Source organism: Gossypium hirsutum, chromosome D13, assembly GCF_007990345.1.
Source record: "Gossypium hirsutum isolate 1008001.06 chromosome D13, Gossypium_hirsutum_v2.1, whole genome shotgun sequence".
Lineage (NCBI taxonomy): Eukaryota > Viridiplantae > Streptophyta > Magnoliopsida > Malvales > Malvaceae > Gossypium > Gossypium hirsutum.
The window spans coordinates 35656213-35728301 of NC_053449.1; the positions used below are offsets into that span (position 1 = coordinate 35656213).

The 72089-nt window shown below is 34.0% G+C and overlaps 1 protein-coding gene and 1 non-coding gene across 2 annotated transcripts; both read right to left on the reverse strand.

Annotated features, from left to right (window-relative positions):
• Positions 1–33440: 33440 nt before the first annotated feature.
• On the reverse strand, positions 33441–36546 carry LOC107893595 (receptor-like protein kinase ANXUR2). Its single transcript, XM_016818629.2, has one exon. The coding sequence runs from the start codon at positions 36206–36208 to the stop codon at positions 33653–33655; it is 2556 nt and encodes an 851-aa protein (XP_016674118.2). The 5' UTR covers positions 36209–36546; the 3' UTR covers positions 33441–33652.
• A 23877-nt stretch (positions 36547–60423) lies between these two features.
• On the reverse strand, positions 60424–60530 carry LOC121225868 (small nucleolar RNA R71). Its single transcript, XR_005923772.1, has one exon. It is a non-coding gene; the product is annotated as a small nucleolar RNA R71 (small nucleolar RNA).
• Between the last annotated feature and the right edge of the window lie 11559 nt (positions 60531–72089).

The following is a 72089-nucleotide window of genomic DNA, read 5'->3' on the forward strand; positions in this document are numbered from 1 at the left end:
TGGCGTGAAAAGTAGGCTAGATGTATTGTGTTTAAAATTGAAACAATCCACCAGAAATTTAAAAATTGGCAAATTTTCCCAATGGCCACTCCCAGATTTCCTTTATTTTATCAATTGATCCTTTCCCTGCAAAAATATTAATTTAAAGGCTTATTTGCCAAATAATTGCTCCAAAATTTCCCTTATTTTACAATTAAATCCAATTTAATTAATATTTAAATTTAACTCAAATTAACCCCCAATAAAAATTATTTTAAAATTCTTTTTTGACCCTAATTAATTATTTTCACTAATAATTATTTAATTACTTTAAAATTAATTTTTATAAAAATATTTTTATTTTTCTGAATTATTGTTTAATTGATTTTAGATGAAATTGAACTCCTAAATAAAATTTAAAAAATTACTATTAACCCGATAAATTCTTATATTCACGCTTGGAACCCGAAAAATATACCCGAAACTACTAGACCCGGTTTCGGGATGTTACAACTTTTCAACATCATTTCATGTCAGTTTCATTTAGCAAGTTCATGTTTTGAAACCCCTATTAACCGGACATGAACTTAAGATGGATACACGAATCATCCGACTACCACATTAATTCAAAACCCAATGCCTCATCAGAACATCCGAAACATAAATTACGCTCCGTGCCTCATCGAAATAATTGAAGTAAAATGTGTTTCACACCTTATTGAACATTCGAAGTATAATATGTGCTCCACGCCTCATCGGTATAAATCGAAGTATAATTTCGTACACAAATATAATCTTATGGCAGGCCAACTATGCCCGACTTTGCCTGACCCTCCTAAAATTATAAAAAGGTATATTTATTAGTTAACCCTTTAACTTTTGAAAATTTTGGCCCCCTTCCAACTTTGAACAATAAAAAATGTTTTTTTTTTCATTTCATATCACATATATTAACTTTTTAGCTTTAAATATTTATATAATATATTACAACTTTCTTTTTTTGGATGATAGTTTCCATTTTTCAATTTAATATTAAGTATGAATTTAGGTTAAAATTCAATTTGTTAACTAGTGAAAAAGAAGTCTCTTTTACTATTGCTATTAACGAGTATTGTTATCAATGCCTATCCTTCAAACGCGACATCGAGTTCATCTTCAAATTTTTTCTCATCTTTTTACAATTTTACTATTGCTTTATTGTGTTTTAAAGTTTATAGTTTAATTTTATTTTATAGGTATTAGTTTTATTTATCTTTTAAGATATTGTACTTATGAAGTCGAAAATAATTGATTCGTTTTTTAAAAAATAAAATTTTAGAGACAACAAAATCACCTTTAGAAGTGTGACAAATTGAGGTACCACCTTCATCGTTTGCTCTTTTAAACTCTAATGCTCATCCTTCTAAAATTCTTAGAGTTGAAGATGAGGCACTTGATTTTTCTAGCTTAGAACGTGAACTTGGGTTATGCAAGCAAATATATGAATATCTTGTTAATATGTGTGATGATATTTGAAGAGCTTATTAAGGCTAGACCATATCAATCTATTATTTTAGAATATCCTACTTCTAATTCAAAAAAAATATCATTGTTATTTTCAACCGTCATGGTTTAAACAATTTTCCTTGTTAGACTATTCACCTTCTAAAGATGCAATATAATGTTTTCCTTGTTTTCTTTTTATTAGTTGATCGCCTATAGTAAAATATTACACCAAAATATATATATAAATTAAATCATCGGTGTTCGCAAGTGTACAAGTCAAATCGTAATATAGTATGTGTTACAATAGAACACTGATAAGTTTTCCAAGTGTCGTACTCAAGGGATTACAGATTGGAGATATCCAACACACCTCGTTGGGACGTTGCCTCTAATCGGGACGACAAGCACACCTTGTCAGGACGTTGTGCGTCATGCTGACCTGGGATGCTCTGCAACATCGTGTTGCACCACAAGATGTCTATGTCGCGCCACAACCATCGTTCCTAGTAGTTTTGAGCCCAAATTGACATCCTATACACTTAAATATCTCATTAGTTACTTAAGAGGCTCGATTCGGCCTTACGAGTCAGTGACATAGTAGAAAACGTGTAAAAGCACTTATTTTTCATTAAATTTTAATCCTAACCTACTACTATCGAAAATGCAATATTTAATTATAAAAGTGCTAGAAAACAAACTCATTAAGTATGGAAATGACCTAAAATAACTACTACAAGTGATTTCCGGTTACTTACCCCTACACTTTAGTCATTTCTTGTCCTCAAGCAGACAAAAGAAAATAAAAACTAAAAGCAAGAAATAAACATGCTAAGAAAAAAAAAGTACTTGAGCTAGCTTGGTACACGAGATTGGGTCGGAGCATCGACACTTCGAAAATTTGCTTAAATATATAATTCTAGTTAGAAATTTAAACAATTCAAAGTTATTTACATCTAAATAGATTAGTTTAATAAATTACAAAGTAAACAAGTTAAAGAAAATTAATTATATAGCTCCATCAAAATGTATATACGAATATAGTATTTATTTTGGTAGAGTATAGTCAATTTGAAATTTTTTTATCCATGCTTTTAACTCTAATGCAGTTATATTTCCCCGATAACCCTTATAATAATAAATTTTTTTATTTGTACCGATACGAACGAGATGTTTCTCGGGCACTTTTTATCAGGGTTATACTAGTTATATTGCACCATTTCAATAACCATAGATTTAACAGAGTATTTTATTTTTACTTCAAACATCCTATATTTCTACAAATATAATTACCTATTCATATCTACCTTTATCACTTGGTATATTTAATCTCTTTTTCCTCTTTATAGTCTAATAAATTGAACTAATTAGTCTAAATATAAACAACCTAAATTATTTAATTTTAGACTAGATTTACAAATCAAACAAACAACCAAAGTATATGCTCCTAACCAATCAGTATTTCTACAAGCTCAAGCACAAATAAAACACACAAAATAAAAATTTAAAAACGGCTAAAAACCTATAAAAATAAACTAAAATTCTAAAGTTTTCCCATATTATCCCGTTCACTTTATTTGGCACATTATCCTAACGTGATATAAAAATATAAAGGAAAGAGGTTACCCAATTGACGTGATAAGTGCAACGAAATTGGTGGGACTAACTCTTCTTGTGATTTGGACTCGAGATTGTAGTGTCGTAAAAAATATAGCGTTCATATAAAGAAAAACTAAACATACAATATATATAATATAAAATCCTAAAAAAATCAACCAAAAATAAAATAAGTCTTAAAAATATAAATCCTAATTAAAAATTAATAATGTTTTAGAATTGGTCGGAATCAGGTTTTGACTCCTCCATCATTAGTACTTTGCCCCTCTTGCTCCCCGCCGACACTTTAGTAGTCTGCCTTCTTGAAGTCTAGGTCGAACTGTGGTTTGGTCAAAATACTCGCTCGTAATTCGTTGGCACGGTCAAGGTCTCCTCCTCGTCATCATCATCATCATCATCATCCTCTCCTTAATTGTCCTCCTTACCTGACGATGGAAATATTTCGAACATATTTGACAATGGTGTTGGCCGTTCATTCTATTCCACAATGCGAACCAGAAATCACCCATGTATTACATCCCTCGTGTCTGCGATTTCAAAACGGGCATGTCTGTGAGTCCCATTATCTTTGACGTTTGAGCTTTCTCTTGGTCTGCCCTTGGAGATCGTACAAATTATTTCTCGACCGTTTGATTCGATTATGTCTCTCTTCTTGCTCATCAAATATGCTAAGAGATTGAAACCTCTCCCTTTCTGTATTATTGAAATTATCAACTATCGATTTTTTTCTAGAAAGGTAATTGGTCATCTTTTGGAGATTACAAAATAAGTGAACGATGAAGGGAGTGTAGATTTCTGACGAGTGGGATGTCAAGGGGTTGTAGGTTTCTTGTGGAAGATTGAAAGTGTGGCGACTAATAAAGATAATATATTGAGACCGTTTAGGGTATGACTTTCCATGCAAACTTGTAGTAGGTCTCTGAAGATCACATCAGGCCAAGTAAAAAAGTTTCCAAAAATGGCCTATAGGGCACAACACAAAGTAGGTATGGCACGACACGACTTTGATTTTTCATGTTGCCTACTTCGAAGTGTGTGTGTTGCGCCATAACTTTACTATGTTGCGACACGACTCCAATTGAACCTCTTCGGGACTTGTCAAAATCTGTCGGTTGTCCTTAGCTGGCTCCAAATACTCTTAACCCTTTTGTTGCTCCTGAAAACTAGTTTTCTTCCAATTTTAACATCAGATTAAAAATCTAAATCCTAAAATCTAACTAATAAAAAAATTAATTTTTTTTAAAAATGAAGTCCTTTTTGGGAGTTGGGACGATCCGTATTGCCCCCGAAGAAGAACTTCAAATTGGCCATTGACACTTTGATCCGTTTTTTGTTCCACCGTCGATAATCTAAACTAGTACTCTTGGTTGATTCCAATGATATCGCCTTATCTTTGAACGACGTGACATCCACATTACGAGCTACTTGGTGTCAAATTTAAGCCAACCCCAAATTGTCTTTCGGGGTATTATTACCTCGAGCCACTTCGCCTCTATGTCATACGAGGTTCAGTTAGCCTAAGCTTTATCTTTCTCATTGAACAAGAATTGGATAAACTCGTTGATTTCTTCGGCTGACACCAACTCGATTATGGGCAGAAAGTGTATCGGCTCGTCTACACTTTCAGTCAGAATCTATTGTAGCGCCTCTAATTATAATTCGACTCCTACATCTAAGTCTACATCTATGTTAATTAGATCAGAGACATCTCCAGTCTTATTTAATTCAATCCCGTCTCCACATTCAAACACTTGTTGATTTTCAAAATTTATTCCCGAATGATAGTCGGTAGTACATTTGTCCTTTTGGATCAAAATTGGAGACATCATGTACAACCTCCTCCAATGGAGTATTCACTTGGGATTTTCGCCGGAAAAATTCCTCTAATTGATCCAACTGTTGCAGGTTTCACTTTAATTTAGCTTGAAATTCTCGTTCGTGGCTTTCTTGTTCGGATGTATAATCATACGAGTCATAAGGAGTTTCAGTTAGATGTTTGGATGTTTCCAATTGTTTGTATACTCATTCCTTGTATACTTCGTCCTTATGCCATTGGTTTGTCAAATCTCCATCCCTCTCATTAGTATTTATAATTAAATATGATAATCAACAAGGTAAATAAAAAAAATTCAAAATAAAAATAATAAACAAGGTAAAAAAATGTTTATATATATTGAACACTAAAATAAAATAAAATAAATAAAAGTTTAAACACTATCTAACTATTTCATCTTTTAATTAATATTATTTTACAGTAATCAATCTAAAAAAAAATTCACCATCGCAATCTCTGGCAACGACGCCAACAACTTGACCGCCTATAAACATGTTAACTTTTATAGTAAAATATAACACCAAATATATAAAAATTAAATTGGCGATATCTGCAAGCGTACGAGTCAAATTGTAATATATTATATGTTACAACATAACACTGATAAGTATTCCGAGAATTGTTCCCAAAGGCTTGCAGATTGGAGAAATTAATATTAAATTAATTACAGAAAATAATTACTAATCTAATAGAGTCACGAATTAGTAATGTGAATCCAAATTAATATTTTAATTAAACTAATTGAGTTAACTAACCTAAACTAACCAAACAGACTTTCCTATTCCTAGTGTCGACAATGCGAGCCTCTAGCCTATGATCGATTAAATCCCTAATTAATAAATTGAAGGTTAAATAATTTAAGAATTCGGGTTTTAATATGAACTAACTATTAATTAAATAATATTACCTCCCGACTCTACTAATTAATTAATCGGCAAATACTTGATTATCTCCCGACCTTACTTTCTTCTCCAAGATAATTATGATTTACTCGATTTGACTTATCTCTCGATTTGTCTCCCCTATGATTACTTATTAGGGTTGTGAAGCTAAACAGTTTAGGAACACAAAATTTATACTAACTAATCCTATTATTAACCCTTATTCTTTTGTTAATTAATCGACTTGATTAATTCATTAGTTTAATAAATGAATCATGTAAGATATAAAATAAACACAATAATTTATTCAAATATTTATACTACGATTAATCGACCGAATTAACAAAATATAAATAAAATAATAGAAAAGAAGAGATATGAGCATACTCATGAATATTATATTAAGTCACGGATCCGAAGCAATCTCCTCAAATAACTGTTTTCACATCAGAATAGCAAAGTTCCAAATACACGAATATAAAAAGAAAAGAAAACAAAAACTAAATAGAAACTTGTCTGTCTAAAATTGTTTATGTTCACCTGTCCGGTGACCATAAGGTGCCTATTTATAGGCTACAAGTTGTTTGGTGACCACTTAACCTAGCTACACTTTTGGGATTATAATAAATAAAATATTCTGCTAAAAGCTGGGGTCCAATTATAAAAATTTCCCAAAAGTGTCGTGCCATGAATTTAGCCCCTTTTCTTTTATGCCAAGTCATGTCATCGGGATGTCCAGTACACCTTGTTGGGCTATCGCCTCTCGTCGGGACAACAAGCATCGTAACACCCCTAATCCATCTCCATCGCTGGATTAAGGTTACAGAGCATTATTATACAATCAAAAAACATTTAACATCATAACATTTAAAAATTAAACATATAATAATCCGTTCAATCACATGCATTTTTTCCCTAAATCGAGCCTTCGAGCCTCTAAAAATAGCTTAGAAGCAATTCGAGACTAATTTGAAACAAAACAGAAGTTTGAAGAAAAAGTTGAAAATTTTGGAAAACATGGGTCACATAGCCCTGTGGCTAGGCCGTGTGACATAGCCCAGGCTGGGTAATATTTGAACAAGGGTCACACGGTTGTGTCCCAACCCATGTCCTTACTCATGTAGCTCACTGAGTAGGGTCACACGACCATGTGCCAGGCCGTGTAACTCTTTCAGTTGCCCCACACACTCGTGTGTCAGGCCATGTGCTAGGCCTTGTAACTCATTGGCTTGGAACACTAAGAAATCTCAAATGACACACAGCCGTGTTGCCAGGCTGTGTGACAGCCCGTGTGAACCCAAAATTTACCTAAAACCAAGCCATTTCATAACCAATTCATGCATAACTAACCAATCCATTTGTGCAAACTTTCAAGGGACTTAAGCTTCATTCAAATACACATAATCATGCCATTTCAAACAACCTAATTCACCTAACCAATATGCCATTCAAAGACATCATAATTGCATCCAAACATCATTTACCTAAACATGTCAATATTGCCACTTTCCAAACATAATAACCTAGTTCAAATATTTACTAAAACATGTCTAAAGTAACCATTTTCAAGCCATCATCAACATGCCAAAAGAACCTTATATACATACACTTAAAAGTGATCAAACTGAAAAAAATTGGTAAGGCATTGTAGATCACCAAATTAAACATAAACTTTAAAGCATAAACATACTAAGTCGCCATTAACACATTCTCAAAATACCATTACAAAACAACCTATACATGCCATTATTAACATTGGCCAAAATACACAAAATCTACAAATTTAGTTGATGGATAGTGTGATAGGTCTCTGACTAGCTTCCAACTGATCGAGCTTCCGATAATCTATAAAACAAAGGAAAATAACTATGTAAGCAACGAATGCTTAGTAAGCTCGTATAAACTTTAAACATAACTTACCACTTCTAATAATACAATTCATAGATTAAGAATAAACCATTACCAATTCCATAAGCTTAGTAAAAGCCTATACAACATCATCAAATTCACAAGTTAGTATACTTGTTCATGATACATATGAAATCAACCATAAGGTATATAGTTTACCATATATACATAACATTTAACTCATCAATGTTGTCATAAGATCATGATTCATTCCATTTGCATACTCACCCTTTCATTTCCCTTTTCTTCCCTATTGAACCATCTAGAATTACATCAGATACTCGGGAAAGCTCACACATAGTGTGTCTTTACATATAACCGTAACCTTTCTTTTACATTAATGTTCACACGAGCTGTGAAATAGGCCTCCTTACACAGGCTGTGGTTTAGAATATAAGCTACACAATGCTACTGACACGAGCTGTGGAGAATCTGCAATAAATGCAGGACCTCAGCTCTCGGTACGACATTCAAGACCAGCACCCACAACATAAAAACATAAAAGTGATTAAAAATGGGATCAAATACACATACCATGCAAGAAGAAATCAAAACCAATACTTTTCTTCTCTTCAATGGCGAGTTTCGGTTCTAAAATGACAAAAGCCTGAAGATGATAACTTTGTTTTCATCTTTTCTTACTTAATTTTCTTTTTAATTATTAAATTACCACTTTACCCTTATCATTTATCAATAATTTGAATAAGACCTTGTCCATGCACATCCACTAACCCTTTAATTGGTATATTTATCACTCAAGTCATTTAGTTTAAGATTTCATGGCCATTGAACCCTTAACTAATAGAACTTAACTTTTACACTTTTTACAGTTTAGTTCTTTTTACCTAATTAACCATTTAAACATCAAAATTTCTTAACAAAATTTTAACAAGACCTTAATACAATCCCGTGGACATTAAATAAATAACAATAATTCACTCATCGGAATTGTGGTCCCAAAACCACTATTTCTGAAATTACAGAAAACGGGACTGTTCCAACTCTCCCCCTAAAAAATTTTCGTCCTCGATAATCTTACCAGAAAATTGGTTGAGTATTGCACTTTCATAGCTTCTTCTAGTTCCCAGGTTTCTTTCTCAACTATGTGATGTTGCCAAAGAACCTTAACTAAAGCTATACGTTTATTTCGTAACTCTTTAACTTCTCGAGCTAAAATTCTGATCGGTTTTTCACTATATGACATATATGGTTGAATCTTAACATCTACAGGTGAAATCAAATGTGAAGGGTTTGATCGATACCATCATCACACCGGTACGTGAATCACATTATGTATTTTCTCTAACTCTGACGGTAAAGCCAAACAATAGGCCACTAGTCCAATTCTCTAGATGAATCACGGACTAAGCTTCCCTTTTCGGCCAAAACGGAGAACTCTTCTCTATGGTGACACTTTTAGAAATACTTTGTCCTCGACTTGAAACTCAATATCTTTTCTTTTTAAATCCGCATCAGACTTCTAATGATCAGAAGAAACTTTCAAACTATCACGTATTACTTTGACCTTTTCTTCGGTTTCTTCAATTAAATAAACACCAAATAGTTATTTTCTTACTCGACTCAGTCTAATATAACAGGGTTCAACATTTTCGACCATACAAAGCTTTGTATGGCGCCATTTTAATGCTCATTTGATAACTATTTTTATAAGCAAATTCAACCTACCTTCGAAATCTAAAATACAACATTGTAGCATGTCTTCGAGTACCTAAACCACTCTCTCAGACTGCCCATCAGTTTGTGGATGAAACGCTGTACTGAAATGCAATCGAATGCCTAGAGCTTATGTAATTTACTCCAAAATCGAGAATTAAACCATGAATCCCTATCAGAGATAATAGACACTGGCACACCGTGCAATCTAACAATATCAGAAACGTACAATTCTGCCAACTTTTCAAGTGAATAATCCGTACGTACTAGAATAAAATACACGTATTTAGTCAAACGATCCACAATAACCCATACAACATCTTTTCTCTTGGAGACAAAGGTAATCCTGAAACAAAATCCATCGTAACCCCTTTCTATTTCCATTCTGGAATCATCATAGGCTGTAATAAGCCAAAAGGTACTTAGTGCTAGGCTTTAACTTGCTGACAGATCAAACATTTCGATACAAACTCTGAAATCTCTCGTTTCATACCTGGTCACTAGTACATTTGTTTCAAATCACCCTACATTTTATTACTACCAAGATGTATCAATAAGCTACTACTGTAAGCTTCATATAAAATCATCTGGATGACATCAAAATTTCTCGAAACACAAATTCTATTGCAGAGTACAAACTACCATCTAAACTATCATGGAATTCAGAATTAGGTGTCAACTCAATCTGCTTCTGTTTGGCAATCAACTCGAAATCACTTTTCTGAGGCACATAAATTTGTTGTAGAAATGTCAGTCTAGCTTTTAATTCTACTACAATAGAACCATCATCAATCAAAGTTAACTGAGTGTTCAAAGCTTGCAAAGAAAATAAAGATTTTCTACTTAAAGCATCAACAACAACATTAGCTTTCCCAGATGATAGTCCATGATCAAATCGTAATCTTTTAACAGCTCTAACTATCTATGTTGTCTTAAATTCAGTTCTTTCTGGGACATCAAATACTTTAGGCTTTTGTGATCGGTGAAGATATGGCATTTTTTCCGTATAAATGGTATTACTAAATCTTTAAAGCAAAAACAATAGCTACAAGCTCTAAATCATGAGTTGGGTAATTCTTCTCGTGTGATTTCAACTGTCGGGATGCATAAGCTACTACCTTGCCTTCTTGCATCAAAACACAGCCCAAACCATTCAATGAAGCATCATTATAAATCAAGAATTCCTTACCAGACTCTGGCTAAACCAACACAGAAGCTTCGGTCAACAACGCTTTCAACTGATCAAAGCTTTGCTGACACTTTTTAGACCACTTGAACTTGACATCTTTCTAAAGCAGTTTCGTCAATGGCATCGGAATCATTGAAAATCTTTTAATTAATCTCTGATGATATCCGGCTAAACCCAAAAAAATTTTGATTTTTGAAACATTTCTCGGAGGCTTCCAGTCCATTATAGCTGATATTTTACTTGGGTAAACCCTAATACCGTCTGGCAATACCACATGTCCCAAAAATCAAACTTCTTGAAGCCAGAACTCACACTTTCTAAATTTAGCAAACAACTGTTTTTGGCGCAAAGTCTACAAAATTATTCTCCAATGCTGGGCATGCTTTGTTTCATCTTGAGAATAGATCAATATTTCATCAATGAGCACAAAAATAAGTCTGTCTAGATGCAGCCTGAATATTATGTTCATCAAATCCATAAACACAACAGGTGCATTGGTCAAACCAGAATGCATAGCAAGAAATTTGTTGTGTCTGTACCTGGTTCTAAAAGTAGTTTTCGACACATCTGAATCTTTAACCCTCAACTAATAATATTCAGATTGAAGATCAATCTTTGAAAATACTGTCGCACATTTCAGCTGATCAAACAAATTATCGATACATGACAAAGGATACTTGTTCTTGATCGTGACTTTGTTAAGTTGTCGATAGTCGATACATAGTCGCATTAACCCGTCCTTCTTCTTAACAAACAACACTGGAGCACCTCGAGGAGAAAAATTGGGCCGAATAGAACCTTTTTCTGTCAACTCTTGCAACTGTGCTTTCAACTCTTTTAATTTTGTAGCTGCCATTTTATATGGAGCTATGGGTATCGGAGAAATCTCGGTACTAACTCAATAGCAAATTCAATCTCTCTAGCTAGCGGTAACCCTAGTAACTATTTTGGAAACACGTCTAAGAATTCACATACAATCGGAACCGACTCTAATTTCAATTCTAAAACCCTAGAATCAAATATAAAAGCTAAATATGCCTCACGGCCCTTTCTAACATATTTTTGTGCCAACATAGGTGAAATCACATTAGATGTACCATTAAATCTGTCTGATTCAACTCGGATTACTTCACCATTTTGACATTTTAACACAATTTGCTTTTTGTCTGCAGTTCCCAACAGCATCATGCAAAGTTAACCAGTCCATACCCAGAATCACATCAAAATCATCAAATGGTAACAACATCAAATCAGTCAAAAAGTTCCAAGCCCGAATCATCAAAGGACAATTTTTACAGACTTTGTCAACTAATACGTATTGACCTAAAGGGTTTGTTCTTTGACCATAAACTCAGTAGACTCAAAATATATTTTCTTATTTGACACTAAAGTTGTGCATACATATGAGTGTGTTGAACCCAGGTCAATCAAAACATTAACATTAGTATCAAAGATAGAAAATATATCAGTAATCACATCAAGTGCTGAAGCTTCCTCTCAAGCCCGAATCGTATAAGCCCTATCAATGCCTATTCCTTAGATCTAACAGTAGAATCTTTCGTTCCACTTTGACTGTTACCTGCATTTTCATTATTTCTGAACGGTCTCCATCTCACAGTCGTGTTACTCGAACGAGTGTTCTGAGCTTTCTCTTTATCAGACCTTTCAGAGCAATCTCTTAGGAAATGGCCCTAAGAACCACATTTGAAACACGATCCGTCTCTCAATCTTCACCCCCTAAAATTTCGTCTATTGCATTGTTGACATTCAAGTTTATTATTTCGAATGCTACCCACACTCACTATAAATGTAGCTTGAAGTCTCGAACTCGAATGTTGCTTTCCTTTATCTCTTCCCGAGAATCCCACTGAAGCTGATGTATGACTGTGAAATTCCATTGATTTCTTCGAGGGAGAAGAAAATTACTTTCCTATGGGTTGTTTACCTTTGTCACAACCTCAAAATCTTATTTTCTTTTTACATTACTAAGTTCTTCAGCTTTATGTGCTCGATCTACTAGAACCAGAAATTCTTTCAACTCTAGGATCACAACTAACAACTTGATATGTAACACCCTAAACCCAGCCTAGACGTTATAACTGAATCTGATGATGTCACATGGTAGTGCTTTTCGAAAAATATGTCATTGCAAAATCCCCTTTTCTATTTAACCATTTTTTTTTCATTTTCTTATGTTAATTTCAAATCGTGTCATTCATTTCCAACACATTATTCATTTACAAATCATTATTCAATTTCCAAATGTTTTTTTACTGCGGAAGCTTTTAAACAGTTTCTGTATTCGTGTTATTTTTGATAAAACATTAAATTCATTTGAAAACCCGAGTTTTACCTAATACTAGCAGATTTAAATCATAAAACCGTAAAACATTCAAATTTAAACCAAAATCCATAAAAGCCATAATTACAGCAAACATCCAAATTTAAACCAAACCTTAGCAATAAAATAGTGAAAATGGGCCTACAAGCCCATGATGTTCGCTCGTGTAGGCGCACACGCCCGTGTGGCCCACATGGCCCAAATTGGCCTTGGCCTCGAGATCCATTTTAATGTAACCCGTGCTAGATAATTATTCACATGTGTTTCCACTATTTACTTATATGATTCTTCAAAGCTGTCTACTTGAGTCACTGTTACTAAATCATTTATATCTTGAGCTACAGAATTTTGAATTAAGATCCACTTGATGTCTTTGAAACTAGACCCAAGTACCTTTGTACCATAAAATTTCTATAATTTTTAGTTCAACCAATAAGTATAGTAAAATCTTTAAACTTACCCCTATTCTGCTGTCTGATAGCTTCGACTCTTCTTTGCTAAAAATTAGTTATCTCTTAGTACAGAATTTGGATGATGTTTCCATTACTTTCTGTTGAAAATAGACTCATTAATAGTTTAAACATGTAAATTTTAACTCCTAATTATTTTTCTCCAATGTTTGATAATTTTCCAAAGTCAAAACAGGGGAACCTGAATTCATTCTGACATTGTCTCACAAAGATTGTTATATCTCACGATTTACAATTTCATTGCTAACACCGTTTCTTCTATGAGAAACTAGACTCAACAAGCTGTAATTCCATATTTTATTCATCTCCTAATTCAATTTTCATAATATATTGTGATTTTTCAAAGTCAGCCTATTGCTGGTGTCCAAACAACAAGAAATTTTGGCTTTTTGTCGAATCCCTTATTTTTGCGTTTCGGGTACACACCTGGTTTTGTTTGATGCTAAAACAGTCCCCGAGCACTCCAAAGCCTATAATTTAACAAATAACACCATAATCAGTCTTACCTCATGATTAATCAAAATTATGAAACCAAAATACTTACCCATAAAACGATGAACACTTACCGCAAAACTTTAAATCGGTACGTTTACAAAAATCACGATGAGAGCCTTAATCCTCACGAAATGCTGTTGCCAACACTCCAGAACTAGACTATTGAACACAAAATAATATCTTAAAATGATACCCAACAAATTACTAAATTTGCACAAGTGTTGCTTAACGCTACGAAATCAAGAGGAAAGAATGGATTAAGGGAAACAAGGGAACTTCGGCAGTAGTAGAGGAAAGAAAAGAAAAGATAACCGAGTAAGAAGCAAAGAAAAAAGAAAAATTCAACAGAGATGGGGGGAGAAATCATCAGAAAGATAGTGAGAAAAACGACTCTCTTTTTTTCGAAAAAGGAAAAAAAGATCAGATTTTGGATATACTCCCCTATAATCCCCTAATTCACTCCAAAAATCGCTCCCCCACTTCCCACTACACATCCACCACTCAGAAACCCAGTTCAGCACAACTCTTGCCAAAATTAGGAGCAAAAAAATACAACCCTTGCTGTCCCAAAGATTCGAACCCATGACCTCCACCATAATAACACACCATTTAACCACCAGACCAGCAGACCCATTCTGATGTAATTTACCTAACAATCAAATAAAAGCCTACTGAACAAGAGTAAGGCCCAATTCAGTCAAAATACCAAAATTTGCCCCAGCAAAGGCTTGAACTTGGGACCTCCCAAACACTCCCAGAACACATAACCACTAAAGCAGACAGATATTTGTGTCAGATTTTCACAATAACGAAATTAGAAATTTTGGGACGTAACAATTCTACCCCCTAAAAGAAAATTTCGTCCTCGAAATTTACCTGATTAGAATAGGTGAGGACACTGCTGAGGCATCACATCCTTAGGCTCCCACGTGGCCTCCTCGATGCTATGATTACGCCACATAATTTTTACTAGTAAAATGGATTTTTGTCTCAGAACCTTAGCGTCGCGGTCCAGAATTTGAACCGGCTCTTCATCAAAGGTCAAATCTAGCCTAACCTTGATCTCTTCAACAGGGACAATATGAGTAGGATCAGAGCAGTAGTGCGTCAACATGTCTTCTAGTATCTGAATCACCCTCTCAGACTGACCATCGGTCTGAGTATGGAATGCAGTACTGAAGTCCAACCTTGAACCTAGAGCTCTATTTAACTTCTTCCAAAATTGAGACGTAAAATGAGAATCTCTATTAGAGGTGATCAAAATCGATACTCCATACAGTCTCACTATCTCAGAAGTATAAAGCTTCTTCAGCTTCTGCAGAGAATAATCAGTACGAACCGGTATGAAATGGGTAGACTTGGTAAATCGATCCATGATGACCCATATTGAATCCTTCTTAATGGGTGTTAGAGGCAACCCATTAATGAAATCCATAGTTACGCACTCCAATTTCCAAAGAGGAATCTTAACCGGCTGCAGCAAAGCCGAAGGTAACTAATTCTCAGCCTTAACCTACTCGCAAGTCAGACATCTGCCCACAAAATCAGTAACCTCACGTTTCAACCTTGGCCACCAATATAACTCACGGAAGACTCGGTACATCTTATTTCTGCCAGGCTGCATAGCATAAGGGTTACTATGTGCCTCTCTCAGTATGGCCTGTCTCAAATTAATACCATTCGAAACACAGATTCTCCCACAGAAATAGAGTACCCAATCACTGTTTAGTCTGAAATCCGTAATACTACCCTCAATCTGCTAGAATCGAAGACCCAACGACTCATCCTCCAACTGATTACCCTTAATCTGCTCAATCCATGATGGCTTAATCCTGAAGCTCGACTAATTAACTATCATCATCAAATAAACTTAGGCGAGCAAATATCGCCATGTTCAAATCAGTTATAGCCATATGGCTCAATGCTTCAGCCACCACATTGGCCTTACTAGGGTGGTACTCAATGGTGTAGTCATAGTCTTTAAGCAGCTCAATCCATCTACGTTGCCTAAGATTAAGTTCCTTATGAGTGAGGAGATACTTGAGGCTCTTATGATCAGTGTAGATGATACACTTCTCACTATACAAATAATGCCTCCAGATTTTTAGTGCGAATACCATAGCGGCCAACTCCAAGTCATGCATCAGATAATTCGCCTCATGGGTCTTAAGCTGACGAGATGCATAGGCTACCACCTTACCATCCTACATCAACACACATCCCAAACCGACATGTGATGCATCACTATAAACAGTGACCTCCTTCTAGGCTCCAATTGTATCAGAATAGGGGCCTCAGTCAGTACAGTCTTGAGCTTCTCAAAGCTCTCTTGCTGCGCATCAGTCCAGTTAAACAGCACATCCTTACGTAGCAGCTTAGTCAAGGGTACTGCAATCAATGAAAACCCCCTACAAATTGTCGAATAATATCCTACCAGTCCCAAAAAACTGTGGATCTCAGACATGTTCCTAGGCTGCTTCCACTCCAACACAGCCTCAATCATTCGAGGATCAACTTGAATCCTCTCAGCTGGAACTACATGACCAAGGAATGTCTCCTCATACAGCCAGAACTTGCACTTACTAAACTTAGCATAGAGTTGTTTTTCCCTCAAAGTCTGAAGAACGACTCGAAGGTGCTCATCATGCTCATCCTCAGTCCTCGAGTAAACCAGTATATCATCGATAAATACCACCACAAACCGATCTAGATAAGGCTAGAACACTTGATTCATTAAATCTATAAAAGCTGTTGGTGCATTAGTCAGTCCGAATGGCATCACTAGGAACTCGTAATAACCATAACGAGTTCTAAATGCCGTCTTATGGACATCAGCCTCCTTAACCTTTAATTGATGATATCTAGATTGAAGGTTAATCTTGGAGAAAATTGAAGCTCCTCAAAACTGGTCAAACAGATCATCTATTCTCGATAAGGGGTACTTCTTCTTAATGGTCATCATGTTCAATTGTCGGTAGTCGATGCACATCCGCACGAATCTATCCTTCTTCTTTACAAACAGTACTGGTGCTTCCCATAGAGACATACTAGGGCGGATAAACCCACGATCCGATAACTCCTAAATCTGAGCCTTAAGCGCTGTAAGCTTCTTTAGTGCCATTCAGTAGGGGGCGATAGACACCGAAGCTGTACCAGAGGGGAGCTCTATCCCAAACTCCACTTTATGATTCGTAGGTAAACCTGGTAGCTCCTTATGAAAGACGTCCGAAACATCATTTACCATTCTGATATCCTTAACTGTAGAGTCCATAGAATCTAAAACTGTAGAGTCCTCGGAATCTGAAACACTTACATAGGCCAAGAATGCCTCACATCCCTTATGAACCAAATTCTCCGCCACCAGTGCAGAGATCACATTAGATAAGTAGTTCTAACGTTCTCCAATCATGACTACCTCCATATCCTCCTCGGTGGTTTTCGCCTTCTCGACCAGGGCAGAAAAATGTCAGTCCCCTTGCGGGGCTATCAGAACTCTCAAATTATCTCTGAGGCCATCCTCAAAGTAGACACATCACTCATACTTAGATGCCACCATACCTTGTGCATAGCGGATCAGGCTTAGAAACTCAGCCTCATACTCGGTCACTGATCGATCCCCCTGTGTAAGATTCAGAAACTCCCTCCTACGTGCATCCACATAATTGGCTCCGACATATTTCCCCTAAAAGGCGGTCTTAAAGAACTCCCAGGTCTGACGTTTGGGCTGAGTGCCCTCCTTAACAGTCAGCCACCACTGATAAGCCTCATCCCGCAGCAGCGAGATTGTACCCTCTAATTTCTGCTTAGGGGTGCAATCTAGACCATCCATGATCCTCTCTGTGGCCTCAATCAGTACTCGGCCATATTAGGGGCAACCCATGTGACACCCCTGAAGAACTAAACTCCATTAGACCGGAGTCATTTTGTAACCGACCCTTGGCCTCTAAATCCAGTATTGGTCCCAGTGACCCTCTCCAAAATCCTTAAGCATGGCCTAGGACAATGTATCGTCCCCAGCCATGCAATCTTGAGACCCAGTCTCAATAGCGGGCGATCGTGACATCTCACCCGTATCCAAATTTTGCAGGTTGGCCGATGACGAGGACTCAACTCGAGCCCCTCTACGGCATTTACCTTGGCCTCCAGTACCCCGACTGTGGATACCTCGTGTGCTCATATCTAATTAGATTTATCTAGTATTATAAGTTTTATGAATCAGTTACAGTTTCGGTGTTTATTAACAAATGTTTTATGTAAAACAGTATTAGTTATTCAGAGTTCGTTTTCGTAAATCGCAATCTCACTACAGTTTCCAGTTTCTCTATAATTTTCAGTATACATTATCTAGAGTGTTTTTAGTACAGTTTACTACCTATAGTAGTTTCAGAATATACTTTCCGTAACAGTTTCAGTTTATAACAAATCACAGTTCAGAATACTTACAGGATCGACGCCGGAGACTCGGTGTACCACTTACTCAGTAAAAACATTTCAAATCATTTGGAAATCAATCAATTTTTTGAAAGCCCAATTTTTTTATAAAACCCATAATCCACAGCCGAGTTTTGCAACCTAGCTCTTATACCACTAAATGTAACACCCCAAACTCGGCCTAGACGTTATGGCTGAATCTAACGATGTCACATGGTAGTACTTTTCGAAAAATATGTCGTCGCTAAATCCCCTTTTCTATTTAACCATTTTTTTTCATTTTCTTATGTTAATTTCAAATTGTGTCATTCGTTTCCAAAACATTATTCATTTACAAATCGTTATTCAATTTCCAAACATTTTTTTATTACTGAAGCTTTTAAACAGTTTGTGTATTTGTGGTATTTTTGATAAAACATTAATTTCATTTGAAAACTCGAGTTTTACCTAACACTAGCAGATTTAAATCATAAAATCATAAATCATCCAAATTTAAACCAAAATCCGTAAAAGGCCATAATTACAACAAACTTCTCTCAAATAAAAGTAAAATCATAAATAGGTAATAAACAGTGTAAAAAAAGTCGTGTGGCCACCACGAAGTCCTCCGCCGCACCGATCTGCCTATATTTGGGGATTACTTATATAGATTAAACAAAAAGGGTGAGTTTACATAAACTTAGTGTGTAATCCCTATACAAATGTACAGACAGTAAACAGATAATCACAGTCTGGGCTTAAGCCCTTTTCAGTATCAATATCAGTCTAGTTTGGGCCTTAGTCCATCTCAGTACAAAGACAGTCATGCAGTAGGGCTTTAGCCCATCACAGTATCAGTAGCAGTAACAGGTATGTAGTCACAAAAATCCTACCCATCCAGCCTCTACACACCATCTCTGTCCAACCCTACACTCTATGTGGGGATATAATCAACCCACCCATCCCTATACTCCAAGTAGTACGGAATGCGGCACTAGACAGTAGTTTGCAGCTGAGCTGCCAGTAAATTAGGCTCGAGGCCTTTCAGTAACTTCCTCCGAACATTACAATCCGCCAACCCAATGCAATGCAATATACATATATAACATGCTATAACAAAATATCATGCATGTAACAGGGAATACAATATCAAATCAGTGGGACATCATCAGGCTTAATGATACCAGTCACACAGTCATTTCAGTCAATTAGGGGTCTAGGTAAGCTTACCGACCCTAGAGTATGTCCATAGTTAACTCGGGCGACCAGTGCAACCTTAGCAATAAAACAGTGAAAATAGGCCAACAATCCCATGATGTTCGCTCGTGTAGGCGCACACGCTCGTGTGGCCCACATGGCCCAAATTGGCCTTGGCCTCGTGAGCCATTTTAATGTAACCCATGCTAGATAATTACTCACATGTGTTTCCACTATTTACTTATATGATCCTTCAAAGCTGTCTATCTGAGTCACTGTTACTATATTATTTATATCTTGAGCTACAGAATTCCGAATTAAGATCCGCTTGATGTATTTGAAGCTAGACTCAAGTACCTTTCTACCATAAAACTTCCAGAATTTTTGGTTCAGCCAATAAGTACAGTAAAATCTTTAAACTTACCCCTATTCTACTGTCTGACAGCACGGTACGTTTACAAAAATCACAATGAGAGCCTTAATCCTCGCGAAATGCTATTGCCAACACCCTAGAATTAGACTATCGAAGACAAAATAATATCTTAAAATGATACCCAACAACTTACTAAATTTGCACAAGTGCTGTTTAATGCTACGAAATCAAGAGGAAAGAATGGATTAGGGGAAACAAGGGAACTTCGGCAGTAGTAGAGGAAAGAAAAGAAAAGAAAAGATAACATAGTAAGAAGCAAAGAAAAAAGAAAAATTCAACAGAGATGGGGGGAGAAAACATCAGAAAGATAGTGAGAAAAACGACTCTCTTTTTTTTTGAAAAAGGAAAAAAAGATCAGATTTTGGATATACTCCCCTATAATCCCCTAATTCACTCCAAAAATCACTCCCCCACTTCCCACTACACATCCACTAATCAGAAACCCAGTTCAGCACAACTTTTGCCAAAATTAGGAGCAAAAAAATACAACCCTTCTGATTAATAACACACCATTTAACCACCAGACCAGCAGACCCATTCTGATGTAATTTACCTAACAATCAAATAAAAGCCTACTGAACAAGAGTAAGGCCCAATTCATTCAAAATACCAAAATTTTCCCAAGTGAAGGCTTGAACTTGGGACCTCCCAAACTCTCCCAAAACACATAACCACTAAACCAGACAGATATTTGTGTCATATTTTCACAATAACGAAATTAGAAATTTTGGGGCGTTACATGATACCTTCAATTAAACCATCTTCAAACTGGGTACACATAATAACCTTTGATGGTATACATTCCCTCGCATATTTGCTAAGTCGCATAAATTCTCTTTCGTACTTGGCTACAATCATACATCCCTCTTTCAATTTGAGAAATTCTTTCCTTTTCCTGTCAAAAAATCACTGACTAACATATTACTTCTTGAATTTCGTCTGAAAGAAATCCCAATTCACACGATCTTTAGGTACCGCTGTAATAAGGTATTCCACCACTGATACATTGAATCTTTCAACAGTGACACAACACACTTTAAACATTCAACAGGTGTACAAGACAATTCATCGAATACTCTCACAGTGTTTTCCAACCAAAAATTAGCTTTTTAAGGATCGTCTTCAGTTGTACAGCGAAACTCTTCAGCCCCATATGTATGAATTTTATCAACTGAAGGCTTGTTTGCACGTACTTGTTCCAAACTCTGAGGGATAATAGGGACAGGTTGGGGTACGGGAAGGGGTGGAGGTCGTTGAGTCATCGGGTTTGTTCTCATGAACTCAGAGAACTGCTCAGACATCATTTGAAAGAAGGCTTTTTTCACCTCACTTCCCCAACCCTCACCTACGACCCACTACCACTACTACCTGCTCTATGTTTGGAGGCTTGGGCGTTACTCTCAACCTCATCGGAATCGACTCGGTTGGATGACATTTTATCTATATGAAAACATAGTTCAATTTGAGTCAAGAGATATCACATTATCACAAGTTATATAATGGCATGTATTTCAAGACTTCATACATCCTACATTCAGTCCGAGAACCGACTAAATCGTAGCTGTGATACCATGAAGTGTAACACCCCTAACTCGTCTCCGTCGCTAAATTAAGGTTACAGAGAATTATCGTACAATAAAAAATATTTAACATCATAAAATTTTAATAAATTAAACATATCGTAATCCATTCAATCACATGCATTTTATCCCTAAATTGAGCTCTCGAGGCCCTAAAAATAACTTAAAAGTAATTTGAGACTAATTTGAAACAAAACAGAAGTTTTAAGAAAAAGTTGAAATTTTTTGAAAATATGGGTCACATGGCCATATGGCTAGGCTGTGTGACATAGCCCAGGTCATGTAACATTCGAATAACTAACAAATTCATAACCAATTCATGCATAACTAACCAATCCATTTGTGCACACTTTCAAGGGACTTAAGCATCATTCAAATACACATAATCATGCAATTCCAAACAACCTAATTCGCCTAACAAATATGTCATTCAAAGGCACCATAATTGCATCCAAACATCATTTACCTAAACATGTCAATATTGCCACTTTCCAAACATAATAACCTAGTTCAAATATGTACTAAAACATGTCACAAATAACCATTTTCAAGCCATCATCAACATGCCAAAAGAACCTTATATACATACATTTAAAAGTCACCAAAATGAAAAAAATTGACAAGACATTGTAGATCACCAAATCAAACATAAACTTCAAAGCATAAACATACTAAGTCACCATTAACACATTCTCAAAATACCATTACAAAACAACCTATACATGCCGTTATTAACCTTGGCCAAAATACACAAAATCTACCAATTTAGTTGCTGGATTGTGTGATAGGTCTCCGACGAACTTTTAATCGATCGAGCTTTCAATAATCTATAAAACAAAGAAAAATAACTACGTAAGCAACGAGTGCTTAGTAAGCTCGTATAAACTTTAAACATAACTTACCACTTCTAATAATACAATTCATAGATTAAGAATAAACCATTACCAATTCCATAAGCTTAGTAAAAGCCTATACAACATCATCAAATTCACAAGTTAGTATACTTGTTCATGATACATATGAAATCAACCATAAGGTATATAGTTTACCATATATACATAACATTTAACTCATCAATGTTGTCATAAGATCATGATTCATTCCATTTGCATATTCACCCTTTCATTTCCCTTTTTTTCCCTATTGAACCATCTAGAATTACATCAGATACTCGGGAAAGCTCACACATAGTGTGTCTTTACATATAACCGTAACCTTTCTTTTACATTAATGTTCACACGAGCTGTGAAATAGGCCTCCTTACACAGGCTGTGGTTTAGAATATAAGCTACACGATGCTGCTCACACGAGCTCAAATATCTGCAATAAATGCAGGACCTTAGCTCTCGGTACGACATTCAAGACCAGCACCCAAAACATGAAATCCCTAATGACATGGCATTTGTATCCTATGAATTGTTACGGTTCAACCGGGAATTGTTATCCGTCAATTCATCATAACATGGATACATATATATAGGTTCATTTATATTAAAACAACATAGTAAACATTCAATTTAGCTACATGAAAAACGGTCATAGTTCATACGAACTTACCTCGATAATTAAGGGTGTAGTAGTATAGTCGAAGTAATCCGAAGCTTTATCTTTTCCTCAATTTAATTCTGATTGTGGTTTATCTTGATCTAAACAAATAATTTCATTCAATTTAGTTCTTCTAGAATTCAATTTAATCCATAATTCACATTAATGCAAAATTACAAAATTACCCTTAATATTTTAACTTTTCACAATTTAATCCTTAAGCTCATAACTTAGAATCTAACCATTTTAACCTAAATACAAATTAACCCATATTGCAAGAGACCTTAAAAAAACTCATATTTATCAAAAATTCACAACAAAACCCATGGATTTATACATTTAAAAATTTAATCCCTAAATCAAAAATTTAACAAAAATCACTTAACAAGACTTGTTTATTTCACAACCAAGATAAATAATCTATCACATAACTTCAACACCTATTCAAAAATAACAATGGTAAGTACCTCAACCTTTAACAAATTTTCAAATTAACCTTCAAGCTAGCTAGACTAATCTAAAAAAAAACTCAAAAACATAAAAATCATTAAAAATAGGATCAAATACACATACCATGCAAGAAGAAATGAAAACCAAAGCTTTTCTTCTCTTCAATGGTGAGTTTCAGTTTTTACTTAATTTCCTTTTTAATTATTAAAATACCACTTTACCCTTATCATTTATCAATAATTTCAATAAGACCTTTTCCATGGACATCCACTAACCCTTGAATTGGTATATTTATTATTCAAGTCCTTTAGTTTAAGATTTCATAGCCATTGGACCCCTTTAACTAATAGAACTCAACTTTAACACTTTTTACAATTTAGTCCTTTTCACCTAATTAACCATTGAAACATCAAAATTTCTTAACGAAATTTTAACATGACCTGAATACAATCCCATAGAAATTAAATAAATAATAGTAATTCACTCGTCAGAATTGTGGTCTCGAAACCACCGTTTCTGACATCACTAAAAACAGGTTGTTACAAGCATGCCTCATTAGGACGTCGTGCATCATGCTAACCTGGGATGCTTTGCAACATCGTGTTGCACCGCGGGATGTCTGTGTTATGCCACAACCATCGTTCCTATTAGTTTTTGGCCCGAATCAGCATCCTATACACTTAAATAGCCCATTAGTCACTTAAGAGGCCCGATTCGGCCTTACAGGTCATCGACTTAGCAGAAAATGTGTTAAAACACTTCTTTTTATTAACTTTTAATCCTAACCTACTATTACCGAAAATGCAATCTTTAATATAAAATTTCTATGGAACAAACTCGTTAAGTGCAAAAATGACCTAAAATAACTACTACAAGTGATGTCAGGTCAATAGGAATCCAAGTAATTATTTTGGATCAACTGCATTTACTCATAGTGGCTTTAGTAATTGGAAAATGGTACATGATAGATGTAATTGTGCTTTTTTGACACATGGGAAAAGATCTGAATTCATTGCATAACAATGCACAACGAGTTTATACAGATTTAATGAATCAAGCTTAACATATTGAAGTATCACTTGATAGACAAACAACATAATAAATTGCATCTAATCATCTACATCTAAAAACTAGTACAGATGTTATTCGATGGTTGACGTTTCAAGGGTGTGCTTTTAGAGGTCATGATGACAGCTCGGGATCAAAAAATTGTGGGAACTTTTTTGAATTGTTATCACTATTAGCATCTTATGATGAGAAAGTTGAAGATGTTTTGAAAAGTGCACCATAAAATGCTAGTTATATTTCTTCAACAATACAAAAAAAGATATTTCAAATTTATGTCAGTAGAATTCGTAATGTAATTCATAAAGAAATTGATGACAAAAAGTTTAGCATTATTGTGCATGAAGAAAGAGACGAGCCAAAACAAGAGCAAATGGCAATTGTTTTGAGATTTGTTCATAAACAATGATTGGTAAAAGAATGATTTTTTTCATATACCCCATGTTAAAGATACTGCAACATTGACTTTGAAGAATGTTATTTTAAGGTTCCCTTGCAACATAGTTTTGACATACAAAATATTCGAGGTTAAGGCTATGATGGAGCAAGCAATATGCATGGAGAATTTAACGACTTGCAAGCTTTGATTTGGAATGATTCTGTAACAACCATTTTTTAGTGGTGTTAGAAATAGTGGTTTCGGGACCACAAATTTGATGAAAGAGTCTGTAAATATTATTATTTTATATTTTTGAGTCAAATATAATATTATATTGAATTTTGATTTGATAATTTTTAGTAATTGAATGAATATTTAAGTATAAGTGGGTTGTCCCTAAAGTCAAGTGGTTTTAGAAAATAAGGTATCGAGACCTCGTTTCTATAAACCGAGCCCATAAATATTTTCATTAAATATTTACGGAGTGATTATATAGGTGTATTGAAATTTGGTCCAGAAATTTTGACATTTGGATAGTTAATTAAAGAAAAAGAACTAAATTGTAAATGCTACAAAATTTACTCGCTGTTGATTTTTATAAATTAAATGGCTTAAATAGTAAAAGTGAGAGGTGTTATATTGTAATTAGACCATAATTAAACATTATGGCTGCTTGATGGAAGTTTGGGTTGAAATTATATTAGCTAAAAATAATAATTAACAAAATAAGGTATTTAAAACATTAAAAAAAATGGTCATCATCTTCTACTGAGCTTTTCTTCACTGAAATGAGAAAAGAAAAAGTTTGGGAAACCATTGTCAAGCCTCCAAGGTTCGGCCAAGCTTTACTCTTATGCATGGTAAGCCATTTTTAACTCGTTTCTTATAATTTTTATATTTTTAAGAATGTTACAAATTTTTCTTAGTTAAATTATGGATGGTAATGGAGTAAGCATAAGCCCGTATACGATCTGAGAAATGACTTATTTGTCAATCATAAATTGAATTGGCTATATTTGGACAATTTTTGTTAAATTTGATTAGTAATTATGCATTTATGAAGTATTCTATGTTTATTTAAGATAACCAATATGAATTGAATGTGTTCTATTTCAGTTATGACTATAGCATTCCATAACTCGAGTCTGACAATTGGAACATGATATGGGTGATACATTTTTTAGTACCAGAGCTACGATTTATTCTGTTCTCAAACTGAACGTAGCATGTATTGAGTCTAGAAATACATGCCCTCTTATAACCTATGATAGTGTGAGGTCTTTTAACTAGAAATGATTTTGTTTTTCATATAGATAAAAGATGTTATCTGAATCCAACTGAACTAATTTCGATGTTGAGGGTAATGTTCAATCCCCGATGCATGAGGTTGCTCATTGTGCATCCGTTTCTGAGGGTCAAGAAAGTAAGTCCCATGGAGCCTTGTTCCATATGATGTTAGAATAATTTACCAACTTTATCAGAGTCAATTTTATGGCTCAAAAACCTCTAACCCCTCGTCTTTAAAGCCCTATACGACCGAATACTCATTGAATTCCCATTGATAAAGTCCAAAAGGATAGAGCTGAAGAGTTTTGCGGTAAAGTGAATAAGGATTCGACCAGAGCTGGGAATTGGTTAGAAAACATATAGAGGGTTCTAGATGAAATGTTGTGTTCTTCCAAATATTATCTGAAGTGTGTCGTGTTACTGTTAAAAAAAAAGAACAAAAAGAAAAAAGGGGTTTCTCACTGGTACTCGACTTTAACTACTATGGTATTGAAAGAATGGGTTCACTGAGATTTCTTCCGAATTGAATTTCGAAAGAAATATGTTAGCAAACAATATTTAGACAAGAAGAAAAAGAAATTTCTTGAGTGAAAGCTAGGAAACATATCAGTTACGGAGTATGAGCGATGGTTGTTCAACTCAGTAAATATGCTTATAAGATGGCGTTGATTAAGAAGGAATTGTGTATTTGTTTCCAAGACGGATTGAATAATGAGATTAAAATGCTTGTGAGTGCAATAAAATTTCATGAGTTCATAATCTTATTTGACCAGGCTTAGAAAATGAGGAAATTTGCTATCAAGAGAAATAGAGCTAGGCAAGAGTTCGAGACTTCAATAAACAAAATGTATCTAGAACATTTTCTACTTTTTCGCGATAAAAAATTAAAGAATCGAGTAGTCTCTTTCAGTGCTATCAGGGTTTATGGCAGAGATAGAATGAAACAGAGTAATGTGAGACCATTGATGACTTCAATAACCAGTGCAGGTAGTGTCAGAAATGTATATAGACTTCAATGCAACCATTGTGGCTGTAATCACTTTGGAGTGTATAGATTGAATGACAGATCTTACTTTAATTGTGGATCTTCCGATCACTTCAAGAAAGATTGTCCAAATCGAGCTGAATTGAATAGAGATCAGAATGTAAATCCTGTTGCTTCTTTTAGTAAAGGCAGACAACCAGGAATTTGAGGCACAACTAGAGTTAGTAGAAGCGAAATAAAAGACATAGCGGTTCAGCTTCTGATGTTATTACCGGTACCTTTTCTATCTTTAACGTTACAGTATATACACATTTGTATATATTACTACGTTAGTAATAGAAAGAGTTTACAGGTCGAGCTGATTGATTATGTTATCAAAGTAATGAATCTTTAAGTTAAAGTGTCACAGTTGATTTAGCTTACAAATAGTGTCCATTGAGAATTCAGGGTTATGATTTTCTTGCTAAGTTGATGTTATTGCCTTTTAATGAATTCGACGTTATTTTGATAACTATTTAGCTGATTTTTCATTATTTGGTAGTGAATTGTCATTAGAAATGAATTGAATTGAGATGTCAGAACAGTGAATTGATATTTTTTGAATCTGCTAAGACTGATTATGCTTCAAATATGATTTCAACGATATCCGCGCAGAAATTGATCTGAAAAGGCTATAATCATTTTTAGTTCATATTTTTGGATTATAGAGTATCTAAAATGAAAGTTGATCAGTTACCAATAATTTATGAGTTTATAGATGTTTTTCTAGAAAAATTATCGGTTTACAGCCAGAATAAGAAGTCAAGTTTACTATAGAATTAGTGTCCGGGATTGCTTCGATTTTGATTGCTCTGTACATAATGACTTCAACCGAATTAAAAGAATTAAAAGATTAATTGCAAGAATTAATCAACAGAGGTTTTATTCGACCGAGTGTATCACTTGGAGAAGCACCTGTTCTGTTTGTGAAAAAGAAACATAGGTCGATGGAACTGTATTTAGATTATCGAAAGTTAAATAAAATCACGATAAAGAATAAATATTCATTGCTTCGTATTGAAAACCTATTTGATAAATTGAAAAGTGCTACAATGTTCTTGAAAATATCCTTTCAATTTGACTATTGTCAGTTGTGAGTTATAGATGTTGATGTCCTGAAAACAACGTAAAAAATCTATTATGGATATTACTATTTTTATCAATGCATTTCGGATGAACTAATGCTCTTGTAGCATTTATGGATTTGAGGAATCAGGTTTTTCAGCCACATTTTGACAGTTTTGTTATTATTTTATTGATGCTATTTTGATCTATTATAAAACTAATTTGTAGCATGCTCAATATTTTAAAATTTTGTATTATAGGCGATTTATTAAGAATTTCTCAATAATGGTATTGCCAATGATGAAGCCATTATAGGAAAACATCAAATTTGTTTGGTCAGATAAGTGCTAGAAGAGTTTTGACAGTTGAAAGCTTTATTAACAGAAGCTTCGGTACTGATTCAGTCTAAGTCCAAGAAGGAATTCATTATTTATAGTAATGCTTCACTTAGATGCTCTTAAATTATGATGGTTTAATTATTGTAGAATTGAGAGTTAAACCATTATTGTAGAATTTGTAGTTAAACCATTATTCCAGTATGGATTGTGATAATAGTCTATATTTTTGAAATTGAATATGTGTGTTGAGCAATTTTGAGATTATAGGAGACATCTTACAAGAGGCTTATAGCAGAGTCTATTTGGTTCAGTCAAATGGTGACAAAATGTGAAATGACTTGAGACAAAGTTACTGATAGCTTGGAATAAAACGTGAAATTATAGAGTTTGTATCGAGATGTCTGGCATGTCAACAGGTCAAAGTTGAATATCAAGTTCTGTCTAGGTTATTACGATTTATTGTGATTTCTGATTGAATATAAAGATGAATCAAGATGAATTTCATATCTGGACTATATTTGATGTCGAGAAATAAAGACTCGATCTAGTTTATTATTGATAGATTGACGAAATTGGCTCATTTTATTCTGGTCAGAACAAATTACTCGTTTAGAATGCTAATTGAGATATATGTATAAGAGAATTTCATATTTGCACAGAGTGTCGTTGTATATCATTTATGGTTGAGATCCGAGATCACCTCTAGAATTTTTAGAGTAAACTTCACAAGGCTTTGGATGTTAAACTTAACTTCAGTACAACATTCCAATCACAGTCAAATAGGTAGTCAGAACATGTAACACAAGTTCTAGATGACATATTATAGTGTTATATCATCGGGTTTAATTGCACGATAACAAACTAGTTGGGATAGATTTAATCTGGAAAACCCGAAGAGTCTTTAAGAACATAGTAATCGAAATTATTTTCAGGTAAGAAATTTCAAGGACAAAATTTTCTAAGGGGGGAGAGTTGTAACAATCCATTTTTTAGTGGTGTCAGAAACAGTGGTTTTGAGACCAAAAATCCAATGAAAAAGTCTGTAAATATTATTATTTAATATTTATGAGTAAAATATAATATTATATTGAATTTTGATTTGATAATTTTTGGTAATTGAATGAATATTTAAGTACAAGTAGGTTGTCTCTAAAGTCAAGTGGTTTTAGAAAATGAGGTATTGGGACCTCATTTCTATAAATCAAGCATGTAAATATTTAATATTATATAGATGTATTGAAATTTGGTTGAGAAATTTTGACGTTTGGATAGTTAATTAAAGAAAAAAAGACTAAATCATAAAAGTTGCAAAAATTACTCACTCTTGATTTTTCTTAATTAAATGGCTTAAATAGTAAAAGTGAGAGGTGTTATATTGTAATTAGACCATAATTGAACAATATGGATGGTTGGTGGAAGTTTAGGTTGAAATTATATTAGTTAAAAATGATAATTAATAAAATAAGGTATTTAAAACATAAAAAAATATATGGTCATAATCTTCCACTTAACAATCTTCACAGAAATGAGAAAAAAAAAAGCTTGGGAAGCCATTGTTATGCCTCCAAGGTTCGACCAAGCTTTACTTTAATGCATGGTAAGCTATTTTCACCCGTTTTTATTATTTTTATGTTTTTAAAATCGCAATTAGGTCTAGCTAACCTGAGGGTTAATTCGTACAATTGTTAAAATTTTAGGGACTTATCATGAATGATTTAAATATGTTTATGAACTTATTTGATAGATTCATGAATTTGATAGTTAAATAAAAGTATTTTGTTAAGTGATTTTTTGTAATTTTAATTTTTAAGGATTTAATTCTTAAAATAGTTAACCTTCATGGAATTTTGGTGAAATAGTTATAAATATGGGCTTTAGTGAGTCTATAAGAAATTCATCTACAATGGGTTTTGATTAAATGTGATTAATTTGAAAGTTTTAGGTTTAGGGGTTAAATTGCACAAAGGGTAAAATGTGGGGGTAATTTTTATAATAAAAGGGCTTATATGTTTAAATTTAATTATTTGAGATTTTTGAATGGAATAATTGAATGAAAACTATTATTTAGATCAATAAAGAAATCAATCAGATTCAAATCACGGAAGGCCAAAGTAGCGACATAGTCATTGGTTTCATTTCCGTAATCATTTTTGTTCAGGTAAGTTCATAATTTGGTTAAATTAGATAGTTGTTGTTTTGTGATTTAATACCTATTTATTTATGTGGTGATCAGGTTTGTTGGTTGAAAAACAAGTAAGACCATAGCTGAAAGACGTTATGGCATCACAGTTCATACGAGTAAGACCATAGTTGAAAGACGCTATGACATTGCAATTCAAACGTGTAAGACCATTGTTGAAAGACATTATGGCAACAAGACGAAAAATGAAGAAAACTATAGTTGAAAGACACTATGACAATATAACAGAAAATAAATAAGACCATTGTTGAAAGACACTATGACAACATGACAAAAATGAATAAGACCATAGTTGAAAGACACTATGGCATCACGATGGAAATAAATAAGACCATGGATGAAAGACGCTACGACATTCTTTGAAATTTTTTTATCAGGTAATATGTATCGATGATGGACACCACACTAATGGTCTGAGATCCTATATGTATTGCAGTTTCATAGAAGCTAGTGTGAGCATTGTTCCTACATATTCGACATTAATTCATTTTGGTTCATCAGGTGAAAAATGAATAAGTGATAGTGGAATTGAATTTTAAATATGCTTACTTGTAATGTTTTATGCCATGATAAAATCATTTGTTTCGTAAATGTTAACCCTTAACCATGGTTTATTGAGTGTAAACGGAAGTACGAGATGGTTATATGAAATTTGATATATAAATGGAAAATTTTAAAATGAATAATTGAAATGGTATGTGATATGTTAAATGAATATATGATGGATAAATTGAAGTTATACGTGTGTTTACTTATAGATGTTATGTCTTAAGAAGGTTATATAGTTATATTTGCAAGATTTGTGGTGTATAAGAGATAATTAAAACATATGAGCTAATTACTGTGGTTTGACATGGTTTCTTTAAGTAGATTTTATTTAGTGAGATTAATTTTAAGTTTATACGAACTTACTAAGCAAAGATTTGCTTATATCCATTGTGTCTTTTTGTAGATCGTCAGAAGTTTATGTCAGTTGGAAGTTCAAGTCGGAGCTCACACTATCCGCTCTTCGACTCGATAGAAATTGTGGCTATTTTGAATTAGGTTATAGGTGGCATGTATGAGGAGTTTAAATTTACTTGTTATTAGGCATTTTGTTTCATGCTTTGTTATGTGATGTTGTAGTTGTGTTCATTTGGCTCTTTTGGTATGTTTTGACTATATTTATATAAGTGGTAAGATTCATGCCTTTACAAGTTTGGTTTTGATTGTGGTTTAAGGTTATGAAATGCTTGATAGAAACATGTTTTGAGATTTGGGAAATGATGTATGTGATTTAGATTCTAAATGTTTGAATTGTGGTACCAATGAGGGTACATTGGTTAGGCACTTAGGTTGAAAGTTTTTGGTATGTTTTTTTACATGTTTGAATGTGTTTTGAATAGGTGAAAATGGTTGGGTTTGATACCTAAGAAATGTTGATTGAAATTACTTGTTTTGAATTTGGTTGCACATGGCTTGGGACACGGTCTACCACACGGCCTTGTGCCACCCACGGTCTCTCCACACGGTCGTGTGTCTTGTTGATTTTAGGTAGAGGATTTTTCAGACGGGTTCAATTTGTTACACGGCCCGGAGACACGACTGTGTGACCCTATTTTGAATTATACACGGTCTGAGAACAAGAGCGTGTGGAATAGTCACACAACCATATTTGAGGCCACATGGGCTAGCCTCTATCACACGGCCATGTGACCTCTGTTTTCTATTTTTTTCCATATTTTTCTATTTTGTTTCAGTTTAGTCTATGTTTGTTTCCGAACTGATTTAAAGGTTTCGTAGACCCGATTTAGTCCTAATTAAATTATAAATGGTAGTGGAGTATACAGAAGCCCGTATATGATCTGAGAAATGATGTATTTTTTAATCATAAATTGAATTGACTATGTTTGGACAATTTTTGTTAAATTTGAATAATAATTATGCATTTATAAAGTATTCTATGTTGTTTAAGATAATCAATGTGAATTGAATATGTTCTATTCCGATTATGACTGTAGCATTCCGTAACTCGAGTCTGAAAATTGGATCAAGATATGAGTGTTACAGATTGTCGAGATGCTTATTATGTTCACTATTCTACTCAACGTCTTCAGTTAGCATTGGTTGCAACAACTAGATAAGGGGTTGAAGTGCATCAATTTTTTAAAGACCTGTCTGGTATTTTTAGTATTGCTTTTACTGTAAGTTTATATATGTATGTTTTGTTTCCTTGTTTATCTATCTAAATTTAGTTGTGCAATTACGAAAAATTCTTGTTTTAATAAAATAATATATAATATCGTGGGAATATTTTTATCATTTTAAATCATATGAAAGGTAAAAAAAATGTGTTTGATGGAATTCAAACCCCAAATATTATAATTTTCAATGTTTTTACTATTTTAACTAAAACTTTATTTGATGTTTTAATAAAATTTTATAAATTTATTTGTTACATAATTTTCTGTTTTGTTTAAATATGAGGAGAGATGTGGTAAACAATTTTTGGTTCAAAAAAGAAATGGAAAATTAGGATAATGTAGCATTTGGAATATTGAAGTGGTATACATTGTTTAGGGAAACCATATTCCATGCAAGTTTATAACATGGTAAAATTGATGGTGATAAAAACACATAAGTTTTAGTTAAAATATATAGAATACAAAAACAATATAAAACATCACCCTGTTTCTGATGTAGACAAAAAAATATGTTTTTTTTTTGTTTTTTGTTTTTTTGTTTTTTTGTTTTTGTTTTTTTTTTTTTTTGTAATGGTTAAGTTCTATGGTTTCCTTTGTGAAATGGCCTTGAGCAGTAGTTATCCTTTTTACCTCCCAGTTGGATTGACAAGTTGAGAGAAGATTACACTATCATCCTTACTTTCATTCAGTTCATGTTCACTGCCAACACTAAGGTTGCCAGATTCTCTTGGGTTTCTTACACTAGCATCTCTTGACCGTACACTTCCTTGATCACCGGACGAGCCGGAACTATCTGCAGTTTCTTGGAGTTGGAGAGCAAACTCAAGGTTCCACAACACATCCCCCATGTGAGGACGATCAATCCCTTGATCCGATAAGCACTTCACAGCTGTTCCTGCAAACTTCTTTAAACATTCTGGATCTATTTTGTCTTTCAAGTGAGGGTCAATGATGTCATCCAGTGTTCCTTTCTTGTGACAACTAAGTGCCCAATCTGCCAGACTAACTTGTTCTTTAGGAAGACTAGGATTGAGAGCTGGTCTAGCACATAATGCCTCAAAGAGAACAACACCAAAGGAGTAAACGTCGGATTTTTCGGTCAGTTGCTGTCTTCGGAAATATTCCGGGTCCAAGTACCCAAAGCTACCTTTCACCACTGTACTCACATGGCCTTGATTCATGTCAGGACCAGTTTTGGATAGCCCGAAATCCGAAACTTTTGCAACCCATTTTTCATCCAACAGAATGTTGGTTGTCTTTACATCCCTATGAATAATGGTGTACTGAGCTCCAGTGTGGAGATAATGCAGTCCCCTGGCTGCTCCAATACAGATTTCTAGCCTTTTCTTCCATGACAGATTTGATTTTTTGTTGTTATAAATGTGTTCCCTGAAAGTTCCAAGGGCCATGTAATCATAAACCAAGCACATCTCCCCACCATCTTCACAAAACCCAATCAAAGAAACCAAATGCTTGTGTCTCAACTTTGAAAGCATCTCAATCTCAGTTTGGAACTCATTGATTCCTTGTTCTGATGATGGATTGGATCGTTTAATGGCCACCTTGGTACCTCCATTAATAACTCCTTTATACACCTTCCCAAACCCTCCAACACCTATGACATTAGATTCATCAAAGTTATTTGTGGCTTGCTTGATTTCTGCTATGGAGAAATGGCGAGACAGACCTTGCGCCAGGGCTGAAATATGAGCGCTGTTTGATCTGCTTCCTCCTACGTTGGAGTTCCCATAAACTGGTAGCCAACTAGAGGTATGTGATCCAACCCCATGCACTTTTCTCTTCTTTGTATAGAAGAAAGCTAATAGTGCAACCACCACGAAGGCCGCTGCCGCTCCTCCGGTGGCTCCAACAACAACTATATTATCGCTGGACTTGGAAAACGTCTTAGGCTTGTTCATCGCCGCTTGGTCCTCTTGAATCATCATATCCGACAGTTCCGGATTTGGACTTGCCAAACTTCTGCCTTCACTAACCTTGAAAATCTCAAGTCCATTGAGCAGAACATTATAGAACCTTGGCTTGTGTATAGCTGAAGGGTTGAGATCTACTCGAATCTGATTATGACCTGATTCATCATTGAGATCTAGAGCGAAATCTTTGTATGTGGCAACCTCCTTCTGATTTGTCCAAGCAATTATATCAGCTGGATAAGGGTCAGCTATAGCTGAACGATTGTTGAGGTAAATGTTGAATACTCTGTTGTTCAGTTTATCAAACTGAAACTCACAAAAATGTAACCTCACAACATATGTGAAATTGGGATCAACTCGGAACACCCATGTGAGGTTGGCCCGCAAGTTGAGTTTACCATATTTTCCCATTACCCTTGCTGTGCTATAAACATCTTCAGGAGCTGTAGCAGTTGACATGTTGCCGTAATCAATCTTAATTGTTTTATCAGATTGAATACCGAGTCCCTCTACAGCACCATTCAAATAAGTACCATCGATATACCAAGTTCTTGAAAGGCCACCAGCATCTTTGTTTGGAGGTATGAATTGTCCACCAACATTCACTCTATACATGGTCTGCAAATTCTCTGTCGGCACATCCAAGACGCCCCCCGAACGGTAACCCACCATAGTTGCCGTCCCAAACAAGTTTGGCATTGCAACCAATTCAATGCCATTAACAAAAGCAAAAGTGTCTGAATAGTTGGTTGAAGGTGTAAATGTAATCTCTAAACTATCAGAATCTGAAGGTGCCAAGGAATACTCTCGTACAAGATAAGCCTGCGTAAGTGCTCGACACGTAATTGCAGCGCTGAAATTGTTCATCAAGGTGATCTCTCCAGCTGCCACTGCGAAATATGATTTGGAAACATCGTAGTTTCCGAAAGTTGAAGGATAAAAATGGAACCTGAGGAAGTAACGCTCCTTAGCTTTTTTAGGGAACTTATAGGTTGCTTGGGATTTGAAGATTCTGGCATTCATGTATGGAAGTGTTGAAGGAAGTAAAGGGTCATGATATTGAGCTCCAGCTTGTTCTGAATTTTGAGAGGAAGTCAGGTATTTGGTATCTTCTACCCATGTTCTTCCATATTCATCTTTCCCACCCTTTGACCCACAGTCCACAAACAATGGCTGGCTTGAAACAAGAATAAGATTGAATATCAGACAAACCCCAGCAATTAAATTCGCTAGATACTTCATCCTTTTCATGGATAGAATCAGAAATCCCTGGAAAAATAATAACACTCAAGAAACCTTCAATGGAGGCGTACAGGAAAACAAAGCAGGAAAAGAAATTTTTTTTTTTGTTTCTTAAAAAAGGAACAAATTAATAATTCTCCTGTACGCCTAAAAAGGCTAATTCTTCTTTGGTTTTGATGCAAAAAGGTATTAACCTAATCCATTTCTATACCCCCATGGCAACTCAAACATTGCCGAAGCTTTTCCTTTTTGTCTTTATTCTTTCTTTTCCCTGCGATTAAAGGAATCAAACCAGGGAAAATGAAGAAGGTTTTATTATCTTTAGTATTATGGTTTCATTTTTTTTTTCTTATTTTGATTTCCATTTTTGGTCATTTGTTCAAACAAGATGATTGAACGTTGAGAAAATTAGTTGGAAACTGATGAATGAGAGTAAGAAACGTATTTGATCCGTTATAAATGTATGAATTCCTTTGGAGAAAACTCCGCTAAATTAGCATTTTATGTTAGGCTGTTTCTATAGATTCTTTTTTTTTTTTAACGCAATAGATTGTTCTGTCTCTAATAAATTATATTTGATTTTTCATAATTTTATTAATAAATTAAATTTAGTATTAAATGTAAATTTGTGTTAATATTATTAGTCATTTATGAATTTTTATCTAATCAACTATAAAAATTAAATTAAATACTAAAAAATTAACCTTATTACCTTTTGGTACCAAAATGTATAATTTTTTTATTAAAATTCAAGTACCATATTAGCTCCAAATAACAAAAAATACTACATTAAACAAGAATCAAATTCATATACCAAAATGATGTAATAAATCAATTTCAATTTATTTATTATTTCATAAAGTTATAATAATGAACCCCAACATGCTCATTTCCTTTAGTGGATTTGCATAATATAGATGCTCTTTTTAAGATAGACGTTCAAAAATGTTGTCTTAACATCCATTTGCTAGATCTCGTAATCGAGAATCGCCATTGCAATAGGCAACGATATGTAGATTAACTTGGGTATAACAACCGGAGAGAAGGTTTATTTGTAATCAATACATTATTTCTAAGTATAACATTTTGCTACAAGTTGGCCTTATAAGTTTCCACTTTTCCATGTACATTCCTTTTCCTCTTATAGATCCACTTACACCCTATGGGTTTTATCCCTTTCGATAAGTGTTGGATCTCGAGCCATGATTGTAGTATATTCATTTGTAAAATTATAAAAAAAAATTTGAAATACATTGGTTGATAAAACAAAGTCATTAATATACTTTGTTTAATTTTCCTTACATAGGTTTTGCACACAAAGCAAAATGGAAGTAAATGTTGCTCATTAGTTGTCTAATATTTAACTAATACTAAGTGGTAGTACGTGGTCGGATCTTAATATGAAAATACAACTTATATTAGTAGACTAACTTAAACATGTCCTTAGTCTAATCGGAAATGAGCAAACCAATTGAAAGAGTAATATGTCGTCTTTCAAGTTCAATTGGGGAGATGTTTTGTCTTGGGCATCGGAGTGGATGATTTCCAAAAGATAGAGACATAGATGTGACTGATTGGATTGACAGTACACCGGACTAGATCCAAGAAGAATAGATCCTGAATCCATTTATGAGTTTATTCACTTGTTACGTTCATAGTGTGACATAGTGCTCGTACTTGGACCCGATGTGAGAGAGACCCAAAAATCCCTTATAGACATTAATGGGGTGACAACCCTAGTACGGATACTAGTTGTCATCCACCCTATACCTATTCTGAGTAGGATTTTTTTATTTGAAATAAGCCACTACAACTTAACAGAGGTTCTATTTTCTCTTAGTAGAAATAGATGACAGCGATAGGGCTATTTACACAACATTGAGATGTTTTTATTCTACCGAAAAATAGAGAGAAATTATTCTCAACTGTTAGGTAATTTTTTTCTGGAATAACAATTCTACCGGTTTCTATTAAAAAGAGAAAATTTCCTTTTTCACCCCAAAATGAGAGAAAATTTTTTCTAGTTCTATATTTCGATTCAATTGATTCGAGCCCACACTCGAAGTAGTTCATGGTATGAGAATAGCGGAGAAGATCATTTGGTTGAAAGTTGAGAACAACGAATGTCCACTAAGCCAAAAACACAAGTATGAATTTGGTTAGAGTTTATTGCTATAAATATCACAAAATGAGTCGATTTTCAAATTTTTTATATTCTACTGTACAAGAAAAGCATTTTCAAACCAGATCTTTTTCCAACATTTGGTATCAAAGCCAAGGTGTGTTATGTTTATAGTGTAAATTGAGACCGAACCTCTCTTTTCATTTTGTTTGATTGATATTTGATAAGATGTGACATTCTTATCATTATTCGCATGTTTAGGGGAATGTATGTGAATGAATGCTTTATTATATATTTGTTATATCATTATTAATTTTTGCCAAGGTTGTGCCTCTTAGGAAATAGATTGTGGACTATCATCTCCACATAGGATTATTATTTTTAGTTTATATAGAATTCTTGTGAGCTGGAAACGGACATAGGAAATAAATGTAATTTTTTCAAAAAGGAGTCCATGACGAGGAAAAGATAGAGAGATGGTGGCTGAAGACACAAGGAATGCCTTGTGGTGAAAAATTATGTAATTTTTGGTTTTTCATTTATTTTCTAGAAATAGAACCATGGAAACCTTGGCTGACAATTTTTTTAAATTACCCATCTTATAATATATCCGTTTAATAATTGTTAATGATATAAATCTAACATATTTGTATAAGATGATCCACATTCAATCAATTAAGTATAATAAGTGTGCTAATGAGAAAATACATGTGTTGTATTGTTCAATCAATTATTGTGAGAAGTGTGGTAATAAGAAGGTGCATGTTTACGATTGAATCTAGCAAATAAAGGTTTGGTTTTTAAGTGGTCAAATAAGACTCACCTCTGTAACACCCTTAACTCATATTTGTCGTCAAAACAAGGTTACGGAGCATTACTGGAATTTATAGAACATGTAACAGACATTTCATATTACTTGGCATTCATATTTGAAATCAATCATAATATCCTTTGTAAGAGCCCTTGAGGCCCAAAACATATATTAGAAACAAGTCGGGACTAAACCGGGTGCTCAGAGTATTTTTTACAAAATCTCAAAATTTTTTTCAAGGTACAGAGGACACACGCCCATGTGGTCTGGCCGTGTGACTCACACGACAAAGAGACACGCCCGTTTCTCAGGCCATGTAGGCATTCGAAATAGGGCACACAGCCGTGTCTTAGCCCGTGTCCGTACCCATGTAACTCTTTGAATTGGGTCTCATGGCCAAGTCACACGCCCGTGTGCTAGGCTGTGTGACCATGAAAATTTACATTAAATAGGTGCAGAGGTCATATGGCCAAGCCACACGCCCGTGTGCCAAGCTGTGTGAAAGATGCAAGGGACACACGACTGAAACAAACGCCCATGTGCTAGGCCGTGTGTCACACACGGCTGAGACACACGCCTATGTCTCTACCCGTGTGGATGAAATAAGGTCATTTCCTAGCCATATTTCTTACCTAAATTTTCCTTTCACCTACACAAACACTTAGATATGTTCTCAAGAAAATACAAGACATTCAAATCCAACCAAAATCAAGCTTTATACTTAACATCTTACCACATCCATTCAAAAAAAAATCTTTAGTTACCAACTTGACCATATATATATAAATTGATTTGTACCTAATTTACCAATTGCAAACCAACCATCAACATATTTATAAACTATCCATCATTCAACCATACTAGAACACATTAAACATGATAAGAGCATTTACATACATATCAAAATATGTTCATCACAAGTCATTCTAATGGCCAGTTACAACCAAAATCATTTTCATATTAACATTGGCTAGTAAACCTATACATGCCATTATATCCAAAAGTAATTTACTATTTATACCAAATTGGGCCGATGGATAGTGTGATATAGCTCCGGCCAACTTCCAACCTTTATGAGCTTCCAATACTATAAAACAGGAGAAATAAAACAGAGTAAGCATTTATTGCTTAGTAAGTTCGTATAACCGGAAATTAACATACCATTCATTTATATTTAAAATAAGCATGGAAAATTAAACACATATAACCTCAAGAAACATGTTAGTCATGTACTTTATGTGAATATCAAGAAACAAGGATGAGCTCATCACGTAACAATTTTCATATACATTTGTTTTCCATATCATATATTCATATAACATATACATTTCCATGATAATTCATCTCTAATTTAGATTATTCCATGTTGGAACTTTGCCCATTGAATTTATTTGAAATATCGATGGATACACAGGTAATACACTTAATTTGTACAAAATGTAATCTATCAATTCATATTCGGGAATGATCATTATAGTAGAATCGGGAAGCTCTATCTCGAGCCATATAATGGAAAGCTCATATGAGCTATGTAACGGAAAGCTTATTCGGGCTGTATAACGGGAAGCTCATAAGAGCCATAATTAGGAAGCTCATACCAGCTAATAACGGGTAGCTCCAAAGAGCCATTAATCAGGAAGCTCCAGATAGCCTATTATAGGAGAGTTGAAGCAAGCCAATACAGGGAATCTTCGAAGAGCCAATAATCAAGAAGCTCACAAAGAGCCTGACATCCTGCATTCACATATGTTACTATGGTGTGTCATTCTGCATGGGTTTGGGTTAATATTGACGGAGGAGTGTATGGCTTGTAGTCGTTCTGTTCAAGGCTTACTACATTTCTGCTTATGGCTTTTAGCCGTTTTGTTAACTGGTAGTGTTGCTGCGATATTTATGGCTTTTAGCCATTCTGTCTACTGTGTCGAGCCATTATGTAGACTTAGTGCCACAACTGGTGCTAACTTGGTGTGTTGGCTGAGTGGGTCGATTTTATCCCCACATGATGTGTTGGTTGGTGCAGGTGGTGTACTGGTTGGAATGTGTTGGATTTCTGTTTGTATATCTGCATCTGATACTGATTCTATAATGGGCTTAGGTCCACCTGGTTTTTTTATGGGCTCAGGCCCAGTCTGTTTCTACATACCGTATATCTGACTGTTTGTATTATAAGGGATTATACACTCAGTTTTCGCAAACTCACCCTTCTGTCTAACTGTGCAAGTAATCCTCAGCCATAGACGATTCGGTGCTGCGAGGGACTCGGAGGTGGCCACATAATTGTTGCTGTTTTACACATGCTTTTAGTTAACGCTAAAGTTTGAGTTGGGTTTTATTATGTAATAAGGTTGTTTAAGTTTGATAAATATTTAATTGGGCTTTTACTTGCTTATTTTTAATTGCTAGTTTAGGAGAAGGCGTATTTTCAAAATGATTACTGTTTACCAAAACATGAAAATTAAACTTAGTGTTTTCAAAGCTTCCGTGATTTTGAATAACCAATTAAGACAACATCAGATAACAGAACAAACAATTTGACTAGTAGATTTGTTAAATAATATTAAAGGGGTTTTAAAAACTTAGAAACGAATTTACCAACGAGTCCAATTTTTGGAGGACACTTTAGTGTGACACGCCAGATCCGTCTATAAATTCTAGGCTGGGTTTGGGGTGTTACAAAGAAGGTCCCTAAAAAAGACGTACTACCTCTATCAATGGTCTCTTGTGATGGCATAGCAAGTGCACTACCCCACGGTAGGATTGCTATTTGAATTTCAATGAGGAGATTTCCAGAAAGAAAGAAGAATTCTCTTGTGATCAAATGATAATTGGATTAGCCCTTATGGTAGGCATTATCATGTAATAGGTTAAGAAATTCTATCTTCAAAAGATGACAACTAGTCAAAGTATGCTACTCGGTGAGATTGTCCCATAATAACTCATTTTAGGTGCATGATGTGATGGATGTTGAGTTGATAATGATACACTCAAGATCTTCTAGTTAAGTAACTCCTCACAGAGCTCTACTTAAGTTAAAATGACAACCAAATGTTACATGATTATTCGTACGTGTGAATGCCTAAGGATTTAGGTTCATGTACTAACTGGATAGAAATCCATGCTTTTACTAGTAGATCATGATCACCCCATAGTTGATTGATTCAATGGGTCTGGGAATTATATTACAATGACTTACAAATGTTTTTTAGGGTTTAATATAAGACACATGCATCATTTTAATGCATATCGTAATGTTGCAAAATTTTCCAAACATTTGCTTAATGCAAAGATATTAATATATGAAAGTTTTATTTTAAGTTTGAAAATGACACCAACTCGTTTATTGAACATACTCACTAAAAACAAACTAAATAGAAACAACTATAAAGAATGAAAAAGGAACCTGATAATTATCCTGAGTTGTGAGAAACTTAAAATAATTTTTGATACTAAGTGTCCTCTAGCCACTCAAGCGAAGGCTAAAAAACACTGGGAAGAGTCTGATGAGATAGCTCATTGTTGTATGCTGACAAGTGCGATCAACACTCTGTATAAGCAAATGAAGAGTTGTAAGACTACTAAAGCGATTCTAGATAACCTACAAGACATGTTCGAAGGCTAAGCTGCCTTAGCTCTACAGTCTGCTATAACTAGTTTGATAAATGCTTAGAAAAAGCTCGACACTCTAGTTAAAGACCATATAATCACTCTTATAGGCTGATTTGTCTATGTCGAGAACAATGAGGCCAATTTAGACCAGAAAACCCAAATTGAGATGGTGTTCAAAAGCTTATCCAAGGTGTTTCCTGGCTTTCGGGCCACTTATAACCTTGGAAACAAGAACTTGACGCTTACATAGCTCATGAAGTAACTATAGTCCTATGAGTTGATGTTGAATGGCGGTCAGTCGGTCTGAAAAGTAGAAGCAAACATAGTTATCACTTAATCCTCAAAAGGGAAGGGAAAGCGCACTAAGAAAGGCAAGGTTAAGGCCTTTGGGCCTTCACAAGTGGAAAGAAAGATAATCAGAAAGCCTAAAGACTTATCTAAGTCTAAATGCTTCTTTTGCAGTAAGAAAGGACACTTCAAGGCAAACTGTAAAGAGTGGAAGGGATACCTAGCTACCAAAGGCAAAGTATGGAACTTTTAATGATAAAAGCTTGTTTAGTAGAAGATTCAATAGACTACTAGGTTATTGATTCGAGAGCCACTACTCATGCTTTTGTTTCTCTACAAAGGTTCAAGGAGACAAAAGATCTTAGAGATAAGAGCTTATCATTGCAGACCAGAAACTAGACCAGTGTGGAAGCTGAAGCAGTGCCTATATACGTCTTTATTTTGATAATTTTAGGAAGATTATTTTAAAAGATATTTTCTATGTACAAAGTTTTAAAAGAAACTTAATTTTCAATGCATGTTTATATAAAGATGGTTTGACCATGACTTTTAATAATGGAATTGCAATATTTAGAAATTGCAATATTATATGTAATGGATAGATGTCAAATAATCTCTATTTTATCAAACCAAAGATGTATGGACTACTTGAGAGTAGAATATCGAATAAAAGACTCAAAATTTCTCACTCTAATGAAGCGTACTTTTGACATTTGAGACTTGGTCATATTAACCGAGAAAGAATCACTAGACTTGTGAAAGATTAAATTTTAAGTTTAGTTAAAAATCTTGATGTTCCACAATATGAATCTTTCTTGGAAGGTAAGATGACTAAGTGAACTTTTAATGCAAAAGGAACGAGGGTCAAAAATCCCCTAGAACTTGTACACACTGATGTATGTGGCTCCATTAGCATCAGTGTAAAAGGTGGTTACGAGTTTTACGTAACCTTTATTGATGACTATTCCAGATATGGGTATGTATACTTAATGCACCACAAGAGTGAAACCTTTGATAAATTCAAAGAGTTTCATGTAGAAATAGAGAAACAACTAGGTTTACCTATAAACGCACTTCGATCTGATTAAGGTGGAGAATATTTATCTGATGTGTTCTTAGGGTACCTCATAGAGAATGAGATTCTATCCTAGTTAACCGAGTCAGGCACTCTACAAGAGAATGGGGTAAAAGAGAGAAGAAATCAAATGTTGTTAAACATGGTATGTTTAATGTTATGGTATTCAAAGTTGTCAATCTCTTTTTTGGGATATGTTGTACAAATGACTTGCTATAGTTTGAATGATGGGCCAAAAAAGGCAGTATCAAAAACCCTATACAAATTGTGGCATGGAAGGAAGCCGAATCTTAATCATTTTAGGATTTGGGGATACTTAGCCCATGTATTGGATAAACATACTAGAAAATTAGACTCACAGTCAGAATTGTGCATGTTTGCAATATATACAAAGGGAACAAAAGGTGGTTTATTTTATAACCCGAAAGATCAAACTGTTATAGTCTCAACTCATGCTACTTTCCTTTAAGAAAGTTACATGAATGACTTCAAACCTCCGAGTAAAGAGGTACTTAAGGAGCTTTCGGGAAATATACAAAACCCTATGGAAATAGTTTCAAAACCAACTCCTAATAGTAGACTTGCAAACGATTAGCAACATAGGGAGTTTTGTCATAGTGGGAGGGTCTCTAGTAGGCCTGAGTTATTCCAATCTGGTGGAAGTTTTTTTAACATTGAGTCTTTCGAATAAAAAGATGATGACCCACTCACATGTGAGGAAGAGATGTAGAGTGCTGACTCCAAGCTTTAAGAAATAACTATGAAAGCTGAAATGGGCTCTATGTATTCTAACTCAGTGTGGGAACTTATAGATTTACCATAAAGTGGATCTATAAGAGGAAAAGAAATGTGGATGGAAAAGTGGAAACTTATAAGGCCAAACTTGTAGCAAAAGGTTATACCTAGAAAGAAGGTGATAAATCTAAAAGTAGCATGTTTTTATACTTTGTAGAGCATTTGGGATCAAAAGAATCAAAAAAATGAGGAAAAACCAAAAAATTGAAACTATCGAAAAATGAATTTTTAGGTTTTTCGAGCATTCTAAGACATATATATGACAAAAATAAGAAGATAGGAGAGACCCGTCATAGAATACTCAAGAAAACAAATTGGAAAACACCATTGAAGCCGATTCTAAAGTAGATTTCCATTAAGATTGAAGATTTGCATTTGATTTCTTTTGAGATTATCATGAGTTTCTTTGTTTCTTTCGATTATATTGTGTTTTGGATGTTTTTATTTTCAAACATGAACTAATTTTCTAAATACCTAGGGGAGATGAAATCTACGATGAATTATGTCTTGGATTTTTATTTTATGCAATAAATACTTTGATCTTATTCTCAATAATGTGTGCTTAATTCTTGGTTTGATATTTCTAGATTATTGATCCATGTTTGATGTGATTAAATCAGAGGAGGAATAGACCCAGTTTAAGAGTAGATCTTGCATGATTGAGTGTTGTTGTATGCAATCCTAGAAATAGGACGGCATAAATCTATCGGATTAGAGTCAAATCTAATATGAGAATCAATAGATCAAGTTAAAGCGATAATATGGGTTTTAATTAGAAAGAAATTTCAATTAATCAGCCTAGAGTTAGTTGCTCCTACTCTTGAAAGAGATATTAGCCTATTTTAGGGATTTCTACGGATTAAGAAACTAAGTAAAGAAATTGTGTAACTTAGATTAATAGTGACAGATAAAATCTAGGTGAATTCTTTCCTAGGTATTGTTTCGCTTCTTGGTTGTTAACCGTTTATTGTCTTGCTTTGTTCTTTGTTGTGTTCGTTAGTTAATTCATTTAGTTAATTTTAAATTTTAATTAATCAATTGAATTATTCAGTTAAATAATAGAAAGAAAGTAATTACTAGCACTTTTAGTCTTCGTGCGAAAGATATCTTTGCTCATCACAGCTATACTATTAATTCATAAGTATACTTTCCTTAGTAAAATTTTTAGTTAGTTCATAACGCATCAGAAGGCATCGATTACAAAGAAACCTTTTCTCCAGTTGCCATGGTCAAGTCAATTTGCATATTACTATCCATTACGATAGATCTCGATAACGAGATCTGGTAAATGGATGTCAAGACAACATTTTTAAACAACTATCTTAAAGACAACATCTACATGATGCAACCAACTTGATATATATCTAACGGAAATGAGCATAAAGTTTTCAAACTGCTTAGATCCATATATGGACTGAAGCAAGCATCCCGCTTGTGGAATCAAATATTCGATCAAGACTTTTGGATTTCAGCAAAACGTAAATAAACCTTGTGTTTATAAACATTTAGGGGACAAAAAGGTGGTCTTTCTCCTTCTATATGTCGATGACATTCTACTCATTGGGAATGATGTAGGGACACTGGCGTCGGTTAAATTGTGGTTAACCTAATAGTTTAGCATTAAGGACATGAGAGAAGCTAATTTTGTTCAGGGCATTTGAGTATTAAGAAATCAAAAGAACAAAGAGATAACATTATCTCAGGTTTCATACATAGACAAGATATTGGAACGTTATTCAATAACTGAGTTGAAGAAGGGAGATTAACCTTCCGTATTAGGATTACACCTCTCTTTATAGGATTGTCCTAAGCCAATAGAAGAAAGAGAGAACATGAGAAAGGTTTCTTATGCTTCGACAGTAGGAAGTCTAATGTGTTATATGTTATGCAGACGTTCAAATATTTGTTTTGCAGTGTGGTTGGTAATTTGATATCAGACGAATCCAGGACCAAGACACTGGTAAACAGTTAAGCATATACTTAAGTATTTATGAGGAATGAGGGATTATATGCTTGTGCATTCCAAAGGAGATCTTACTCCTATCAAATATATTGATTTTGACTTTAAAAAGTGTAGGGAATTGAGGAAATCAACATCAAGCTGTGCTTTTGTCCTAGGCAATGGGTCCAAAGTGTGAACAAGTGTCAAGCAAGGTTACATTGCTAAATTCACTATGGTGGGCCAATTGTGAGTTATGAAAAAGCTATGACACTATAATAGTGCAGATATAGCTAAACCTAAAACAGACCACATAAGGACAAAACACATTAAAGGAGACAAAAGTTTATGATAGAATAGTGGATGTAGGAAAAAATCGCATTTGAGGACAAACCCTAGGGATTTGTTTACCCAAGACTCTTATAGCTAAAGAGCTCTTTGGGGAAACATATGGAGGGTATAGGAACGTGAAACATGGCTCATCTACTTCACTAGGGCAAGTGTGAGACTGTTAGATCTGGTGCCCTAAGTGTAATATTTTTGTCTAAGTACACTTGTAATTTTTTCGAACAGATTAGTTAATAAAATTATTCGTAAATTACATTAATATTTTGTACATTGTCCTCAAATGGTTTTGCACGCAAAGCAAAATGGAAGCAAATGTTGCTCACTGGTTGTCTAGTGTTTAACTAATATTAAGCGATATTATGTGGTTGGATCGTAATATAGAATATTAGCTTATATTAGTAAACAAATCTAAACATGTCCTTAGTTTACTCGGAAATGAGCAAACTGATTGAAAGACTAATATGTCGTCTATCAAGTCCAATTGGGGAGATGCATTGTCTTGGGCATCGGAGCGGATGACTCCCAGAATATAAAGACATAGATGTGACTTACTGGACTACAATACATCGGATAGGACTCAAGCATACATCAGATAGGACCCAAGAAAAATAGATCCTAATTTTGTTTATAGATTTATTCACTTCTGAAGTTCATCATGTTGGAAAATCGAGTATGGAAAACGCAGCGAAAAATAAATTTAGGGAAAAACCAAAGTTTTAAATTATTTTTTTCCAAAACAAGAACTTGGTTGTAATATCTGAAGTAATAAACACTTAATCAAAATTGTACCTCTTCGATTCTTCTAGGATGAACACTTCGACCGAGTAGACTTCTTTGCTATCTTCAAGCTCACATTTGTTGAGTGTGGGCTCACTTCAAATGAGAAAATTTTTCACAAAAATTACCAGTGGGGTAATTTCACAATTTCTCTAAACTTTTAGGCCAAGTTGTAAATAAAAAAAATCTTTAGAAATTTTCTAAAATAATTTGATTAGAGAATTTTCTCTCCATAATTTTCTCTTGAATTCAAGTGTGTGTAAAATAATGACCAATGCTCTCTTTATACAAGGAGAATTTAAAGAGTTCAATTGTGATTAAACTTAATCACTTTAAGATTAAATTAATATAATATTTATCAAGATAAATATTAGATTAAATTTAATATTAAATCGTATGAAATTAATAGAATATTTATCTACAAGATAAAAATTTAATTTAATTTAATAGTAATATAATCACTTTAATATTAAATTAATAAAATACTATAAAGATAAGTATTAAATTAAATTTAATATTAAATATATTAAAATAATATTATTTTTGAAATAGTTAACCTGAAATCAAATTCTCTGGTAGAGTCTAAGTACGAGTGTAATTCTTCCATTGCTCAACCACTGAACACACACCACCGTCGACCAATTGCTAGCCACCGAAATGTCACCGTCACAAACGCTAGCACCCTAAGCTGGTTTAGTTCCTGTTAGTTCAATCCAGGCCAATGACGACCCAACCGGTTCGGTCCAACCATCAGTTGGACCGTTGGCCTAGTTTCACATACTAGGCCTAGTTCGACTAGTTTTTGGGTCTTGGTCTCGATTTTGGGTTCCCAGGCTCAATTTATGATCTTAGCTCCAAGTTTCAAGTTCAATTATCCATTGAGCCAATTTTCTAACTTGAAAATTAATTTCCAAAAATATAATATTAATTTTAATTAATTTGATTAATTCAATTTTACTTGATCAAAATTAATTTTCCCAAAAATCACTTAGATTTTCCAAATTAATTTTTCAACAAAAATTCTTTAATCATATTCTCTAGTTGAACAATTCTTACGACCAACCAATTTAAATCCACATCAAATAAATCAACTCAATAAAATTATTTCCAAAGTTGTAAAATTTTCTTCTAAAATGCAATCTAATCGAGATTTTGTTGAGCCAGTGGAGGGATCAATCAGACATATACAATTAGACTCTAGTAATTGCAATTATGTCCAGAAGCATCGTTCCGATAATTCACAATTACCTAATCCTGAAGTCAGTTCACAAGAAGTACCATGATTGAAAACTTCTTATTGTATACTCTTTACGAAAGCAATTTATCCAACTATTTTGTCTAATGACCTCATCATGTGTGTGTTACCCTCATATAATATCCTTAATTCCTTTGAGTTTGATCCGTTCACTCAATACAATCCTATTTTATCTCATTGTCACCATTGTGTCTTCTTAACAATTAATATGATCATTGTCAACAAATGACTGTGATAAATTGCTCGTTCGAGAACAAGCAACTCGTGGTCACGTTCCATATTTATCAATCCACACAACGCCAATGAGAGGATATTGTTAACTCTTTAATTGAGTTATGAATTCCACTATTGTTAGTAAAGTCATTTCATACACAAGTGATGTACCCAACATACCGACTATCGGCTCGACCATCTTTCGAGCATACACCTCTACGTATATCAAAGCACGAGTTACATACACATTTTCAGTGACTAATTTAGGATTTAGGTAAATCACACCATGAAAGTGACAAGTGAATTAATTTACAAACGGATTCAGAATTAATTCATCTTGGGTCCAGTCCAATGTATCATTCTGCTAATGAATACATCTATGTTTCTACTTGTGAAGTTAATTGCTCCAATAGCCAAAACTAGTTATCTTTTTAATTGGAATTGTAGACAACATAATAATCCTTCTCAATATTTGAATCGAATGCTCATTTTGATTCTTTTATAGGATTAAAGACTTGTTTAGATTATCTACTGAAGTAAATTGGCTTTCTCACAATGTAAACATTATCACAAAGTAAACGTTCTTACAATGCCACTTATCATTAGTTTGAACTTAGACAATCAATGGGCTAATATTTACTTGTCACAATTTCATTATTCATGCAAAATATGAAAGACATAAATACAAAATACATAATAGTGAGATGTGAAATTAAATTTATTTATTCATTCATTGTTCAAATATATAGAAAATAATTACATGTTTACTACAATATGAGCACATTTCCTAAGACAAAGTGTGGCATACATAAATCATGAGTGGATAACGGGTTATGTATGCGTGACTCATACACTTTAATTTAAGTAAAAACCTAAGTTCAAATAGATAAAGAACCAAAAGTTGATGCATTGGCTGTACTACTTCTACAGTATGCAGCGTCATTCAAAACGATGGAATTCATAGCTCGAGACATGGGTAAAAAATATCCTCTCATTGGCATCACATGGTTAATGAAAGTAAACATGGCTACTGGTCTTTCGTCTTTATGATGAATGACTTAATTACTATTCGATCATAATTGATTTTTCATGAAGAAAGATGTAATGGCTACCAAGAGATAAAATAGGATCATATTGGGAGAATGAATATTATCCCAAAGAGATCAAGGATATCCTATGAGGGTAACACACTTATGATAAGGTCATTGGACAAACACTGAGTATTTGTTTTCGTAATTTTATGTCGTTGGGGAGAGCTTAATCACGATACTATAGTGGAATGAATTCATGACTAAATGAGTTATAATTAATAGGCAAAAGGCCTGAACTTAATTATAAACCATTTGAACCTCAACTATATATCTTCAACCGGCCCCTCTGCTATCTTGTTGAAACCATAAATGAATTGTATGTTTGAATAGAAATGAATGGAATGAATAGAAAAAAAGAGAAATGAGAAACATTTAAGAATGATAATGGTTTTCTCTGAAATGGAGAAATGAAATCATTTGGAAATGAATGTAGGTTTCCAAAAATGGAAATGAAAATGATCCATTTGCAATTTATATATGGATTGCTTAAAAATAATCGGAAGAATGAGTTTATATTTTTGAGATATTTTGAAGCCCAAAAATTAAAATAAACTATTCGGTCATAGTGAACATGTTGAATAGTGAAATATTGAATGAATTTTCTCTAAATTTTACCAGGGCTAAAATCGTTAAAATTTTACTAGGGGTAAAATTGGGATGAGAAAATTATTTAATATGTATATATATTGAATTTTATTTTAGGAAATAGAAAAACATAATCGAGTTGGTTCAAATTATAAAGTATTGGGTCAAAAGTTCGAAAGTACTCATAATTGGACCCGATGTGACAGAGGCCCAAAAACCCATCATGGACATGAAGGGAGTAGCAACTCTAGTAGGAATACTAGGGTGTGCCATCCACCCTAATCCTATTCTAAGTAGGATGTTGTTTTTCTATTTGAAATAAACCACTACAACTCAACAAGGGTACTAGTTTCTCTTCCTACAAATAGATGGCACCGATAGAGCTATTGACACAACTTTGAGAAATTGTTATTCTGCCAAAAAATAGAGAGATTTTATTCTCAACTATTACATAAATTTTTCCAGAATAATAATTCTATAGGATTCTATTAAGAAGAGAATTTTTGTTTTCACACCAAAAGGAGAGAATATATTTTCTAGTCTTGTGTTTCGGTTCAATTGGTTTGAGCCTACACTCGAAGCAATTTGTGGTACGAAAATAACGAAAAAGATCTTTTCGTTGAAAACCGAGAACAACGAATGTCTGTTAAGTCAAAAAAAATGAATTCGGTTAGGGTTTATTGCTATAAATAACACAAACTGGGTTGGTTTTCAAATTTTTAATTTTTTACTGTGCAAGAAAGCTATTTTCAAAGGAGATTTTTTCCAACAGTTATCCAGTCCTGTATCATATACAAGCCTGTGAATGAGGTTATTAGAAAAAACAATTATTCAGGTGAAGGACCAAGTATAGGCTAAGTTGAAGTGCAGATAATTGTCGAGATGATACAACGAATACTTATGGAGTTCAATATGGATTAAAGAGATGAAGGTAAGGATTCGCAGTTGTGACAAAATCTCAGTTAAACCGCTGAAAATTAGCTTAGAGGAAATAAGGGATTGGTTATACCAGTGGAATCGTAGATACTTCCACGAAACATAGGGAGTTTTAAATTATGTGCATAAGGCTTCACTTTCCCTATTTTAAGAGTCTTCTATGAATACAAATGCATATGATCTCACTAAGTTCAATTAAACTTATGAATTTACTACCTTGTATATATGGTAGATGTTGACTTGGGAATCGAGTGGAAGAACCAAGCCAGACACTTCCTAATTTGAATGTTGGGTGGGGTAGTTATTTCTTGCATATAGAGGGGTGCCTTTAGAGGCCACATCTCAGGGAGTAAGTTGGATATATTCGTATTAAATACTTACCATAAAATTTATAAATAACTGTTAAAATTAATAAGATAGAAAGTTTGTAAGAAATTAACACTCTCATGATATAAGTTATAGTGGAAATTAAACTTTGAAAAATGGTATTGTCTAAGTTGTAATTAAATAAGGTTAGAAATTTTTGTTAAGTAATATGGTTTGATTGTAACACCCCTAACCCGTACTCGTTGCTGGAATAGAGTTACGGAGTATTACTAGAAAATTTAAAACTTTAAACATTCAATTCTAAACATTTCATAAATCATGTTATAATCCATTCAAATACATGCAGGCCCTAAAAACACTTTAGAAATGAATCGGGACCAAATCGAAAACTTATAGAATTATTGGGAAAAAGTTAGAATTTTTCAAGCTGTAGAGGCCACATGGCCGTGTGGCAAGGCCGTCTGGACATTTGAAGTAAGGAGACACGACCATGTCCCAGCCCGTGTCCGTGCCTGTGTAACTCTCTGACTTGGGCCACAAGCCCGTGTGCCAGGCTGTGTAACTCTAGAAATGGCCTCACACGCTCATGTGCTAGGCCGTGTGCTAGGCTATGTAACAGCCTGACTTGCAACCCTTTGAAACCTAAAGGGGACACACAACCATGTCACATGGCCTTGTGTCACACACAGTTGAGACACACACCCATGTCTTAGGCCGTGTGGACGAGAAATAGGCCATTTTGAAGCAGTTTCCTTTACCCAAATTGTGAACACTCATACAATCCTTTTGCACCTATTTCAAGCATCCAAAATGTGCCTAAAATTTGCATAATCAAGCTAGCACAATATGGTAGTTATTCATGCAACCAATATGCTGAAAGACATCTCAATTTTGATGACATTATATATACTCAAACATAAGCATAACTTATCCATTTAACAACTCAATAATTGCAACCAATTTTCATACCAAAGTCTACCAAAACATATATAAAAAATCCCTAATTGACAAATTCACCAAAAATCACTTAACAAAAGTTGTTTATTTAACAACAAAGGTTCATTTTCTTCCATCAAACATCACAAACAACATGTATACATTCATGGCAAAACCCTAATCTTTTAACAGTTTTTCAAATTAGTCCTTAGGCTAGCTAGATTAAGCTACGACTCCAAAAACATAAAAATCATAAAAAAATGAGATAAAAATGACTTACATTTAAGCTAGAGTACCATGGCCGAACCTAGCATGCTCCTATGGTGTTTTTCTTCTTTGATTTTCTGTGGTGATGTTAGAATTAAATGACCTAAATCCTTATAGAACTACACTTCTTTCATTTTATTTTAGTGGTAAAATAAAATAAAAGTGGTAAAATAAAATAAAAGTAAAATCCCTATAGAACTACACTTCTTTCATTTTATTTTAGAATAAGGTTTTTTAAACCTTATTAAACTCCATCTATTTGATATTGATTAGAATAAGGTGTTTCAATCTTACTACACTCCTATTAGAATATGGTTTTACAAGCCTATAAATATACATAGTTTACTCCTCTTGTAATCATTCGAATTCGACATAGTGAATTTTCTTCTCCACTACCTGTGGCTTTTTCCCGAAAGGGTTTCTACGTAAAAATCCATGTGCTCTTTATTTTTATTTCTTTTTTTCTTTGAAATATATTGTCATTATCGATGTTCTATTTTTCAAATTGGTATTCGAGCTTTCGAGTTGTTCATCTCAATCATGGTAATGGCGTCTTTGAAGTATGAAATTTCACTGTTGGATTGCAACACCATATTCGCGTTGTGATAGATAAAGATGTAGGCAGTTCTTGCACAGTTGGACTTAAAGGAAGCGTTGCTAGGGGTAGATAAGATGCCTTCAACATTGACGGAGGAAGGGAAGAAGCTCAAGGATCGAAAGGCATTAACTCAGCTACATCTGCATTTGTCTAACAAAATTTTGCATTATGTGATGAAGGAGAAGTCCACCACTGGATTATTGAAGAGGTTGGAACAAATATGTATGTCAAAAACTCTAACTAGCAAACTGTACATGAAGCAATGTCTATGCACGAACACAGACACTTAACAATGTTTAAAGAAATTCTCTCAAACTTGGAGGCCATGGAGGTTCAGTATGATAAGAAAGATCTAGGGTTGATTCTACTTTGTTCGTTACTGCCGTCTTATTCAACCTTTAGAGATACGATTTTATATAGCCGTGAGTCTCTCATAGTTGATAAGGTTTATTATTCTTTAACCTCATATGATAAGATGAAGCATCTTGTGGTTAAAACTGACTCTCAGAGAGAGGGTCTCATTGTTTGTGGGAGACAAGATCAGAATGCTGATGATGATCATGGAAGGACATAGGAACGGAATCCTCGCGGTAAATCTAAGGGTAGATCGAAGTCTTCAAATAGAGATAAAAATTGTAACTTCTACAAGAAGAAAGGGCACATTAAATCTACCTACTATAAGATACAGAATAAGACCAAAAGGGAGGTTGCAAATCAAAATGGAAAACAACCAGAAAATTCTGGTAAAGCTGATGTTGTAGAAGACTATAGCGATGGTGAAGTTCTAGTCACTTCTGTCAATAATTCTAAAGTGAGCGAGGAGTGGATCCTTGATTTGGGTTGCACCTTCCACATGAGTCCCAATCGGGATTGGTTTACAACTTATGAAACAGTGCCTGAAGGTGTTGTTTTGATGGGAAATAACGCTTCATATAGAATTGCAGGTGTTGGAACAATTAAAGTTAAGATGTTTGATGGAGTTATCAGAACACTTAGTGGCGTACGACATGTTCCAGAATTGAAGAGAAATTTAATTTTTTTGAGTACTCTTGTTTCAAAAGGGTACAAATACACAACTGAAAGTGAGGTTTTAAAGATTTTCAAAGGTTCCCTCGTTGTGATGAAAGGGCAGAGAAAGACTGCCAAGTTATATGTTCTGTAGGGTTCTACTGTTACTGGTGATGTAGCTGTCGCTTTCTTTTTGTTGTCAGATGATGATATTGCTAAACTTTAGCATATGCGCCTAGGGCATATGAGTGAGAATGACATGGCAGAATTGAGCAAAAGACGACTTCTTGATGGGCAAGCAAAAGAGAGTTCAATTCACCAGAGGAATCCATAACACGAAGGGAACGTTGGAGTATATTCATTTTGATCTGTGGAGGCCATCCAGAGTGCCTTCGAGAGGTGGAGCTAATTATATGCTAACTTTTATTGATGATATTTCCAGAAAAAGTTTGGGCATTCTTCTTGAAGTAGAAAAGCGATGTGTTTTCCACATTTAAGTCTTGGAAAACTATGATTAAATAACAGACAGGAAAAAAAATAAAATACCTCCACACAGACAATGCCTTAAAATTCAATTCTATGAGTTTAATAAACTGTGCAAGTTAGAAGAGATCGTGAGACACTTGACAGTTCGTCATACTCCACAGCAAAACGGCATTGCAGAACGAATGAACAAAATGAACATGGAGAAGGTTCGATGTATGTTGTCAAATGCCAACTTACCAAAGTCGTTTTAGGCCGAAGCAACCTCTACTGTATGTTTTTTATCAATCGATCTCCATCCGTTACCATTGAAAAAAAGACTCCAGAAGAGTATGGTCCGGTAATCCTAAAAACTATTCTAATTTAAAGATCTTTGGGTGTCCTACGTATGCTCATGTTGATAATGGAAAATTGGAACTGAGATCCATTAAATGTGTTTTTCTTGGTTATAAAGTTGGTGTAAAAGGGTATAAGTTATGGTGTCCTGAAAATAGAAAAGTTGTGATTAGCAGAGATGTTGGTTTTTATGAAACTACTATGCTACCTAACTTATCTCTTCAAGACTCTTTTAATAAAGAAAATCAAAAGTAGGTGGAGCATCAGATTAATCCAGAATCTACAATAGAGTCGACTCCTCAAGGCAATACAAAAATTCAAAATAGAGTTGTTTCTTCACCACAATACTCTATCACAAAAAACAGAACTAGAAGAGAAATTAGACCTCCAAAGAAGTATGTCAAGGCTGATCTAGTTGCTTATGCTTTAAATGTGGCTGAAGATATAGATGCAAACCAAGAGCCATCTAATTATTCTGATGCGGTTAGCTGTGAAGACTTAGAAAAGTGGATGTTTGCTATGCAAAAGGAGATGGAATCACTCCACAAAAACAAAACATGGGATATTGTGAAACTTCTTAAAGGTAAAAAGGTTGTTCGTTGTAAATGAGTGTTTAAAAAGAAAGAAGGGACACTAGGAGTTGAAAAACAAAGATATAAAGCAAGGCTTGTTGCAAAGGGTTACAATCAAATTCCAAAAGTGGATTTCACAGATGTGTTCTCCCCAGTTGTGAAGCATAGTTTGATTCGAGCTTTGCTTGGTATTGTGGCCATGCATGATTTGGAGGTTGACCAATTAGATGTAAAAATTGTATTTTTGCATGGAGAACTTGAGGAGGATATTTACATGCAACAACCAGAGGGTTTTACAGTCTCAGAAAAAGAGGACTATGTTTGTTTGCTGAAAAAGTCCCTTTACGGTTTGAAACAGTCACCAAGACAATGGTACAAAATGTTTTATTCCTTTATGACTTCTCATGATTTTAAAAGAAGTAGCTTTGACAGTTGTGTTTACTTTAAGAAAAACAATGATGGTTCTTTTATTATCTACTCCTTTATGTTGATGATATATTGATAGCAGCGAAAGATAAAAGGAGAGATAAGAAAGGTCAAAGCCCAACTAAGTGAAGAATTTGAGATGAAAGATTTGGATCAGCAAAGAAGATACTTGGTATGGAGATTCTCAGAGATAGAAAAATAAGTAAATTGCACCTAAGTCAAAAGGGTACATTGAGAAAGTTCTTTGCAGATTCAATATGCAGAATGTTAAGCTTGTTAGTACTCCTTTAGCAGCACATTTCAAACTTTCATCGCCTTTGTCTCCACAATCAGATGATAAGATTGAGTACATGTCACATGTTCCATACTCTAGTGCAGTGGGATCTCTCATGTATGTTATAGTTTGTTCACATCTAGATTTATCATATGTAGTCATTACAGTTAACAGATACATGGTGAATCCCGGTAAAGAACACTGTAAAGTAGTTCAATGAATTTTAAGATACTTACGAGGTACTACTGATGTTTGCTTAATGTTTGGAAGAACTAATGATGGAGTCATTGGGTATGTTGATTCTGATTTTGTTGGAGACCTTGATAGAAGAAGATCTCTTACAGGTTATCTCTTTACAATTAGAGGTTGTGCAATCAGTTGGAAAGCCACTTTGCAAACTACATTCGCTTTTTCTACCAATAAAGTTGAGTACATGGCGATTACTGAGGCTTCTAAAGAAGCTATTTGGTTCAAGGGATTTTTTAGTGAACTTAATGAAGACCTTCAAATCAATACAGTACTTGTGATAGTCAGAGTGCCATCTTCGTTACAAAAGATCAAATGTTTCATGAGAGAACAAAACACATTGATGTTTGGAAACACGAAAATTTACACATTTTTACATACCAATTTTAACTTAAAATCATACAGTTTTGATAAAATTCTTGTCGAAAAAATAATTAATTTTAAAAAAATAATTGAAGTGCACTTAAAATATGAACATGTCAAATTTTAGTTAATTTTCTGATTAATTTTGATGAATTTTGGTTTTTTTGACAGATTTGCACAAAGGGCAAAAAATGGCTCGGCAGACACTGCTAGAAGCACAAAACCGAGAAGCAATTTGAAGTATCGAGGCAAACTAAATTTCAGCCTAAGAAGGTCCAAAATTATATGTATTAATTCATAATATAATTAATTTTAATTTATATCTAATTTAATTTGGGTTAATAAATTATTATTACTTAATTATGAAAAAGTGGTCTAGTTGAACTAAACCGAGTGAACCGAACCGACCAAGAAATGGACAGCCCAAAAACCATCCCAAGAGCTAACCTAAATTAGCTTATTAGCTGATTATTTAAGCTTGCAAAGAGGCCCTTGAAGACTTATTCAAGTTGCATTCAAACCCCTCCACAATTGGTGGCTTTATAGATTTGCCCCAAGCCTAAATTAGTAAAGTTAAAACTATCAACCTTGCCACATGTGTGGCCGGCCAAGGGGGGGCTCTTTGGCTAATAATTTTAGCTATTTTTAGCAGCCCTCCTCAGCTATAAAAACCCCTTTAGGCTGGTCATTTTAAAAACACACCTCAAGTATTCACATCTTTCCTCTCTTCTTTTCCATTCCAAAATTCCTTTACTCTCTTGCCGATTTCTCCTCTTGAGAAAGGGGCATTTATCAGCTATTTTGAGTAGTAATTAAGTGTTCATAGAAGCCTTGGTCTATGAGGACAACAGAGAAGGAAGAAGGGAGCAACTAGTCAAACCATAGAAAAACACCGGATTTGATTCTTATTCTCTATCTCTTTAATTTTTGTTGTTGTTATGTTGAACATATCTATGAATATTTATGTTATTGGAATGGTTAATCTAATCAATTTAGCTTGAATTTAATTCGTGTTAGGTTGGTTGCATTTCGTTTGATAAAATTATTAAAATTGTGTTTATGTGTTATAGGCCTCGATAAGATGCTTGATTAAGTAAAATCATGACTAAGTTATTCTTGCATTACAATTCTTAGGTAACTAATGAATTAATTATTTAAACGAATTGAAATTGTAATTAATGGACACAGTACTTAATCAGTGCATGTTTAATCATCTAAGGCAGCTGAGGGTTAGATTAGCAACGGTATCTGATGGTACATTTGCCTTGCATAACTTGCAAGATTATTGTGATTAAACTATTTCTAGGTAAGGATACTTTGTTACCTCACTTAGTCTTTTATGTGCTTATTAAATCGAGTTAATTGTTTGAATTGACATAGGGATATGTACAAGATTTTATTTCGATTTGATAAGTATGTATGTGTAATAACATATTTTCCTATTAAGATTTGTTTAATCGGTTGAATTGACATAAGGATATAGTCAAGAGAGAAATGAATTTTGGTAGGTGAGTATGTTCATAAGTTAGCAAATTTTCGAGTTGTCGTGAACTTATTCGTAACAATAAAAACATGAGTTTAATAATTCTAAGTTAAGAAATGTAATTAATCTAACACAATTATGTCATCTTAATTAAAATTGTATTTTGAAATCGTGCATTTGAGAATTATTTATTTAGTTTACTTAGTTTAAAATCTTAGTTTTTAATCATCCTCTTCAAACAAATTATTTTTCTTCACCAAAGTTTTTTAAATAGCATTCATAAATAATTATTTTTCACAGTCCTTGTGGGTATGATAACTCGACATTTACTCGTCACTTTATTACTTGTTGCGATTGTGTACACTTGCACATTTCCGTTGTTCCATGTTTTTGGCGCCGTTGCCGGGGACTGTGTTTTAAAAAAGTCATTATCTGTAAAGTTGTTAGTTTTGAGTTATGGTTTATTTTTCTATTCAAAATTTAACTTAGTTAATTTTTCTGTGATTATTTCAGGTGTTTATGAGTATTAACCGAATCATCGATTTACTCCCTGTAGGCCCTAAGATTGAACAAACTTTTCGACAGCGATAAAGACAAGCAAGTCAAAGAAGGACTGAAGAGATGAACTTCGAAAATTTGAATCAAGGAAATGGAGTAAACCTTACTCAAAATCCTATCCTTATTGCTAATGATAGGGATAGAGCTTTAAGACAGTATGTCGTGCCAGTATTTCATGATCTTAATCTGGGTATTAGGAGACCCGAAATTGAGGCACAACAGTTCGAGTTGAAGCCAATCATGTTCCAGATGCTTCAGACAGTGGGCCAATTACGTGGAATGGCTACAAAAGATCCTCACCTACACTTAAGACTATTTATGGAGGTGACCAATTCTTTCAGTTAATCGGAGTACCTGAAGATGCATTACGATTGAAGATATTCCCATATTCACTAAGGGACAGAGCTCGAGCTTGGTTGAACTCATTACCACCAAACTCAATTTCAACATGGCAAGAATTAGCAGAAAAATTCCTTATGAAGTATTTCCCGCCTAGCAAGAATGCTAAGTTGAGAAACGAGATCATTGCTTTCCAACAAATGGATGATGAGTCATTGTATGAGGCATGGGAAAGGTACAAAGAATTATTATAGAAGTGCCCTTATCATGGGATACTACATTGCATACAACTTGAGACATTTTAAAATGGTCTCAATGCTCACACGAGGATGGTAGTGGACGCCTCTACTAATGGTGCTCTCCTTTCTAAGTCTTATAATTAGGCTTATGAAATCATTGAGAGGATTGCCAGTAACAATTAACAATGGCCAACCAATAGAGCAGCGTCAGGAAGACGAGTCGCTGGAATACATGAAGTAGATGATCTTACTTCACTCGCACCTCAAGTATCATCAATATCCTCAATGTTAAAAAATCTTACTACTAATGGGTGTAATAATTTTGCAGCACAGCCACTGAATCAATTTGAAAATGTAGCCTGTGTTTATTGTGGGGAAGGACATTTGTTGAAAGAATGTCCATCGAACCCAGAATCTATGTATTACATGGGTAACTAGAACCAAAATCGAGGAAGGCAAGGGTTGCAATCCAATTTCTATAGCCCATCATGGCGAAATCGCCTGAATTTTTCCTGGAGTAAACAAAGGGGCAGAAACCAGTAACAATTATGTCCAACCTAGACCGACCCAGCCACCTAGTTTTTACCAACAAGCTTAGAAACCAACCCAAGCTGAACCATATAATAACCTATAGTATCTATTGAAGGCATACATGGCGAAAAATGATGCCTCTCTAAGGAATTTGGAGAATCAAGTGGGCCAGCTTGCAACTGAACTCAGAAACCGACTACAAGGTGCTTTACCTAGTGATACGAGAATCTGAGGAATCTAGGGAAAGAACTTTCTAAAGCATTAACATTGAGGAGCAGAAAGACTTTAGACCCTAATTCCGTCGAAGTTGATAAGGAGCCAGCTAACGCTCAAGAATCAGAGGAAGTTTAACCGAGTGTTGAAATTCCAGTTTCACCGAAAATTGAATCTGTAAAATCCAACAAGGTAACTTTTGAATCAGCTAATTCTGATCAACTAATAACTCTGCTAGATGCAGAATTGCCACAAAAAATGAATCAACCAGTTCTAGTAAAGAAACCTCCACCACTCTACCCTCAAAGACGTTAGAAGCAGAAGCAGAAAATTCAATTCAAGAAGTTTCTAGACGTACTCAAGCAACTTCATATCAACATCTTGTTGGTTTAAAGCACTTAAAAAAATGCCGAACTATGTCAAATTCATAAAGGATATCCTGTCTAAAAAATGAAGGCTTGGAGAATTTGAGACAGTAGCCCTAACGAAGGAATGCAGTGCATATGTTCAACAAAAACTACCCCTAAAATTGAAGGATCCTGGATTTTTACCATACCTTGCAATATTGGAGCAATATACTGTGGTAAGGCACTATGTGACTTGGATGCGAGTATCAACTTGATGCCCATGTCAATATTTAGGAAGTTGGGGATAGGTGAAGTTAGACCTACTACGGTTACACTTTAATTACCAGATCGATCCTTAGCACATGTAGAAGGAAAAATTGAGGACGTATTGGTACGTGTAGGCAAATTTATCTTTTCTGCTGACTTTGTGATTTTAGATTTTGAAGTAGACAAAGAAGTGCCAATCATCCTAGGAAGACCATTCTTAGCAACCGGAAGGACCCTTATTGATGTGCAGAAGGGCGAGCTTACTATGCGTGTTCAGGATGATCAGGTAACATTTAATGTTTTTCAGTCCATGCGATTTCCTGACACAATTGATGATTGTTCTGCAGTGTCTGATTTAGAGGATTTAATCGTGGAGAAGGAACTCAACCATGTTAAGGACCCATTGGAACAAATTTTGACATCAGATTCTCCAAATGATGAAGAGGAGGATGAATACTTAGCTTTGTTAGAAGCTAATCAAAGGGGATTTAATCTGCAATCCCACTTTGAATATTTGGATTTAGAGAAAAGAGATTATTCCCATCCAAAAGCATCAATCGAGGAGCCACCTAAATTATAACTGGAGGTACTTCCCTCATATATGAAATATGTTTATTTAGGTAACTCTTCTACTCTGCTTGTAATTGTTTTAGCAAAATTAACTACGAAGCAATAAGAGAGACTCATCCGGGTGTTGAAACAATACAAGAAGGCTATCGGATGGATCATAACTGATATTCATAGAATTCGTCCATTTGTATGCATGCACAAGATTATCTTAGAAGATGACGAAAAAGGGATGATTGATGGACAACGTAGACTGAACCCCATCATGAAGGACGTAGTTAAGAAATAAATCATCAAGTGGTTAGATGTGGGTATAATTTACCCCATCTCAAATAGTTCATGGGTAAGTCAAGTCTAGCGCGTGCCAAAGAAAATAGGTATCACGGTCATTGAAAATGAGAATAATGAGTTGTTACCGACTAGAACGGTTACGGGATGGATAATTTGCATCGATTACCGGAAGCTGTACAAGGCAACTAGGAAAGATCACTTTCCCTTGTCATTTTTGGACCAGATGCTGGATAGATTTACAGGGCGAGACTATTACTATTTTCTCGATGGATACTCAGGGTATAATCAGATTACAGTAGCACCGGAAGATCAGCACAAGACAACATTCACCTGTCCATACGGTACATTTGCATTTAGGTACATGCCATTTAGTTTATGTAATGCACCTACTACATTTCAAATATGTATGATGTCTATTTTTTATGACATGGTTGAGAAATATTTGGAAGTTTTTATGGATGATTTTTCTGTATTTGGAGATACATATGATGATTGCCTAGCCAATTTAGCCAAGGTACTAAGGCGATGCGAAGAAATAAACCTTGTACTTAACTGGGAAAACTGTCATTTCATGGTATGAGAAGGTATTGTTCTAGGGCATCAGATAACAAGAAATGGACTCGAGTTAGATAAAGCAAAGGTAGATGTTATTGAGAAACTCTCCCCTCCAATATCTGTAAAAGGTGTTAGGAGCTTCTTAGGCCACGCCAGTTTCTATCGAAGATTCATCAAGGACTTCCCTAAAGTTGCTAAACCCTTATTCAAATTATTGGAGAAGGACACGTTGTTTAAATTTGATGAGGAGTGCTTAAGAGCTTTCAAAGATTTGAAGAGTCGGTTAGTATCAACACCCATAATAGTCACACCAGACTGGGATTTTCCATTTGAATTGATATGTGACGCAAGTGACTTCGCGATCGAAGCTGTCATGGGTTCGCAAAGGAACAAAGTTTTTCATCCCATCTACTATGTGAGTCGGACTTTAATAGGAGGTCAATTGAACTAAACGGTAATAGAAAAAGAGTTACTTGCTATTGCGTTTGCTTTTGACAAGTTTTGATCTTATCTTTTAGGTACCAAAGTGACTGTTTATACGGACAACTCGGTAATTAAGTTTTTACTTGCCAAAAAAGACACTAAGCTGAGACTGATTCGATCATTACTTCCACTTCAAGAGTTCGATCTAGAAATTCAAGATCGAAAGGGAGTGGAAAACCAAGTAGAAGACCACTTGTCCAGATTGGAGCCGCAAGAAAGGAACTCTCCTCTTATACCAATTCAAGAGACATTTCTAGATGAACGCATACTGAAGATAAATCATGTCCTTAATACCCCTTGGTTTGCTGATATTGCTAACTTTTTAGCTTGTGGTTTGATGCCATTTGATAAGACGTATCATCAAAAGAAAAAGTTTCTTCACGATGTGAAGTACTATTTCTGGGAAGAATCGTATTTGTTTAAAAAGTGTGCAGATCAAATGATCAGGAGTTGCGTGGTAGAAGATGAAGTACATAAGATTTTATACCATTGTCACTCAGCTCCGAGTGGGGGACACTTTGGAGGTACACGTACTGCAACCAAGGTATTGCAAGTCGGATTCTTTTGGCCAACACTATTCAAAGATGCATATTGTAACAATCCGATTTTGGGCCTAGTCGGAATAGTGGTTTTGGGACCACAAATCCGACGAGGAAAAATTTCTTCTTATTATATTTTTATAGTCTACAATTTCATGGACTGCTTTCGTGAAAATATTGTTCGAAAATTTCGACGTTTGAGCACTCAATTTAGTAAAAAGAACTAAATTGTAAAAAGTGCAAAAATTGAGTTCTACATGTTAGAAGTGTCCAATTGTTATGAAATTTTAAATTAAATATCCTTATATGGTAATTAAACCATTGGTTAAGTTGGTGGACAAAAATGGACATGGTTAGGCATGTTTCCAAAGTTTTCATTAGGGGCATTTTAGTAATTTAGTAATTAAAATGAATTTAAAAAAATAAAAGCCAAGTTTTGTCCATCTTCAAGCTAGGGGCTGAAATTTGCATGGAGAAACCATGGCTAGGGTTTTTCAAGCTTCCAAGCTCGATTGTAAGTCCATTCTAGCCTCATTTTTCATAATTTTCACATTTTTGAAATCCTTGTAACATGATTTATTTATTTCTACCATTGATTTGAGATATGATGAAGATTTAAGTTTTGATCCATGTTAGAAATTTGTGTATTTTGATGGTTAATGGTAGATTACGCATGTTTGTGGTTAGAGAAACAACTTTTACTGAGTAATTTTTGGTGAAAATGCATAAAAGGACTAGTTTGTAAAAATATTGTAAAATATGTGTAAGTGTGTGAATAAGTGAAAATTGTGGACTGCTATAGTTATGAAAATGGTTCGGCTAGGCCTAAAATGTAAGGAAATTGAATAAAAATTATTTTACGAGCCTAGGGGCAAAATCATAATTTTGTGAGTGTTAAATAAGTTTGTATGTGAATAATGCATTGTTTTAATTTTATTTAATATATTGTTGAGAAACAATTGAATATAGAATAAATATTTGTGTAGATTACAAAATTGTGGTTAAATTTGAAAAAGTTGGTAAAATGTTGTAAAATAAGGTTCCCGATTGAACACTCAGATTAGACCGGGATTCATCAAATGTAAGGGGTTGCTAAGCGCAGATTCCCCGAATCACTGATCAAAAAGGGGTTGCTAAGTGCAAATTCTCCGAATCACTGATTAAAAAGGGGTTGCTACGTGTAGATTCCCCGAGGGGTTGCTAAGTGTTGATTCCCCGAATTATTTATTATAAAGGTGGTTGCTAAATGCTGATTCCACCGTATACTTGATTGTGAAAGGGGTTGCTATGTGTTGATTCCCCGTATCGCTGAATATAAGTTGGTTGCTAAGTGCTGATTCCACCTAGTAACGGTTAGTATTCCGAAGTGTTCATTGGGGAAATTGGACAAGTGAAAGTACATGTGAAATCAATAAGACTACGTGATGAATATTGGGTTCGATATTTAATCGACCCTTAAGTAAGATGATATGAAGTAATAAACTATTAAAGAGTAAATTTAGAAATAAAATAGTTTTGAAAAACAGCAGTTGTGTGACTTTGAAAAATCACCAAAAATTATGGAAATTGAGTTAGAGGCTGAATAATATATGAAACTAAAGACTAATGAGTCTATTTTCACATAAAAATAGAAAAGGAAGCAAAAGAGTTTTATATTATGAGATATTTTAATTTTAGTGAGAAAGGGCTAGAATTATTTCAAAATCCCTTGTTCTGAGTTTGGAAAATAATTAAAAATTATAAAAAAATAATTATGGGATAAACTTTATATTTTTAGAATCCTGAATGAGCCTATTTTTAAAAGAAACAAATGATAACATTATCGAAATTCTGTACAGTGAGATAACTAATTTTTAGTGAAGAAGGGTCAGAACTATTGAGCAGTGAAACAGGGGAAACTTTAAAGAATAAACTATACTTATTGGCTAAGCCAAAAATTCTGAAAATTTTATGGTAAAAGGATATAGGAGTTTAGTTTTGGGGAGAATTAATGGATCTTAATTTCAATCTCTGTAGCTCAAGATATAAATAAATTAGTGACTTAGACTTAGACAGATAGCTTGAATTTACATACAGTAAAATAGTGAAAGTATGGATAATGTGGTTTAGGTGTGTTATACACATTAAGGATATGGAATGGAGAGGAGGAGGAGGAAAATTGGAAAATATATGAATTATTTCTGTATAATTAGTCATATGTTCGATTATAATTGATAAACGATGAAATAGAAATGACGCTTATATTTGTCATTATTGGTCATGATTTAAGCTCATGTGGGAAAATAAAGTTTCATAGTATGTGTGTATGGTATATTGGGTATATGATTTGGCATGAAGTAATGTCATGAACGGTTTATGAATTAACTCATGTTGGTAAGTTTGATACATGAACAAATGTTGTGCTCATTCATGCTTATAATGCTTATGCTATATGTTTATTTGTTAACATATTTGTATATGCTTAGGCTTTGGCCAAGTTGTGGCTGGATTATGCCAAGTTAAACTTATAAGTTATGAATTGAAATGGTAAGTGCCTAAATGGAAATATGCGTGTGATCAAGAAAGGGTGATAAGATTTAAATTATGTAATCTCTAGTGAAATGGTTTATCATGTGGTTAGTTCCAAAAATAATTATGTTTAAATGCACTAGCTTGCGACTATGGTTGAATGATATGTTTATGTCTTGTGTGATGTGCATAGGAAACGGGTATAGAAAGGTAATGAAATAGTAAGTTCATACTTGAAGTGTAAAATGACGAAAAAGGGGATAATGAGTTGAATTGATGTTGTTATTTAAGCTAAAGTGATATTTTCATTGCAAAATTGAGAATTTCATAGATGTGTTAATGAATGGTATAATTGATAAACACTGAGTTAAATGGTAAATACGTATTAGTATTGATCTTAATGATATTGAATTGTAAGTGAATTAAAAGGAAATTACTAGTGATATGATTTGAATTGTAAGCATGAGAAATTGTGAAATGAATTAAAAGGAAATAAAACATTGAATTGCATGAGTATGTATCGGGTCTAGTAGGCCCTATTTATTATGAATATAATATTTTGAGGATATATGGTGAAGAATTATAAAAGTATGTTAATAATTTGAAAATTTTAATTTAGATGAAATTTTATAACTCAGTTCAATACGTTTACAAGTGTATGTGTTCTGGTAATGCCTCGTACCCTATTCTGGTGTCGACTACGGGTAAGGGGTGTTACATTTAATGGTTTTAGAGCTACGGTTTAGTCGATTCTCGAACTAACGTAGCGAATGTGTGTCTAGCTATATATGTCGTATTATTACCCGTGATAACGTGATATCCAGTAATGCCGTATTACTTGTAATCGAGCTGTTTTCAAAAATGCTAAAAAAAATTATATTAAGGTGATTGAAATGTGTTTGTGATGAAACAAAACTTATAAAATTATGAATAGAAGTTCATGATAAGTATGTGTTAATGTACAAAATGAGATAACTATAAGTTGATATGAGAAATGTAGAAATGTAGAATAAAATGAAAGTTTATATGGTGATAAGCTCATCCATGTTTGGTTGGCATGCATATGATGTTATGTGCTCAACATATTTGATTAAGTAAATATGGAAAGCAAATATACACAAATAGATGGAATGTGTGTTTATGTACACTTGCTTGAATAAGTGTAATCAATATATTTATATGATAGAATATTATGTTTAATTGTTAAATTAGAAATAATATGATGTTTACTTTTATGTCTTTATTATTGAACTATAAATATTATAATAACATGAAAATTGAATTGGAAGATCAAATTGAGTAGAACGCAGGAATGAGTACTTTCGTTCAGTGATATGTGATGAATTGATAGAAAAGACCATGGTTTGACCATGGTAAAATGTGAAAATGTAATTATGTGTTTCCGTGTAAGACCATAGCTAGACTATGGCTTCGGTGTGTGATATGTGGCGATGTGCAAGACCATAGTTATACTATGGCAATGTGAAAACAAAGTACTCAATTCTTTAAGACGTTCTCTAATTTGACAAATGTTGGTAAGGAAAATGGAAGCCAAGTATTGGAATTTAATTAGATATTAATATTGAGCTCGAGTAAGTAAATCCATTGTGTGAAATTGTGGGTGACAGAAAACATTCGTAATAAATAGATGTGTTAATTTGCTTGGAATGAACTATGTGGTTATGATGGTATTACATTGATGATGAATGCTAAGTTATGAATATATGTATTTATGAGAGTAAGTTAGAGGCTTTATGACCTCATCATCACCCCCTTATTAGTATTGCTTTATGATGAAATTTTTATGAGAATCATGTTGAATAAGCTCATAAATGTCAACTAAAGAGTTCAGTGGTCAAATAATTAGTAATGCAAACAGAGTTGAGTATAGTGTAACAAATGAACTTAGTTTTAAAAGAAATATCATATTGTTTTAAAGATTATACGGATTATGTAATGTCACGTTTAAAGAAGAAGTTAAAGTTGATGAGACAAAATATTCAGGTATCATACCTAAAGAATGTATTTATTAACTGGAAGTTCTTCTGAATTGATTTTTCTCAGTGAATGGAATAATGTGAGGTTCGTGATAACAGAATTAGTCAGAGAAATGATACTTAAATGGTAAAAATGTCTGTGTGTGAAGGTTACAGTCGAAATGAACATGATGATTTTTTCTTTTTGGATATTATATATATTCTTTTATTCTCAGAGATATGTATGTGTAATTGTTCAATTCTAATAGAGTTCTTATGTTGTGAGAATGCTAGTTAATTATGATGCTAGATAGAAGCCCCGTTGGTCTGGTCGATTTATGACCGGTTATTGTTCTGTTTTGCATGCATATTTAGAAAGTGTATTGTTTTGCTACGATGAAATTGTAGAGCTGAAATGTGGTGATTCTAGTATCTGGACTTTTCTGATTTTCGTGTAAGAAATTTTCATCAGCAAGGGTATAAATAATGAGAGCATAAGCTCAAAATTTTATGATGGAATTTTTCCTCAGGTAAATTTGATTAAAGTTAATGAGTTCAATCAGAATATTTTTTTTCTCGAACTAATACAGTTTAAAGGATCTTTGATTTGTATGCTAAAAGATTGTTGAAAGATTGTGTGTTTAAGTTATATCCTCAGCATGAAGAAAAGAGTACCTTGTTATGTTAGTGTTTAATAGTTGAAATCAACTCAGTTGTGTGAATTGACTTATTGAGATGTGATTTGTGTTATATGTATTTAAATATGTCCTCAACTAAGAGAATAAATTATGTGCATTCATGAGCACGAAGACAAATAGTCAGAATGAAAAATCTATATATCAGAAAGTATGATATAGAGATATATTTATTGAAAAGAGATATACGAGATTAAATTGATTAGTGATTCTGAAAAGTTAGTGAAAGTGTCTCATGAGACTTGGAAGTAACTTCTTCTGGCAAGATTTTCGGGGACAAAAATCCCTAAAGGGGGGCAGAATTGTAACAATCTGATTTTGGGTTTAATCGGAATAGTGGTTTCGGGACCACAAATTCGGCAAGAAAAAATTTATTCTTATTCTATTTTTATGGTCTACAATTTAACGAAATAATTTTGTGAAAATTTTGTTCGAAAATTTAGACGTTTGAGCACTCAATTTAGTAAAAAGGACTAAATTGTAAAAAGTGCAAAAATTGAGTTCTACATGTTAGAAGTGTCCAGTTGTTATGAAATTTTAAATTGAAGATTCTTATATGGTAATTAGACCATTGGTTAAGTTGGTGGACCAAAATGGACATGGTTAGGCATGTTTCCAAAGTTTTTCATTAAGGGCATTTTAGTCATCTAGTAATTAAAATGAATTAAAAATAAAATTAAAAGCCAATTTTTGTCCATCTTCAAGCTAGAGGTCGAAATTTGCATGGAGAAACCATGGCTAGGGTTTTTCAAGCTTCCAAGCTTGATTGTAAGTCCGTTCTAGCCCCGTTTTTAATGATTTTCACGTTTTTGAAACCCTTAGAAATTTGTGTACTTTGATGGTTAATGGTAGATTATGCATGTTTATGGTTAGAGAAACAACTTTCACTAAGTGATTTTCGGTGAAAATGCATAAAAGGACTAGTTTGTAAAAAGATTGTAAAATGTGTGTAAGTGTGTGAATAAGTGAAAATTATGGACTGCTATAGTTATGAAAATGGTTCGACTAGGCCTAAAATGCAAGGAAATTGAATAAAAATTATTTTACGAGCCTAGGGGCAAAATCATAATTTTGTGAAATTTTAGGGGCAAAAATGTAATTTTGCCAACATATGATTTTTGGACTAAATTTAATTATGTGAGTGTTAAATAAGTTTTTATGTGAATAATGCATTTTTTAATTTTATTTAATATATTGTTGAGATACGATTGAATATAGAATAAATATTTGATGTAGATTACAAAAATGTGGTTAAATTTGAAAAAGTTGGTAAAGTGTTGTAAAATAAGGTTCCTGATTGCACACTCGGATTAGACCGGGATTCATTGAATGTAAGGGGTTGCAAACTGCAGATTCCCCGAATCACTGATCAAAAAGGGGTTGCTAAGTGTTGATTCCCTGAATTATTGATTCTAAAGGTGGTTGCTAAGTGCTGAATCCACCGTATCCTTGATTGTGAAAGGGGTTGCTATGTGATGATTCCCCGTATCACTGAATATAAGTTGGTTGCTAAGTGCTAATTCCACCGAGTAACAGTTAATATTCTGAAGTGTTCATCGTGGAAATTGGACAAGTGAAAGTACATGTGAAATGAATAAGATTACGTGATGAATATTGGGTTTGATATTTAATCAACCCTTGAGTAAGAAGATATGAAGTAATGAAACTATTAAAGAGTAAATTTAGAAATAAAATAGTTTTGAACAATAGCAGTTGTGTGACTTTGAAAAATCACCAAAAATTATGGAAATTGAGTTAGAGGCTGAATAATATATGAAATTAAAGACTAATGAGTCTATTTTCACATAAAAAGAGACAAAGGAAGCAAAAGAGTTTTATATTATGAGATATTTTAATTTTAGTGAGATAGGGCTAGAATGATTTCGAAATCCCTTGTTCTGAGTTTGGAAAATAATTAAAAATTATAAAAAAAATCATTATGGGATAAACATTATATTTTTAGAATCTTGAATGGCTCTATTTTCAAAAGAAACAAACGAGAACATTATCGAAATTCTGTACAATGAGATAATTAATTTTTAGTGAAGAAGGGTCAGAACTATTGAGCAGTGAAACAGGGGAAACTTTGAAGAATAAATTGTACTTATTAGCTAAGCCAAAAATTCTGAAAATTTTATGGTAAAAGGATATAGGAGTCTAGTTTTAGGAAAAATTAATGGATCTTAGTTTCAATATCTGTAGCTTGAGATATAAATAAATTAGTGACTTAGACTCAGACAGATAGCTTGAATTTACATATAGTAAAATAGTGAAAGTATGGATAATGTGGTTTAAGTGTGTTATACACATTAAGGATATGGAATGGAGAGGAGGATGAGGAAAATTTGAAAATATATGAATTATTTGTGTATAATTACTCATATGTTCGATTATAATTGATAAACGATGAAATAGAAATGACGCTTATATTTGTCATTATTGGTCATGATTTAAGCTCATGTGGGAAAATAAAGTTTCATAGTATGTGTGTATGGTATATTGGGTATATGATTTGGCATGAAGTAATGTCATGAATGGTTTATAAATTAACTCATGTTGGTAAGTTTGATACATGAACAAATGTTGTGCTCATCCATGCTTATAATGCTTATGCTATATGTT

Coding starts and splice junctions, on each gene's coding strand:
- LOC107893595 (XM_016818629.2), bottom strand. CDS start 36,208: ATGAAAAGGATGAAGTATCTAGCGAATTTAATTGCTGGGGTTTGTCTG.